This window comes from Dipodomys spectabilis, unplaced genomic scaffold (assembly GCF_019054845.1).
Source record: "Dipodomys spectabilis isolate Male_0828 unplaced genomic scaffold, ASM1905484v1 ptg000006l, whole genome shotgun sequence".
Taxonomy (NCBI): Eukaryota; Metazoa; Chordata; class Mammalia; order Rodentia; family Heteromyidae; genus Dipodomys; species Dipodomys spectabilis.
In genome coordinates, this window is record NW_024870683.1 from 9,693,790 (window position 1) to 9,764,863 (window position 71,074).

At 45.9% G+C, this 71,074-nt stretch overlaps 2 protein-coding genes across 2 annotated transcripts; one reads left to right on the forward strand and one right to left on the reverse strand.

Annotated features, from left to right (window-relative positions):
• Positions 1-1,743: 1,743 nt before the first annotated feature.
• Igfbpl1 (insulin like growth factor binding protein like 1) lies at positions 1,744-15,443 on the reverse strand. The gene is made up of 5 exons (XM_042697499.1): positions 14,990-15,443; positions 7,590-7,699; positions 6,735-6,851; positions 4,809-4,960; positions 1,744-3,284 (listed from the first exon to the last, which is right to left on the reverse strand). Exons 1-4 carry the CDS (start codon positions 15,441-15,443, stop codon positions 4,817-4,819), a joined length of 825 nt encoding a protein of 274 aa, XP_042553433.1. The 3' UTR covers positions 1,744-3,284; positions 4,809-4,816.
• Positions 15,444-35,305: 19,862 nt separating this feature from the next.
• On the forward strand, positions 35,306-60,091 carry LOC122123552 (stimulated by retinoic acid gene 6 protein-like). Its single transcript, XM_042697913.1, has 17 exons — positions 35,306-35,381; positions 36,125-36,225; positions 40,122-40,252; positions 41,818-41,938; positions 42,786-42,831; positions 43,123-43,251; positions 43,453-43,523; positions 45,563-45,674; positions 47,866-48,019; positions 52,445-52,520; positions 53,471-53,552; positions 53,716-53,764; positions 54,228-54,345; positions 55,519-55,638; positions 57,183-57,346; positions 59,027-59,173; positions 59,756-60,091. The coding sequence occupies exons 1-17, from the start codon at positions 35,346-35,348 to the stop codon at positions 59,902-59,904; spliced, it is 1,806 nt and encodes a 601-aa protein (XP_042553847.1). The 5' UTR covers positions 35,306-35,345; the 3' UTR covers positions 59,905-60,091.
• Positions 60,092-71,074: the final 10,983 nt, after the last annotated feature.

Consider the following 71,074-nt stretch of genomic DNA (forward strand, 5'->3'; position numbering starts at 1 on the left):
CATACTATGCCTCTCCTAGATGTTCATGCCTAAGAGAAAGGTGAATTTGTAAATTAGGCATAAGGATGAGCAATAACAAATAATAAAACAGGTCAACTGTAACAGACCATGATGAACATTACATGAATGTTTTTTCTCTCTCTCAAAATATCTTCGCGAGTAGCAGGCACCCCAGTTCTGGGACGGCTTCCCAAATATGACAGCCCAAAGGCACCAGGCACACAGTCTCCCTACCTTGCGTCCTTCTGGCACCAGGAGAATGCTACTCTATGTGTGGGCTGTGACAGTGCACACCAGTGAGTGACTGTAATACTCGTATGCTTAAGTAGTAGGACAGGAAAGTTCTGGAAGCTTAGCAGGATCAGGCTGGCAAAATGTAAGATAATTAGGGTTGGTTAAAAATCTCAAGTGAGCTGGGTGCTGGTGGCTCATGCCTGTCATCCTAGCTATTCAGAAGGCTGAAATCTGAGGATCATGGTTCAAAGCCAACCGGGGCAGGAAGGTCCATGAGACAATTATCTCCAATAAACCACCAGAAAACCAGAAGTGGCACTGTGGCTCAAGTGGTAGAGCGCTAGCCTTGAGCTGAAGAGCTGAGGGACAGCGCCCAGGCCCAGAGTTCAAGCCCCAAGACGACTACACCACCTACAACAACAACAAAAATCTGAAGTGAGGGGTCTGGATGGGGGGTAACCATCCACCCCAGGTGCAAGTAGGGTGGCCTGAAGTAGCTGTGGCAAGCAGAAAAGAATACGATGCATGCAGGATGACAAAGTCATACCAATGGGACTTGGACCCTCCCCTCCTCCTGCAGCATTCCTGCAACAGAGATCTCAGTGACCATTCTTAAAAACATTGGCTTCAGGTGCAGGATTGTGCTACCGTGACACCTGTGAAAATAGGGTAGGTAAAAACAAAGGGGGTGGGGTGGGGGAGGGAACTATACTTCCAAGTGGTGTCAGCCTGGAAGCGGTCTCGGGGCTCCCACATGTGAAATATTAAGCAAAATAATCATGTTACTCTACCTTTTAGGCCTCAGTGACTGTGTGTGATAATGTATGCTGCATGTAAATATGATGCTAAAATGAGCTCCACTAGGGGGCTCCAGCCACCCTCTACTCTGAGGCGAACAAGGCAAATTGGAGATGATTTCTTTTTTATTCTAGTCTTGGGATTTGATCTCAGGCCTCGTGCTTGTCTGAGTTGCTTGCTAAGCTGGTGGTGTACTACTTGAATCATCTTCTAGCCTGGCTTTTTTGCTGATTATTTTGAAGATGGAGGCTGGCTTCATACCAAGATCCTCCACACCTCAGCTTCCTAAGTAGCTGGGATTATAGGTGTGGGCCATAGGCTGGCCTACACCTCAATGGATTTTGCAGAAGGCCCTTATTAGCAGATGCACACTGGGGTTCTCCTACCTTCTCCACAGTCACTGGGCCCCTATCTCTTCTGAGATTACATCACTAGGCATCTGAGCAAGTCATCTCCCAACTGCTCTATTCACAGGGGAATTCATAGCAAACTCTCAGAAATAGAAACATCCACAGCAGGGAGAGAGGATCGGGATAGAAGGTGCCCAGTGGGGTGGTTATGTGAGCAGCTCCCCAGCAGCCCCAAACTGACAGCCAAGAACAGCTTCCAATCTGATCCATTTCCGTTCTGAGTTTATTAAAAGAAGGGACCCCAGTGTTTCAAAGTTTGAAAAACACTCATCTAATTTCATTTCCTCTTTATTCAAATGAAGACCTGGAGGTCCAGAAAGCAAAGGGGGCTTTCCCAAGGTCATACAGCAAGCCTGGGATGAACATGCAAATGGACCCCGTGTTCCTAGATTCCCAGCCAGGTCTTTTACCAGGGTGACAGCATCCCATTATTTTAGATGTGGAAGGGTCAGGCTTAGAGAGGCAGAATATTCAGAGTTCCAAAAACATAATGACTAGTTGGGAGAGGACTGAGTGTGGCTTAAAACTTGAATGAACCTTGGCAAGAACCCCCAAACCTATGAACTGGCAGCAGCATCCTTCCCCTGGTTTCTGGGTCATGCTGAGAAGCAGGCAGCTTCTCAGAAGCAGGCAGAAGAGGCCACCTGAGGTCAGCCTGAGGTGATGATGGCCAGGAGCTGCTTCCCAGGCCTGGCTGGCCTGCCCTCCATGCAGGGACGGGCTCAAGGATGGGAAATTTTGCTTCATAAAGTTTAAGAACTGTCTACAGTGAGAGATCCTCATTCTGAGATTAAGAAATTGTAATCACTTGGAGATCAATTTTATTTTTAACCAGAGAGTAATTTTCTTTTCTGCTCATTAAACATGGGAGTTGGTGGTGGTAGGGAAACCTATTCTGGGGTATAGCCTACTGCATTCTAACGTACTGTAATTTCACAGCCCAGAGATAGCACCTGACTCCTTTCTACAATGTAACATACAGAAACCTGGTCTCTGGCCACTTGCTTAGAGAATATAGGACTAACAGGGATGGCTTGGTCCCTAAATGCCTAGCAAAGGACTCTAGAATCTGGCAAAGATTCCCATCTAGGACTAAATCTCTCTAAAATGGGGGAAAAGGAGGAATACAATAGCCACCAACTGTCCTAACCCTGGTATGAAGCATTGATTTGTTTTTATGTTTGGTCTTAGCCCAAAGGCCAAGTCATGATAGCAATGGTTTGGTTTGGAGGAAACCAGGTAAGAAAGAATGCTAGGCCCACACTATGTTTTTTGTGTTTTGTTTTTGTTTTGTTTTTTGCATAGGGCCATCTTATACTAGGACCGAAGAACTAGAAAGGAGACTGGTAACACCCAGTCCAAATGCCACAGTCAGAGGGAGGAAGACCAAGGCCCCCAGAAGGGAGGGGCTGCCCAGGTCATCCAGGCAAGGCAAGCTGGGACCTCCTCCCTCCTTGGACCTCAACACATGAAGTCATAGAGCACCAGGAATCAGCCACAGACAAATGAGGTAGCATCAGAGTCCTCACCTCGTTTACAGCCCTTTGTAGTTAACAGACGTTAAGAGATCTTCCCTGGGAGGAAATAGTTAAAAAAATTCTCATGGTAGAATTCATTCCTACAGTACAAAACAAACAACAAAAAACAGCTACATGCACTGTCAGCTTTCCTAATACCAATCCTGCTAAAAACTACATCTGCATATGAATCTAGTTTGCATTCAGTTTTTAAAAACATACAAAAGGGGGTCATGTACAAACACAGCTTTTCCAAGTCTTCACAAAGCACAGTGATCCGTTTCTTGACTTCTCTGTCATTTCATGTTCCATTTCTCTTAAGAACCTGGGAAGAAGAGAAGGAAAAATCAGAGGGGGGGGGGGGAGGGACAAAAAAACCCCAAACAACTTTCTTGCCATTGTCTCTATGTATTACATGGGAGGTGGAGGAAATGATGCAAAAGTTCAAATCTCCTCAGCAGGCAATGGAGTTTATGGGGGAGGGGCAGGGAAGGGGGCCTGGGGATGCTCAAGAAATACATTTAGAACCAATGGAAGGGTGTTCCAGGGCAGAATTTTCCAACCACTGGAAATCCCAGTGGTGGTAGCGAGCTTTGTATTCCCGGAGGCATGCAAGCAAAGGCTGTCTAATGCTGCATAATGTAGAGGGGATCTGAAACCTGGATATCTAAGAATATGTAAACCATACATTATTACATATTATACTTTTTCATAGGGCCATCTTATTCTAGGATGGCAGGACTACAAGGACACTGGTAAAATCCAGTTTCAATGCTACCATCACAAGTTAAGAGAGCATGACCTTGAAAGGGGAAGGGATCTGTCTAGACCACCTGGAAGAGGAGAGCGGAGGCTTCTCCTCTGTCTAGGTCACAAGGACCCATCATCAATCACCAGCAGGTAAGGTAAAGTCACAGTTGGCACATGTTCTATTAACACCTTGCTGGACGGCCTTGGTGAGGTGACCTGGGAGAGGATCATGCCTCTCCGCCCTTTCTCTCCTGTGAGCTGAGTATGTATAGCATACTCCATCCAACCTGGGCATGGCTCACCTTGGCCAATGGACTGTAGGCAGCTAGGAGGAGGGAAGTCACATCTGAACAGAAACTTAAAATGAGAAATGTGTGCTTGCTAAGGGCTTCTTGCTCATCGCTGGGACTGCTCCTCCAGCTGGCATGGAAGAGCAGTGACATGAAATTTGAGCAAGGGGTGATGTTCAGGCCTCAAAACCAGCACAGTTTGGGGACTGATTTGCATAAAAAACTGACTAATAAAGTGACTCATTTCCCAAGTTCATGGTCACCTGTGGGTGAGGGACAGAAGCCACCCTAGCTGTCGGTTATGTGACTAGGAACACTAAAGGCCACTTGGGCAGAAGAAATGCCATGATCCTGCCTCCTCCTGCCCATGAGATGTGTTGCTAAGCACCATACAATGCCAAAGCCAGCAAGACAGGGTCAGGGGACCCACAAGGAGGTATCCCCGAAGAGACAGACAAAACATGACAGTCTCGTAGGAATGCTTCCATATAGGTATGGCTACAAAGCACTGTCTGCCATCTCTCAGGGCCAAGAGAAAATATTCTCTCCAGACTCAGAAACAGAAAAACACACAGCTAGCTTTTTATGCGTATGCCTTCTTAGGTTCATAGCTCTTGACCTTGCATGCTGAGGACCTCAGAGAGAAACGTATGTGGACACAGAGGCCCAGTTGCTCACCTCCGCATGGCCCTGCTTGTCTCTGCGTTTCCTCTGGCTCCTTTCACTGACATAGTTTTCTTTTTTCTTTCTTTCTTCCCTGCCCACCTTGTGACACGGGGAAAAGTACCCAAATGACTTGGAACTCATACCTTACTCATCACAGGTGGTCAGCCGGAGCTAGGGGGCTTTTGTATCTGCTCAGATCAAGGACTGTCACAGTGCCATAGGACTGGGACTCCCCAATCACGTTGGTCGCGTGGCATTGGTACATTCCTTCATCTTCCTTTCTCAGGGGGTTGATCTAGAAATACAACAGGCATATTCAGATGGTTCTATATGGCACAGAACACTGACTTCCTTCTTCTGTTTCTTCCCCTCCCCACCACCAGGGTTTTCAAATCAGGACCTCATACTTCTAGGCTAGCACTCTACCACTAAGCCACACCTCTAGCCCTCCTTATTTGGTTCTGATGTCCCATCTGCACATGCGTTCCTTTTCTGAATACAACAGAGCTCCCTGTTTTTCTTGTTAGCTGCAAGTAGCCCAGCATAAGTTCTTTCTTGAGCCCTCTTGAAAGCGCCACACTCCCACTTATTACACTGGGAGCTGTCTTGTCCTTTTACCAAAGGCAACAGGAATGGATTAGGAGGAAAATACTGTAAATTAAAAGATCAAAAATTGACTGGCCAAAGAAAGAGCCACACAAAGCGTTCCCTAAGGAGGCGGCCTTTCCAAAATGCCAGCCGAGATAGCCTGCCCCTTATCTTTTCTTATAAGAAAATGAGGGAATGTGCTTGATTTGAAAATGCCACAGAGCCCGCTGCATTACAGGTCTCTCCGCTGGGTGGAAAAGCATCATCAGATCTCCCAGAGTGTGGAGTAAATGTGGGTGATATCCTCAGAGAACATCTCAAAGGCACTCTGGGCCACATCCACAACCAGCTCACTCCTCTTTCACTGTTCTGTTGGCTGCACAGGACATGGGGAGGGTTAAACAGACCATCTCATTTTGAACTCATGAATGAAGGCAAAGGGCAGTTGTTAGCAGCTTGATCGCTACAGGAGACTCACAGTCACAGGCTGTGAGGTTCATAAGAAACTGAGGCTCTGAGAAGAAAAGTGACCAAACTAACATGAAGCCCCCCGCTGCCCCCTTCCAGGCTCCTTGTCCCTTAGTCTTTCAAGCACCAAGAATTCTCTTAGCAAAACTGCTATGAGTAGCATGACAGCTACTGTGGAGAAGGACTTGCTAGCCACATGGACTTGAGACAGGTGTATTAATTCCTTATGGCTGCTACAACAAATAGTCCCAAGCCTAGTGGCAAGCCTAACTATAAGTAATCATCTATGGTTTGCGAGCTCAGCAGTCCAAGTGAGTCTCAGCAGGCTAAAAACCAAAGTGCCAGCAAGCACTAAGTCTACCACTTGAGCCATTATTCCATTTCCAGCTTTTTCTGTTTAATGTGGTACTGAGGAACTGAAGCCGGGGCTTCACGCATGCTAGGCAAGCACTCTTTCCACAAAGCCATACTCCCAGCCCAAGATTAATCTTTAAATTGGGACCACCTGGATAATCCAGGCTATTCTATCTTTTTTTTTTTTTTTTTAAATTTCTGTAGACCTTGGGGCTTGAATTCTGGGCACTGTCCCTGAACCTTTGTTCTTAAGGCTCTACCCCTTCAACCACAGCTCCTCTTTGAGCTTTTTTGGTTCATTGAAGAGTCTCAAAGCCTTTCCTGCCTGGGGCTGGTTCCCAATCTTGATCCTTATTTCTCAGCCTCTTGAGTAGCTAAGATTACAGATGTGAGCCACCAGCATCTGAAGGGGCTACTGTTATCTTGAAGTTAGCTGTTTAGCCACGTTAATCCCTTGCCTTGCAGCGCAGCATACCCAGTGGTGCTGGACAGTAGAATGGAGACACCTTGTGGAAGCCATTATTTTACCTGCTTCAGCAGATCATGCTGCTCCCAGGAGACAATGCCTCTGCCTATCTCACTGCTGCTCTGGAACAACTTTGGAAAGTTAACATGTTATAGAAAGATAAAAGTGATAACTAATCACCACAAACACTCACCAAGATCCAGGCTGTGGCCTCATGGTCTGCAGGGCCCCCACGAACGTGGACAGCTATATTGGCATGGTCCCCAGGCAACTCTTCCAACACTTCAGTGCCCTCAGGAGAGTGCATGATCTACAGAGGACAGAGAAACCACAAGTGGTTTAGGAAAAGTATTTCTGGGTAGGGAGCATCCCGCAAGCCTCCTTGCCATCTGCATCCTCCCACTGACTGAAAAGCTGAAACTCTAGCATCTTATTCATATTCAAAGCAGGTCAATCAGTTTTTAAATCTGAATGTGTGTGGACAGCACCCCCTGCTGGACAATACGGGTACAACCTGTTGGGAATTTCGGATTTCTTGTCCCGGGTCCTAGATCCAGGTTGCTAAGGAAAGGCACAATTCTTGCCAATTCTATCTCAAAACTTGGTTTTTAGGGTTTGTAACAGGACTGAGTCTCCTGTCACCAAGTTGAGTCTGTCCATAGCTCATCCACAGAGAAATGGGGGCTCTACTGACTCCGTGGCTGACGTTAGATTGGCTAGGTGACAGTAGAACTTCCTTTCTTTTTTTTCTTGTCAGTCATGGGACTTGAACTCTGGGCCTGGGCACTGTCCCTCAGCTCTTCAGCTCAAGGCGAGTGCTCTACCCCTTGAGCCACAGCACCACTTCCAGACAGTAGAACTTTCTGGGCACCTAAGTGGCCAAGGAAGGACAGGAAGGACTGCAACCTTCCTTCTCCAGGAGAGCCCTGGGGTAAGAGGGCTCTTTTTCCAATATTGTGATCGGTGTGTAAACACACACACACACACACACACACACACACACACACACACACACACACACACACACAGAGTTTTGAGTCAGAAATACCTTCCTCCACGTGATGACAGGGGCCGGTACAGCCCTCACCTCACAGGACAGGTACACCTGTGCCCCGGTGACATTGTGGATACTCTGGGGTGGCAAGAGGACCACGGGAGCTGAGAGAAGACAGAGGAACACGCCTTTCAGGAGGGCTCCTCTCTCACACTGCCCCCGCAGGCCTGCCATGGAAGAGCGGTGAATCCTATGGAAGATCTCGCCACCCCTCTCAACCCCCTCCCCCACAACAACCTGGCCAGCTTCTAGTTTCCCTGCGGATTTCCTGACCCACTGCCATGTTTTACCACCAGGAAACCAGGTCCAGAGAGAGTGACAGAGCCAGAGTCTCAGTGCATCCTCTCCACCCCCAAGGGTCCCCCCTAGGATTCCCACAGCCAGCTACTTACAGTTCAGCTTCAGGGTGCATGGCCGACTCCTAGGAGACCAACATATCATCCATGGCAGAGGCTACAGAGGGCATTTGGGGTGGGTTTTTTTTTCGTTTTTGCCTTCACATATGGGAACTTCAAGAGGAATGCCATGCAGAACAACTACCACCTGTACTCTGGAGCTAAGACCCCAGCAGTCCACTCCAGTCACGACCTGCATGTACACAACCCCGAGGCCAATGGTCTCTGCCAACCTCCACACTCCTCCTCATTTCCAATGCTAAAGTGTGAGCCTGGAAACCCAATTTTCAGAGACTGAGGGAACCAAGCCGAGGTGACTCAGGGGATGGGGTGAATGTGGTTCAAGTCTGTAGATCGTAGTAGGGAGAGAGAAAGGGTGGAGAGATCTCTAGAGCCATTTGTATTAGGCAGCATTCATAGCTCTTCCTCTATACTGTTTCCTCCCATACTAGGCATCTGATCTGTGCACATGGGCTATGAAAGTCAAGTTCAGCCTCCTGAATGCCACCAGCCCCTCAATGCCCTGCTTTCCCTGTGCATAGGGAAATGTTTACCACCCCAGCCCCACAGGTGGACAGCTCACCCACCCTGCAGGAACCAGCTAGGCAAGTGCAGCTGAGACCAGGTTTTCTGAATGCTTTAGCTTGCTGTGCTACAGCTGACTTTTCAGTCCAGGGTTCTCTACCTGGTCCTGCCTGCTTGGGGCACAAACTCAGCCACCCTGGGGTCAAGCTGTGGTGTTCCTGACAAGGTAAAGGTGGATGTCTGGCCAGAGAAGAGCTCTCAGCTCAAGCATCCTCCATTTAAAAGAGGGAGAAGCTAGGCACGGGTGACTCATGCCTGTAATCCTAGCTACTCAGGAGGCTGAGATCTGAGGATTGCGGTTCAAAGCCAGCCTGGACAGGAAAGTCTGTGAGACTTTTATCTCCAATAAACCACTAGAAAACTGGAAGTGGTGCTGTGACTCAAGTGGTAGAGTGCTAGCCTTGAGCTGAAGAGCTGAGGGACAGTGCCCAAGCCCAGAGTTCAAGCCCCATGGCCTACCAAAACAGGGAGATCCACCATGGGGTGAGAAAGCATGGCTTCTGGAGCACAATATGCAAATGGAGGAGGGAGGCTCAGGAACCAGTCTAGCAAACTAGATGAAGAAATATAGGTAAATGAAAGAGCAAATAGGGCCACTCCAGGGCTCTTCTAGACAGTGAAGCAAACCTTACCAAGCCAGTGAGCTCCTAACCAGAGAGACATGTGGCACCCAAATGCTCCAAGATCCTGTGCCCTGTGCTTGACCAACTGGGATATGCTTATCCAGCCTCCACCTGCATACCTCCACTGGAGGAGAGCTCACTACCTGCAGAGCCATGTCCCTCCTGGACTCTCCACAGCACTCTTGGAGTGCTGTGCTGGTAAGAAGGCTTGGCTTTGGCCTGGGGCATGTCTCAAGAAGTAGATCAGCTGCCTAGTAAGCACGAGGCCTTGAGTTCAATGCCTTGTATGAGAGACAGAGATAGACAGACAGAAAGAGACAGACAGAGAGAGCAGGCATAGGTGGCTCATGTCTGTAATCCTCGGGAGGTTGAGATCTGAGAATTGTGTTTCAAAACCAGCCTGGGTAGGAAAATCCATAAGACTCTTATCTCAATTAAAAAGCCAGAAGTAGAGCTGTATAGAGCTCAATTAGTAGTAGTAGACTTGAGCACAAAAGCTCAGGGACAGCACCCAGGCCCTGAGTTCAAGCCCTAGGATTAGCACACAAAGAAAGAAAAAGGAAAGGAAAAAGAGAGAGTGGGAGAGAAGAAAGAAAGAAGGAAAGAAAGGAAAAGGAAGGGAAGGAGAGAAGCTAGGAAGGGAGGGAAAAAGGGAGGGAAGAAAGGGAGGGAGGGAGGGAGGGAGGAAGGGAGGGAAGAAGAAAGGAAGGAGGGGAAGGAGGGAGTGGGGAAGGAGCAAGCTTAAATCAACCTGCAGTTAACAATTCCTGCCTTTGTGTAATTGCCCCCTGCTGATCCCTGGTCTGTCTCGGAGCTCACAGCATCCTGAGTCACTCCAGGGAGTCCTCCCCATCCTCAGCCGTCCTCCACCCTCACTCCTGATCAGCCTACCCCTCCAGCAGTACCCATGTGACTCCCCTCCAAAGCACTGTGCCAACCCACATCCCCGAGTATAGCCAACACCCCCAGTGAACTCCTAGACTTCTAACACTCCCTGCAGCCACCAACACCACACACCGTGCTTCCTGGCAGGAGCCCCATCTGTGATGACAAAGAGGAGGCTAATTTATTCACATCCTCCTGGCAGCACCTCCTCAACCACACAGGCGCTGGGATGCTGCCTCCAACCACAAGGCAGCCCTCAAATGGCTCACGGTGGGACAATCGGAGCTGCTTCTTATTCCAGAGCCCTCAATGGATTCCAAGGGGACACGCCATCAATGTGTTTCACTTTCATTCACGTCAAGTCATAAATTTTAAATGAGATTTCATCACTCCCTCGCAGGCCTAAATGAATAAGCTAGTAAATCACATTTCTTCTCTCTCTCTCTCCTCATGCCTTCCTCTCCTTCTCTTACAATAACTACAATTAAGAAAAGGCTGTCTTGGAAACATTGATCTTGCCACCAATTTTGTGGAAATACCACTTGGATCACAAAAGAGCTCCTTGCTTTCAGTGTTAAAGGCACATGTCACTATTTATGCCTTTAATTATACATGTGCATACAGTATAACACATTCGGTCTGCATTTCTAAGTTGGAACAAATGCCTACAGTCATGAGCTACCAACATTTCCAAGATACAGAAGAGTCCCATGATCTCAGATTGTACACTGAGATCGGCTTTTAATTTTAACACGTCCGATTTTAAACTTAAAACATGCTTACTCATAAGCGTAATAGATCTTCATAGTTAATATTCCTAGTAATAGTAATAACGATAATGATGGTACCATCGAAAGCAGTGTTTCGCTGCAAGCAAAGCACTATTCTGCTTCCGGAATTCTGCTTTCTTTCCAGCAATCATACTCATGGCCAGCTGGGGGGCGCTGCTCAGAGTCACCTGGCCTCGAATGGTGGGGAAGTGAGGAGAGGATATGAACTAGTCTTCAGCTCTAGAGTCGAAGTTCTTCTTAACTGCTGTCTTAACTTGCCTCTTCCCCCAAAGGACCCTTTTCACAGGGGCTCTGAGTGGCAGGTGCTTTTATCTCCATTTTACAGATGAGGAAACCAAAGATCAGGAAATGTGAGGGACCTAGAGGAACTGAATGGGAATAAAGTGGCTTTCAGGAAGAGGGCCAACTCCAAGTCAGCCTTGTCTTTAAATGTGCCAGCTCCATCTCTCAAGCTCTTCCTTACTAACCACTTTCTTCTGATCACGCTGACAGCAGCCCTGGCAACGTGGGATAGCGCCAATGGGTTAAACAGTAGGTAATATGGGATAATCACAGGAGACAGGACCATGGAGTGGGGACAATAGTACCAGAGAAGACTCAACCACTCAAGCTTGGGCAGTTGGGAATCATGTCCTTCTTGTCTGCAAATGAACAAACTCTGCCTCATACCTCCCTGGATGCCAGCAGGTAATAGATGAGCCTGTATTAACTGTGGATCTGCATAGATGAAAAGGATTGATATTATTATTATAGTGTGTGATGATCATCAATCTCTCTACTCTGTCAATTAAATGGATCCTTGGTGGCGGCAATGAAAGATCATCTCAAATACCTCAGAGATTTTTCCAAGTTAATGGTGCCAGGGAAAGGAAGAATAGCAAAAAGTCACCCCTAGGACCCCATCTGCTGTATTAAGAAGCGTACAACCGAAGAGTTTAATAAGCAATGCACTGAACAGCCCTGATAATTTATGCTAATAGTCACAATACAATGTGGAGCGAACACAGCTTAATCCCGCTGCTGCCTGCCGCCTGTGCCTCAAATCCCCTCCCTCGACATGAAAGGCTTTTGAGTGAAAGGCCCCTTTCTTTGTCCCTCTCACAAAGTGCCATTTGCTGCCTCTTATGGTTTCCTGGTAACATGCGCCTAGGGCTTGTAAGTGGAGCTAGAATCCCAACCAAGGTGAATTTTCTAAGATTCAGGATCTCTAGAGAGCCCACGGAAGTTGACTGAGGGCTCGATTCCCTGCAGGCTGGAGATGGATGTCAGCAATACGCAGACTCTGCACACCTGGACTGGACTAGACTCCATTTCAGCGGGGACTGCCCATGTGGCTCTCAGGAATTCCCTTGGTATGCTGCAGTATCTTCTTCTAGAAAGTGGGTTTGGGACCTCCCTACCAGTTGCAAAACTCAAGTAAGAAGATGGATTCAAAAGCAATGTCTGACTATAAAGAATTCTCCACACACAGGTCTAAAATCAATGCAGAGATCGAAGGATCACTCTCATGATTAGGCGGAAAGAGTGGCATTTCTATCCAAAACCAGCTTCCTGCTGCTTCTCAGGGACCAGTGTAGGAAACATGTCACCCTGGGAAATACCTCATTCTTCCTTCTCTAAAAGTCCAGGTGCTCCTGCACTGAAGGAGCCAGAGAAGAGGAGCTGGGGAGGGGTAATTTCATCACCAATATTGTTGCAGAACAGCCCTGCTCCGGCTGTGTTTTCCTTCCCGGGGTCCCCAGGGGCATTATTAAAAAGTACTCCTGCGGCGTCTTCTGAATTAAAGATGGCTTTAGGGCAGCATAGAATGAAGAGCCGCAGGGCCTGTGGCCTGGGCTAGGAAATGTGTCCTTGTCCTCATCCTTAAGCCTTCCCAGGACACACGGGCACGGGTGACACAAACACATGAGGACAGAAGGTGACAGGGAGACAGTGCCAGGGCTGGGGGTGGGGGTGGGGGCTGGGTGACACAAATGCTGATGAGAGGGACAACTGAGTTCAGGAGCCCTAATGCCCTGGCATTAATGAAAAGCAGCTTCGGAACTGTTCCCATTTGCTCAGAGTTCCTCTTTACTCCCCAGGCCCGAGCCTAGGGTGGGTCTCAGAGCCCATAGATCAGAGTAGAGGCGCTGTCACATTTACTTGTCATTTGGTAATTTTCAGTGAATGAGGGGTATGGGGTTTCCATCTGCCATCTGGTAACCATGGCAACCGCCATCTGCCTGACTTAATACCACCAAATAACTGTCCTAAAAGAGCACTGGACAGGGTGTCAGGACTCGAGAGTTGAGCAGCTTTTACTGGATATTCTGGACAAGTAAATCACCTGCCCTTACTAGGTCTTGGTCTCTGGTACATCACAGCAGACTTGGTCCCCATCTCTTCAAAGGCGGGGGGTTTCTTTTAGGAGCATCATATCACTCCAGGGAGGAATTATCTGAGCCCATTAGCACCGTGCAGATAGTGGGGGCCTGGTCAGCATTTCTTACGTCTCCTGCATGTGCAGTTCATGCTACCTGTCTGCAGACAAAGGGAACTGCCTGCAAATTAAATGCTGAGGAAGGCACATTGTGAAATCGAGTGATAGAAACTACAGAAAGGAAAGAGACAGGGCTGTTTCAGGGCCAAGCAGCAGAAACAAGCTTTCAGAGCAGAAGGATATCAGCAATGGCTCCAAAAGAAGCAAAAGAGAGCCAATTTAAGGTCCTTTGGGGGAGCCAGGGCTGGGAACATGCCTGGCTAGCTCTGTCCCCCACTGTAAGCCCCAAGTAAGAGTAGTCATGGTAACCCTGTGCTTGAGCTGTTTACTGGGCAGCTCAGTGTCTTTGTTTCCTGGGACAGAAAGACTTCCTGCCCCATCTCCTGGACTCCAGTATATCTAATGTTGAGTATTTTGAGGGGAAAAGGAGTAAAACAATACTAGAGACTCTAAAGCCCCCCACCCTGCTGCTCTGGAAGCTACAGCCATTGCACTGACTTGGGTGGGTATTTAGTCTTGGTCTTTAGGACTTGGTCTCTCTGCCCAGGCCAGAATTCATCCCCAGAAACCTGGAACCCAGGAGGCAAGCCGGGATCCTGGGGACTCACTGGTCACCACCTCACTTGCCTGTCCTCCCCCCACCTCTCCTAGGGAGAGACAGAGCTCTGTGCAAAACCACCCCCACACTTAAGAAAAGGCTAGCAAAGCCTGGATATCCCTTCATATTGAAGTTTTTATTTGCCTTAAAAAATCACACTGAGAAAATGAGAAAGTGACACCCAGGGATAGTTGTAATGAAGCTTAAATTTCTAAGTCCCAAGCAATTCCTGCACTGAGGTTTGAACTCAGGACTTACAGCTTGCTATTACACTGGAGCCAAGTCTCCAGTCCTGCTTTTGTTGCTGTTGTTGGTTATTTTGGAGATGGGAGTCGTGCAGACTTTTCTGCCTACCCTGGCTTTGAATCTTGATCCTCCAGATCTCCCAGCCTCTTGATTAGCGAGGATTACAGGCTTGAGCCAGGGGTGCAGCAATTCCTGCTTTACCATTCCCTTTCTGACAGCAGGACTCTCCAAACTGTGCTCTAGTGACAAAAACTAGGTCGGCTCCTGTTGGTCACATAAACTTTTCATCAGTTTAGTCTCCAAAGGTCTTACCTGTCCTGGATGGGTGCTCCCCTTGGATCCCTGATAGGGCCTTGCCCCCTACACCTGGGGTCCTGGTGCCCTGGCTTGATGAGGCCCAAGACTTTGAGAGGGGCGTCTGCTCCTTGGGCATCCTCACCTGCTCTTCCTCTCCATTCAATGAGCCCACCTAGTGTGGCATGCTCTGGGGACTCCCCTCTCCGCCCCCCCCCCCCCCCCGCAGCTTCCCTTAGGCAAATAGGCCAGGCCTGACTATAACAGCATTGATGGGTACTTAAGCACCGAATGGGGCAGCAGGTTCACCATAACTCCGTTTTGTTCAGGGCTGGTGTACCATGAACTTGGTAAAGGAGGGGGATGGGAAATAAAACTGATGATCCCACCGGGGAAACTGAGGCTCAGACAGTGCCTGTCCCATTGTGCAGGAAGATCCTTCGTCCCCCCGGCTCAGCCCTCCGGAGCCCCTCCGCTGGGCACGGGCACCGCACTCACCGAACTCGCAGGGGCCATCCCGTGCCTTGTGCAGGTGGCCGAGGCGTCCGCGGGGCGCGAGCCAGGCGCGCCAGCGCAGCGCGCACACGCTGGGGTAGGAGCGGCCGTCGGAGCCGCAGACCGGGCCGCGCCGCGCGCACACGCACAGCCCGGTGCCCTCGGGCGCCGCCCCCGCGGCCCGGCTGGCGCACACCAGGCCGGGCCCGCAGCGCGCCCCCGCGCGCCCCCCGCAGCCGGCGCCCTCCGCGCCCACGCAGCGCGCGCAGCATCCGCACTCGTCGCGCGCCGCGATCCCGGGCGCGGGGCAGCGGACCGGCGCCGGCGGACAGAGCTCGGGCCGGCACGGAGCGCACTCCGGGTGCCGGCTGGTGGCGCCGCGGAGCCCGAGGCCCGGCGTTGGCGGCGGCAGCAGCAGCAGCGGCAGCAGCGGCAGCAGCGGAGGCACGCGCGGCATGGTCGACTCCGAGCCCGCGGAGAAGCCACTGGGCTCCGCTCCGCTCCGCGCGTGCGGCGCCGCCACCCCGCCCGCTCTGCCGCCCGCCCCGCCGCCGCTGATTGGCCGGGTCTGCACCGCGGGGCGCCCGCCGGCTGCGGCCCCAGCCGGGCCCGGGACCCCAAAAGCGCTCGTGCGACGCGGGGAGCGCGCGCGGGGTGGGGCGGGGTGGGGGCATCTTGTTCCACCCGGGGCTCAAGCCGCCGAGAAGTCACAGGGACAGCTCCCCGACATCCCAGAGTGTTTGGGGGAAACTGAGACCCGAGGTGGGGAACTTGCCCCGGGTCGCTCGGGTGGAGACAGGGCTTTGGATGTGCGGGTTGCAGATTCAAATAGCAGACTCCATAACCCTTCCAGAAGGATGCGCTGTTTTCGTTTGCATTGTGTTCCATTTTATCTTTCCAAAGGGCCTAACACGTTACAGTTTATCATCGGGCGAGGGGAAGATGTCGCTCCCTAACCTTATATTCCAGTCTCCCAGCCTGCTGCTGCTAGTTCTTGGGAATTGTGTCCACCTGTAAAAGCAGGAGTGGTTGTTTTTGTCTCTCCGTCCCCACTTTACCCTCAAGCGCACACCACTGCACTTAATCACCACCGCACTGTTTTCCCGTCGACGACAGCCTGCTGCTTCTTAACGAAACCCATCTTTTCTTGTACGCACAATGGGAGCCTAGTTTCAAATGCTGGCTTTTGCTCGCTGGTTGGTTTTGTGGTACTATAGATTGAATTCAAGATGTTGTGCGGATTGAATTCAAAGTGTTTGGCTGGCCAAGTGTTCCACCAAGCCCTGTTCTGGTGTTGGTTTTGGTTTTGTACTGGAGTTTGAACTCAGGGCCCACTGCTTGCACGGGGGCATAGACAGGCACTATACCACTGGATTCATGCCCACAGCTCTTTTTGCTTTAGTTATTTTTCAGGTAGGATCTTGAGGTTTTTGTGACTGGCTAGCTTGGACTGCAGTCCTCCTATCTATGCTTACCCCATAGCTGGGATCACAGGCATACAGCATCACTCTTGGCTTGTTGGTTGAGATGTGGTCTAGTTGTGTGTGTGTGTGTGTGTGTGTGTGTGTGTGTGTGTTCCCCGGGTGGCCTAGATCTTCCTTATCTCTGCCTCCCAAGTAGCTGAAATTATGGTCATTATGGTCCACTTATGGCCCACAGTGACTTCATGGTGATGAGACACAGTAATACATGTTGGAGTTCTTGCAGAGCAGCCTTGGATGTTCTAACTGCCCTGTTTAGTCCCACAGAATTGGAGTTATAGTGTGTTCTGTCCTTTTGTTACTACAGGTGCTCTGATTGATGGCAGCCTGGAGCACAGATGTCAGCGCACCTGTGTGATTGTGGGAAACTGGAAAGATGAAGTGTGTGCAGGCGCCAGTGATTCATGTGGCCCCCACGCAGGTTCTAGGTTGGACTCTGCACATTCCTACCCTGAGGGATTTGGGGTGCTGGACTTGGATGTGTGGCTCAGGTGAAGACCATGGATGGAGACAGAGACTTGCTGACCAAGTTCAGTGGGAAACACTTCCTGCCTTCTCCTCCTCCCCCTCATTTGCCTTGTGCTGTTTTAATTGTTATTTTCTGAACTCTTAGCTCCTGGAAGAACTGCTCCAGCTCTCTTAGGAGGGGTCATTTTGCTTTTCAAGCCCAGTTCTTCCCCAATTTGCAGTCCTGAGGAGGCTGTCCTTATCCTAAGAAAGGAGGCTGCTTTAGGTCCTGGCCAGAGCAGAGCCACCTGGTCTGTGTCTGTAGCCATTCCTTTATAGTGGGCCCCATGGAACAGGGGATGGTCAGGAGCCATGTGGGGAGGGGGAAGTACTGAGGGATAAGCAGAACTATGTTGGCATCTCCCAGTGCTCATTAATGATTGCTTTCTGCCAGGAGGCTGCTGGCTGCACCTGGAGTGGCCTTTTAACGTGTTCACAACTCATGACCTGACCCTCTGTGAATCACAAGGAAATAATCACTCGGTGTGAAGACATCATCCCCGAGCTGATGACTACAACAAAACTTGGAAACCACCTAAATGTTCACAGACAGGCAATGTCTAATGAGTTATAGTCCATCTAACCATGGGGCGGGGGCGGGGGCGGGGGGGCTGGGGTGTTATCTAAGGCATCGAAAAACAAATAAGGGAAATGTAGGCTAATTGGAATGGAAGGTACTTACACTGTTAGTGAAATGGTGAATATAAAATGCACAGGGACCGCGATGGCTTGCTTGCAAATATGTGTATGTGCATACCTGCAGTAAGGTAAAGGAAGTCCTTCTAGAGTTAAAGGAAACAAGGTAGATTTGAAAACAAAAGATGATCAGAGTCCCTGTTCAGACATTCTCATGGTTCGTGGTTGTCCACAGACAGAATCGCTGCTCCAGAGGTAGTGAGCCCCTTGTTAGTGGAGGAGTTCAAGGATAGTCCTGGCTGAGGGGCATGCAGTGGGTCTAAGCTTTTGGATTTGGGTGAGATGATCTCTTTGTTCTTAAGCTGAACAAACCATTCATATCCACAGTCCAAAGCCCAACCTTGAGACTTGGGCTAGAAAAGAAACGTAGCACACGTATGCAGGACTGATTTACTCATTTTTTCATGCAAACATGGAAGGAACAGTAGCTGAAAGATGTCCTTATTGTGAAATTAGTGTGTGCAGGTTGGGATGTATAATCACACGGAGGCACATTTACATACCATCTACATTCCTTTTAAATGAGGGGTGGGAGAGAGAGAGAGAGAGAGAGAAAGCTCGCCATATGTATGCATAATGACTGAGAATTAAAGTCAGAAACTCATTTTCCAACACTGAGCCTGGGGCATCAAAGTCTGCTATCTGGGTGGGGGAGAACATTGCAAAGCTTTGAAGAAGATCAGCGGTGTCTGTTTCTTCTTTAAATTGCATCTCTGCTAAGCCCATAGCCCAGCAGATATATTGCTGCTTTTCCCCTCTTGTTCCCAGGGGACCATCTTGACAACATAGTATGTGTCTGGGGGCCCCAAAGGATGATGGGAAACAGAAAGGGGCTGGGGGGCCCCTGTTGTCTGGTAGGTGATGAGATCTCATGCACCTGAGTAGTGAATAGAAGGATGGATGCTTAGACACAAACATATGACAGGGAAGAGGCCCCTGGGATTTGAACTTGGGATCTTTAGCATTGCCCAGTTGTCATAATTTCCTTAGAAATGACATAGACAGGCCTCCTGCTGAAATGTCATATGTCCCAAATAGCAAGAAGAACTTCATGCCACCTGCTGTTCCAGTCTCTTTTTGGGGGTGGGTAACAGATCCTGGGACTTGCACTCAGGGCCTGGGTGCTGTCTCTAAGCTCAAGGCTAGCACTCTACCACTTGAGCCACAGCTGCAGTTCTGGATTTTTGGTGGTTAATTGGAGATAAGTTCTCAGAGACTTTCTTGCCTGGGTTAGCTCTGAATCTCAGTCCTCAGATCTCAGCCTCCTGAGTGGCTAGGATTACAGGTGAGCTACTAGCACCCAGCTTGAAGTCAATTTTAATCAGTAGTATGAAGGACCGGAGTTTCACACCCAGTCTCTTGTTTGAGAGACAGGCTGGATCCCTTTACAGGAGGACTCTGTACAGCTGCATTCTATCAAGCTTCCTGTAAGCCCTTGTAGGGATCTCTGACCAGTCGCTAATGATGAGCCAGGGCCAGAGTAGGGACTAATAGCACTCAGGGTCCAATTTCAAATCAAAGGGACATCAACCTGTGGCAACATCTTCAGTTCCTGAACAAGACACACTTAAGCCAGCAGACTCTCCATGTGACAGTGACAAAGAGAGTGAGAGCCATTGCAAGAGACAGGGCCAGGAGGAAGGCCTGGGAGCCTCCCTTTTAGTGGAGGTAAAACAGCTGCTCCTGGTTTTCTCACCAATAATAGAGAGAGAAATCATCTTGCTAACAGGAGGATTCATTTTCTTAGAAAGCTGCTGTCTCCTGTGAAGAAAGCATTTGCCACTCTTGAGTAGTCTTGGCCCTACTCCTTTCAAAAATCACATTTGTGCTGTTGTGCTAAGGAACACAGACGCCTTCTGAGCCAGAGCCCTAGAAAACACCAGAAAGTGTTTTCCTTATTCTCAAAACTCTCCATTTCTTTGAAGGTGGCCTTCAGTTCATTTGCTACATCATATCCCATAAATTGTAGATTTATTGATATTTTTCATCAATACATTTTTCATTCAGCAAGCTTCTAGAGGGCCTCTCTTTGCACGCCAAGCCCATGCTGGGCCCCAGGCTTGTAGATGAATAAGCCATTTGCCCTGGGTTTATCCCGTGGCCTAGGAGAGGAGGACATGGTTGTGATTTCAGTGTAATAAATGTGACAGTGCAATAAATGTTGGCAACAAAGTTGGAGAGCGAAGGAAGTTTTCTGGAAAAGATGATTCAAAAACTGACTCCCAAAGAGCCAGTGTTGGTTTGGGAAGAGGGTGGAGAGTGAGGGAAGGTTCTAGGGCCAGAGCTTTGACCACACAGCTGTAGTGCCCATGAGTGTGGTGAGCAAGGGCCTGGGGGTGAATGACAGCGAATCACCTGGGCCCAGAAGTCTCCCCCCCGCCCCCAAGCCTGGAAATGTGCAGCCCCAGCTTGGCAGTGACGGCTCCGCCTATATTGCTCTCTGACATGGAGCTACTTTGCAAACAGGGGAAGAAGCCAGCACAGGCCTTTCCAGGGTAGCAGAATCAGCTTTGAGAAAAGTTTTTCTGGTTCTCTTCTCTCCACTCCTCCCCTCTTCCCAGGACTTCCTGCTGTGGCCACCTGTAGAAGATCGCCACCTTGTGGACAGTGGCAGAATGACCACTTCCTACATCAGTACTTGTGAGGCTGCTGTGAGCCAAGTACTGGGATCAGACTAGAAGAGAAATCACCAGATGCTCAGAGGTACAAGTCCATCTGCAGCCTTAGGATATGTGAGGGGACCAGGGAAGACTTCAGAGATGACATCCGAGCTGGCTCAGGTAAGGACAAGGCTCTTCGGAGGCCACTGCTAACAAACTTTTTTGACGGAAGATAGCAGCAGGATAGGAAAAGGACATGCTCAAGTCACTTAGTTTTCTGTTGCTATGACAGCATGCTTGAAACCAGGATTTCTTAGTAAACAAAGAAAAAGAGGTTGTGCTGGCTCACTACCTGGAGTCTGGGAAGTCCAAGAGCATGGCATGGCACCAGTATCTTCTCTGCTTCCAATGAGGGCTTTGTGCTTGTGGCAGAGTGGAAGGGCATGTGTGAAGGAGGCTAAACATGAGGGGGACTTGCTTTATAACAGCTGGCTCCCACAGAAACGAGTCCTGTCCTGGGATAGCAAGAGCTCAGTGATCTAGTCCCACCATCAAAGCTCTACCTCCCAACCCGATCACAGAGGCAATCAGAGTTCAGCCTGAGTGGACAAACTAGCAACAGCTCTTAGGACAGAGCTGAGCGAGGACCTAAGATTCTGGGTGTCCCAGCCAAAGGTTCTCTTTTTTTCCTCTTATACTTGGCTGGCATTCTATTTGAGTAGATTCCATTCCCTGTGCTTTAGAAGTAGCCTGATCCCTTCCCCCCCTGTATGGCCATGTCATAGTAATTCATCTGGCCTGCTTTCTGATGCATTCATCTATTCTTCATTCTGTACAGAATGGGTGAAATTGCAGCACTGACCTCGACCCAGGGAGGGTACTGTGCACACACCAAGCTCCTGGCCTTCCTGGGAAGGAGAACAAGGTATGTCCTGAGGAATTATCAAAGTTCTTGGTATATGGGTGTTTTGAAAGTAGTTGTGATATGACTAGTGAGGAGAGGATAAGGTAAGGGGTTAGTCTCACTTCTTCTCAGGACTTTTCTAGAGTCCAGTCTTATCTAGATGAGTCTGGAAAGATATATTGGGGCCAGATTATGAAAATCACTGGCTGCCTAGGTGAGGGGTTTAGCTTTATTCCACCAGCAGGGGGAGAGCCAGGACTATCTGTGAACAAAGAATAAACAGGATCAGAATATAAATTCATTTCTTCTTTTGAGAGAGAGAGAAAGAGTTTTCTTAGTTAACAATCATTTCCAGGCCAGAAAGCTCCTCATATTTCTTTCTTTTTTTTTTTTGGAGCTTTTTCAGTGTCTGATACTTATTGCCAAATGTCTTCACAGGAAGCTTGTACTGTATTTATTTATTTATTTGTTTATCATTGTTATTATAAAGCTGATGTACAGAGGGGTTACAATTATATAAGTCAGGTAAAGAATATATTTCTTTTTGGACAATGTCACCCCTTCCCTCACTGTCTCCCAGTTTTCCTCTCCTGTCTCCACCCCAAATTGTATAGTTGATTTTCAATGTAATGTCTTGTGAGTACTATGGCTGCATTTGCTCACCCCCTTCATATTTCTACATGACAAAAATGGTTAGGTCTTCCAGCCATACGGGTTTTCTTTTCCCCTGAATTTCGTAACTCCACCATATCTCTAAAGGGTAAATAGAGGCTGCCCTGTGAGAAGCTCGCAGCACCCAGGAGATAGGCACAGCCTTCAGGATCTGCCGTTCAGTTTCCTTGTGTGGCATCACTCATGCTGAGCCCCGCTAAAGATGGAAGGGATCAAAGACTTCATCAGCTGGGTTCTGGTGGAACCCAGTATCTCTTTGCTTATTCTCTGTCAATATGTGGCACCCTGCTAGAGCTCCCCAAAGAAGTTTTGAGTGAAGTATTCGAGGGCTCTGCTCTGTTCAGTGTTTGTCAGTGAGTAGGATGTGCTAGGGGAGATCATTCAAAGGCTCCAAAGGTAGAAAAGGAAGGAATGAATATATATATATATATATATATATATATATATATATATATATATATGGTGTAGAAGAAGTCATATTCAAAGGAGTGTGTATAGGTTAGCAGCCTGAAGAGAATCCAAATGTTGATATGTCCTAGAACCTGCCAAGCTCTGTGTCTGGATCCAATGTAAAATGCTTTAGAGAAGTGCAGGAGGCCTGAGAAAGAGAGCAAAGAATGTTAGCGTGGCACTGGTACCAGGTTCAGAAATGAGCCTTATGGGAAATGTGGCTGCTTCTCAGAAATGGGGCCTCCTAGTGGGGACAGTTTCCTTAAACTTACACACCTGCGAAGAAATGCCTCAGCTTTTATTTCTATGAATTGGCTGCTTTCCCAATGCCCCCAGGCCAGTGACAGTCCAATAATGACTCTTTCTTAATACTACAAGGACAAGACTTAGAACGTTGTGAAGGGTAATGCCACAGTCATCCAACAGTGGAAACTATCCATCTGAAGTCTGGCCAGGAAGCCAGGAGGCACCTGGTGGTTGGGACCTGTCAGAAGAGATGGCATCTCTGTGTGACTCAAGAACTTCTTGGTTCTTTCCTTCAACCTGAGGGCTGCAGGTAAGGGGCAGAGTACAGCAGTCACTGGCATCTTTGTAGGCACCCAGGAGACAGCTGTGTGCTCTTCATTCTTCTATGTCTCCTTTTCATTTGGAGAACAAGCATTTATGGAGCCTCCACTGTGCCCCAGACACAGTGATGATTCAGACGTGACTGACTTCGGGCCACTGTGACCTATCAGGGGAACTGGGACGTGGGGATGTGACTGTAAATATAGTTGGTGCCTGCCCATACTAGACACCTGTAATAGCTCATGTTTGCCAGGTGCTAACTGTGTGTCAGGCCCTCCTGAGCATTGATGTGCTTTAGCTCATTTCAACCTCATGGACACAAAGTCGCTCATCTCTGTTTTAATACAGGGCCTCCGGGAAGAGGATTGGAGCTTGCCCATAGTTACATAGCCAGTGGGTGGTGGTGGGCAGAGGTAGTCAGCTCCATAGAGTATATTCTGAGCTTCTGGACCAGATATATCTATACAGATGTGTATTAAATGGACAAATACAAAAGATCGGCATACAAACCAGGGGTGGGGGTAGATGGGCCAAGAAGATTACATCATGATGGTCAGGTAGGTCCCATGTCTGAGGTAGAACCTAATGAACCAAAATGCTACTCTGGGGCAGGAGTGGGAAGATACTAAGAGGTTAGGGTGGGTGATAGCACTGGTCAGATTCAGTCAGTTATGATGCCTCTCTGGTTATGTCTGTGAGGATATTATCAGAGATGATTAAATCATTAAGGGCTCTAGCCTAGTCAATCAATTAATCCATGGATAGATTCATAATATTATGGCACTGTTGGGATGTGGACAAAGGTAGGAGGTGGGGTCTCGTTGGAGGAAAGAAGTCACTGGGTGTGTCCTTGGGGACTCTCTCTTGCCTTGGCCCCTTCATGGAGCCTCTGTTTTCTGGCTGCCTCAGTGTGAACAGTCATGATGGACTGGGCCCTCTAAAACCTTGAGCCGAAAATGTACCCAACACAGGGAGTGAAGCTCCAACTGCCAGGCACTTTAGGATAGGATTGCAATGATTATACTTGGGAGACAGGAGCTTTAAAAAGAGGCAATGCACTCTGGGTATCTGTGGCTCTCAGGAGGTTAGATCTGAGGATCATAGTTTGAAGCCAGCCAGAGCAGGAAAGTCTATGAGATTCTTATCTCCAATTAACCATTAAAACAAAAGCAAAAATGGAGCTGTGCCTCTAGTGGTAGAGTGCTAGCCTTGAAAAAGCTCAGGACAGTGTCCAGACCCTGAGTATAAGCTCCGGCTCTCTCTCTCTCTCTCTCTCTCTCTCTCTCTCTCTCTCTCTCTCACACACACACACACACACACACACACACACACACACACACACACACAAAGAAGCAATCAGTCAAACTGAGATGTTATCATTACAATAAAGACCTGACTCTATTAGAGATGGCAGCATGATCTGCTCTAACAAATAAGCCCCACACATCACAGGGTAGGGGGATGGGGGATGGGGAGGGACTCATTACAAGAGAACTTTATTTCTTGCTTGTAAGTATGTAAGGGATATTTTTCTCTGCATGGTATATCAAGGGCCCAGGCTCCTTAAATCTTGTGATACCTCTTCCCCCACTTCCTATAGAGCTTTAAAGTCCAACCATAGTCAAAGAAGATTTCCCACCTTCCTAACTCAGTGTGTACAAGTGCTCACATCTTATCCGTGGGCATTTCATAGGTGAAGCCTTGTCTATTTGCTCCTAGATACCACAAAGATGGTGTGGATGCCAGCCACTCTAGAGTGGAAGAGAGTATGACCCTGGCCAGGAATGACCTTACTTTCTGCAGAGAACAGGACTATATGTGTGGACATCTAGCCAATGCTATCATGTGGCTGGGTTAGGTGCTTTTGTTGTTGTTGTGTGTTGTGTTTTATGGTGATACTGTGGTTTGAACTCAGGGCCTCTCACACTCTACTACTTGAACTACACTCCAAGTTCAGAACTTGGAGACAGTTTTGAACTTGTCCCTAGCCCCTTCTCCCCGTAAGTGGGCTGCTTTGTTTTCAAATACACCTCTAAACCAGCGAGCCTAATTTATTGTCCTGAGGCAGAGTCCTGGTTTATTGCCTGTAATAATTTTTACAGCAAGCCAAAGGGGCACAGTTGCTGGGCAAAGCTCTGACAACTGGGGGGGGGAGGCAGTTCTCACAATGGGGGCTATAAAAGGACAGCAACAGGAGTCCAGGGATAGACAATGCAGGAGAAGAGCCTGCTTTTGCAGCATGAGAGGGGAGGAAGAGCAGTAGAGCCAGCAGTGTTGTGAAATGAGGAAGAACACCGCCTCCCTGCTTTCATCCATCCCCAGGTCAATATTTGCCAGGCTGTGTGTGTGTTCGCTGAGCTTTTGGGTGCTGTAGAACTGGACAGAACAGTAAGGAGCTCATCAGAATCAAGACCTCTGAGGAGCCCAAAGACCAACTCAGAAAAGTTTCACCTGTGAATGCACTGCTCACCACAGCCCTCCCCAGGAAGATGCTTGCCACAGATGCAAGGTAAATGCAGAGGCAAGACCTTCCTGCCTTCTTTGGTATTGGCAATGAGTAGAAACTGGGAGAAGGGCATGGGTTAGCTACTCTGGAGGTAGGCTGGGCCGGCTGGATTCCTGGGAGGTGAATATCTAATCTATCTAGATCTAGATCTGTTATCTATATCTTTAATGAGTGATCGCTGCCCAGACAATGAGCTAAAAGAATCCTGAGTTAGAATCCTGGTTCTTCAGTTTCTTTCATTTATTAATCAGGTATAATAACTCCTGTCCTACTTAATCTGCAGCTTTATTTTATTGTTATTATTATTTTTGTTGGTCATGGGGCTTGAACTCTTAGTTTGGGTGCTGTCCCTCAGCTCTCAAGCTCAAGGCTAGCACTCTACCACTTGAGCCACAGTGCTACTTTTGGCTTTTTTTGTTTATGTGGTGATGAGAATCAAACCCAGGGCCTCATATATGTGAGGCAAACACTCTACTACTGAGCCACCTTCCCAGCCCTATGCTTGTTTGATTTTTGTGCTAGAACTGGGGCTTGGATTCAGAGCTTCGGTACTATCCCTTAGCTTTTTCCCTTACCAGTCACCTGCAGTTCTGGCTTTTTGGTAGTTTATTGGAGGTAAAAATGTCTTGGATTTTCCTGCCTGGGCTAGTTCAAACTGGGGTCCTCAGATCTCTGCCTCTTGAATAGCTAGGATTACAGGCATGAGCTACCAGCACCCAACTCAGCTTTATTTTTTAATTGTATATACTTGTGGGTTACCATTTGAATGTCTTCACATACATTTCCCCCCGCCCCACATCATATTGATCAAACATAGTAGTTTGAAGTTTGTTGCCTCACATGTTTTTCATTTCATTATGTTTTTAGTTATTCTGAAGTAGATGATACTTATTATTAACTATAGTCATGCTTCTATGCAACAGAACATCAGAACTTACTCCTCCTGTCTCACTGGAACTTTGATCAGCCTCTTCCCAGCCTGCTCTCTACCCAGCCCCTTGTCTCTGATAGACATCGTTCTATCCTGCCCCTAGATGAGATCATTCTACACATGAATAAGATCATTGCCTTTGTATGCCAGGCTCATTTCACATGATGTCCTCCAGGTTTATTTATGTGTCCAATGATAGGATCTCCTTCTATTTGAAGGCCAACTAGTACTAGTGTAGATTTTCTTTATCTATTTATCTGCTCTTGGACATTTAGTTTGATTCCACATCTTGGCTATGGTGAATGTTGTGTTTTGATACACATAACATTCAGGTATCTCTTTGTCATAGATATGTTTCATTTCCTTTGATATACCCAGTAGTATGATGTCTGGTTTATGTATTTATTCATTTTTTTTTTGGTGCAAGTCAGTCTGGGACATGAACTTAGGACCTACGTGCTGTCCTGAGCTTTTGTGCCCAAGGCTAGCACTCTGCCACTTGAGCCAGAGCTCTACTTTCAGCTTATTTGGTAGTTAATTGGAGATAAGAGTATGGCAGGAAAACTCTGCGTAGGCTGGCTTCAATCTGAGATCCTCAGATCTCAGCCTCCTCAGTAGCTAGTATTATAGGTGAGAGCCACTAGTGCCCGGTGATTAATTTTTGTAAATATAATTTTAGTGTTATTATTAAGAGGAGTTACCATTTTATAGTCAGGTAATGAGTATATTTCTTTATGGACAATGTCAGTCTTTCCTGGCTTTCCCCCAGCTCCCCCTCCCATCCTTGCCTACAAGTTGCATAGTTAATTTTCCATTAAATACTATGTTTGCATTTGTTCATCCTTCCTCTCTCCATTTCACATTTCAGTGCCTCCCCTTCCCTTGGTAAAACACACACATACACACACATTCCCCACCCCCACCCCCCTAGCCAGATATGAGTGCTCACACCTGTAATCTTAGCTACTCAGGAGGCTGAGATCTGAGGATCACAGTTCAAGGCCAGCCCGGCAGGAAACTATGATACTCTTATCTCCAATTAACCACAGAAAAAACTGGAAGTAGTTCTTGAGCAAAAGGAGCCCAGGGAAAATGCCCAGGCCCAGAATTCAAGGACCAAAGGAAAAAAAAATCAAGAATAAACACCACTACCACCACCACCAACAGCAACAACAAAACCAGAGTTTCTGTTTTCTGGAATTCATTTCAATAAAAAGTATTTTAAATGTTCAGAGGAATCACACCTCACACGAGGATATCATCCTTTAGTCTGTGTATAAATGTGTGTTGAGGAGCTCCCAGTGGTCTTTGTGGACAGGAGAGAAGGGGAGAGGCTAAGGGAACAGGTTTGATGCATCAGGATTTTGGGTATTTTGAAGAAAGTGCTTTTGGTTTAGGGAGAGGCTGGGATGGAGTGGGAGGTGGAGCAAGGGCCTACTGTGACGATGATGTTGGCCTGGACTAAGGTGATGGCCATGGTGTAGACAGATGTGAGTGGACATACCAGGGATTGGAGAGGATGGAGTGGAGGGTGACCAGGGCCCTAACACAGATGTCAGTCAGTCCATGGTACTTTGTGCTTTCCTTCCTGAGAGGAGGAAAGGATTGGTTTGGTTATTCTGATACTAGGGCCCATGGGGTTCCTAGAAGAGAAACTCGGGAGGCAGGCAATTGGTTTGGCCTTTTAGCTCAAAGCTGGTACTCTAGCATGCTCTAGCTGTACTTCCAGCTTACGGGTACAAGTCTCACAGATTTTCCTGGCTGGCTGGCTTCAAACCACAATCCTCAGATCTCTGTCTCCTGAGTAGCTAGAATGACAGACAAGGGCACCAGCCCCTGGCTACTACTATCATTGTCTTGATTATCATTTTTGAAAAAAAAGTTAGCTTCCCTTAGGGAATGTGTGTGTGTGTGTGTGTGTGTGTGTGTGTGTGTGTGTGTGTGTGTGTTGGGAATTGAACTCAAGACCTTGAGTAGATGAGGCAAATGCCCTACCACTGAGGAATAATCCCAATCCCCTTGAAATTCTTATGACAGTGCCCAGATGACCAAGGTTACTCTCAGACCCTCACCAACCCTGCTATTTTCTCATCTTTGTCTGAGAAAGCTCAGGAACACCCTTGCCAGAGGTACTAGAGTCAGAAAAGCTGGAAAGTACTACTGTCAGAGCCCCAAACTGGGCTCCCTCATTCAGGGAACCCTTCACTCAGGCCCTTGAGGACAGTTCCCAACAGGGGCTTGGATTCGTGACAAGACCTAAAGAGTCCCAGCACTCAGCAGCAGAGCTTAGAGGATTCACTCAAACAGGTACTCAGGAGGGCAGCTGGGCCTTTTGGGGCAAGTGTGTGGCTCAGAGTCACCTTTCTAATGGCATGGTAGTGTAGGATTGGTCACAGGGCCAGGCATGGGCAGCCACTCTGGCTACTGGTTAACTCGATAAGACTTTGTAATCTACTGTGTAGTCAGGGCCCCAAGGCCAGGGGAGCCCCTGACACCATAGTCTGCTGACCATGACACACACTGGGTAGAGACAGGGAGGGACAGGAAGGCAGATCCTGGAAGATTGGCAGTCACTGTGGCTCAGGACTTGCCAGCACTGCCAGCAGAGGCTCCCTTCAGCTCTGCAAAAGGAGAGACTTTTTCTTTCTCTTTTTTGGTGGGTCCTGGGGCTTGAACTCAGGGCCTGGGCACTGTCCCTGTGCTAGTACTCTACCACTTTGAGCCAGAGCTCCACTTCCAGTGTTTTTGAGTGGTTATTTGGACATGAGAGTCTCATGGGGACTTTTCTACCCAAGCTAGCTTCAAAGTGCAATCCTCAGATCTCAGCTTCCTGAGTAGCTAGGATTGCAGGCATGAGCCAGGCACCCAGCAAAAGAAAAACTTTTTATTGGCCAGAGTTGTCCACAAGCTGAGATGGGGGGAGGGGTGGAGAGAGAAGAGAACCGCATGAAGGCAGGCAGGTACTTGACTCTCACAGGACCCAGCAAGGGAGGCAATAGACCCATATTTCAGAAGGAGACGAGTAAGGCTTGCCTATGGAACTGGCCCTCAAGACTCCCTTGGGCAGAACCCTTGGCTGCTAACCCTTTGCCAATGGGTTCCAAGGTCCAAGTGGAAGAAACAACTGCCTTAGGAGGTAGCAAGGGCCCAAGTGGGTCTTCATGGCTGCCCCATGGGGACTGGGCAGAGGAAGGACGGAGGCATTCTGACCTCATCCAGAGTTGGATTCCAGAGCCTGGGGTGTCTGTGGTTTCATGAGCAGGAGTGGACGAGGGTGTATGATGTCCTCCATGGGCAAGGGCAGCTCAGCCAGACTTAGCCCATGCACATAGTATAGCAGCTTCCTCCCTCTCTCCCTGGCCTCCCTTCCTGCCTGCCTGCCTGCCTGCCTGCCGGACTTCCTTCCTTCCTTCCTTCCTTCCTTCCTTCCTTCCTTCCTTCCTTCCTTCCTTCCTTCCTTCCTTCCTTCCTTCCTTTCTTCCTATCTTCCTTCCTCCTTCCCTCCCTCCCTCCCTCCCTCCCTCTCTCCTTCCCTCCCTCCCTTCCTAACTTCCTAACTTCCTTCCTTCCCTCATTCATGCAGTGAGCACTTGCTTGGCGCTTTGAAATCAGAATCCCAGGATAGGGGTGGGTAAGGGAAGGTTAGATGTCAAGTGTGAACAAAACATACTCCTAGCATTTTTTTTCCTTGCAAGTTGTGGGGCTTGAACTCAGGCCTGGTTGATATCTCTAAGCTTTTGTGCTCAAGGCTAGTGATCTACTGCTTGAGCCACAGCTTCACTTCAGGCTTATCTGGGTGGTTACTTGGAGATAAAGAGTCTCGTAGACTTTCCTGCCCAGCCTGGTTTTGAACCAAGATCCTCAGATCTCAACCTCCTGAGTGCTAAGATTACAGGCGTGAGCCACCAGTGCCCAGCTTCTAGTTTTTGAAAAACTAGAAAGTGAGAGATGAGGCAGCAGGAAACGATTACCTGGGTGATGGTGTTGGGGGAGATGGGAGAGGGAAGGAAGGTTAGGGACCCTTTGGGTGAGGGAGGAGGAGAAACTGAGTCAAGGGCCTGTGACCGCTGATAAAGTCTGAGCTGAACTTTCTAAACAACCTCACTTGTCAGTTACATATCCAAGCAGGTCCTATGTGGGGAATGTCAGAGCAGATTTGTATTGTACTTGGCCTATGTGTCACTGTGTCAGAGACCTTTGTGGATGGATGGCTCCTAGCCATCACCTGACAGGCAAGCTCACTGGGGTTTTGGCTTTTGGGTTTTTGTTATTGTCGTTTTTTTCCAACAGTTAGTGGCCACCACTAGTAAGATGTCAAATGAACTTAGAGACCACAGAGCAAGTAAGGTCATGGTTATGGGAAATTTTATTTTACCCTCCTGCTCCACATCTGGACCAGATCACAGCTGACACTGTGTGCTCATGTAACACACACTTAAGTGACTTGTAGGGAACATTTTTACAAACACTAGCCTGGCCTGATCTATCCATTTTGTGGAGTCAGGAAAGAACTGGACAACACAGGCCCCGGGGGGGAGAGGGGAGGAGGAGGCATTGCTCCTATTTTGTCACTCCAAGCTTGACATTCTCTGTGTGCATAGTTAGTGTTTACCTCAGTCCTGGTGTGGGAAGCAGGACTCACTGAACAGTCTGTGAAATCATCCTGCACTGTGTGACTGTCCCTGAGGACTACTTCCTGAGAGAGGTTCTCATGGACTTTGATAACCATCCCTGTATTTCCTCAGTTTCAGGTGCTGGGGAACTCTGGGAGCTCAGAGCAGCTGCACAGGCTGGGGAGTTAGAAGGAGAGGGATAGCAAGGGAGCCTGGCTGCAACCTCCTCTCCTTCAGGACAAATCAGTAGACCTGTTCTGGCTTCAGGTCCTCATTGTACTACATTTGATCTTAGCCAAAGGCCAAGAAGCAGTAGTTACTCATTGTCAAGGGAGTGGGGGGGGAAGATAATGTACCTATCCTGTAAGGGCTAAATTTATAAATAGAAGAGTGCTTAGGACTTGGTCAGATAGTCAATGGAAGCTACTACCCTATATTTAGCTTATTACTAGAGCAGTCTTGTCAGGGCCATTGGAAGCAAAGAATTGTGGGAAACCCCATCACCCTACACTGGAGTGCTAGAAGGAGGTGGCTGTACAAATAAACTGTTTGAGATATATGTTGCTCCTGAGACCAACTTCTAACTTTCATATTCAATTTCTTTAACTTAATGAAGGCTTTGCAAATGCTTTCCCAGTTCAGAACCAACCTTGAATGCGTTCCCTTAATACTGATTTCACAACTGGCTGCCCTTCAGCATGGCATTCCAGGGCTTTGGGGCCACATTCAGTCTTTTCCCTGACTGCAAAAGCAACCCATTTATTTGTTGTGCATGTATCTATGACCTTCTACTTTGTGCCAGATGCTGCTCTATGTACTGGGGTCAGATGGCTGTAAAGCTATACTCCTCTGTGCTGCTGCATGGGGAAAACCCGGAAAAACATAAAGAAAGTAAAAGCAGAATGGCATCCAATTCCTCCATCCAGAGATGACCGTAGGAGATTTTCTATGCCAGTCCTGGGGCTTGAACTCAGGGCCTGAGCATTGTCCCTGCGCTCTTTTTTTTTGTCGGTCGTGGGGCTTGAACTCTGGGCCTGGGCGCTGTCCCTCAGCTCTTCAGCTCAAGGCAAGCGCTCTACCACTTGAGCTACAGCGCCACTTCCGGTTTTCTGGTGGTTTATTGGAGATAGGAGTCTCACGGTCTTTCCTGCCCGGGCTGGCTTTGAACCGTGATCCTCAGATCTCAGCCTCCTGAGTAGCTAGGATTACAGGCGTGAGCCCCTGCGTTCTTTTTGTTCAAGGCTAGCACTCTATCGCTTGAACTATAGTGCCACTTCGTGTTTTTTGGTGGTTTATTGAAGATAAGAGTCTCACAGACTTTCCTGCCTGGGCCAACTTCAAACTGTGATCCTCAGATCTCAGCTTCCTGAGTAGCTAGGATTACAGGGTGAGCCACCAGTGCCCAGGCTGACTATAGAATATTTTATTGCTTATTTGTTTGTTTGTTTGTTTTTGCCAGTCCTGGGGCTTAAACTCAGGGCCTGGGGCACTGTCTCTGAGCTTCTTTTGCTCAAGGCTAGCTAGCACTATACCCCAGCGCCACTTCCATTGCTTTTTGTTTATGTAGTATTAAGGAATTGAAACCAGGGCTTCACGCATGCTAGGAAAGCACTCTACCACTTAGCCACATTCCCAGCCCTTATTGCTTATCATAAATATAGTTCCAAGCCACCTTCAGGGTTAAGCAGCCATTCTATAAATGCTGTTTGTCCAGTATTCATGGCAACAGATTCTTTGAGCAGCCCTGGGTAGAAGCAGAAGAGTGTATAAAATGATGTAGGTTATAAACACATATGATTATGGTAGAAAAAGATTTCTATATAATATCTTATATTCTTGTAGATATCTTAAATGTTTTGCAGTTAGCATACAGTACTTAAATTTTTATGTACATATGAGGAAGGGAGGGAGAAGAGGTGGGAGGAAAGTCGTAGCATTCTAGCACATATCCTCAGGCACTTGTCTGATTAGTTCCTTAGCTTATAGTTCTTAGAAATAGAATTCCTAGAAATTGAATTGTTGCATCTTTTTGAATAAAGTTGTTGTTGTTTTTGCTATGTATTGCAAGATAATTCCTCAGAGTGGTTATGCCAATTTTTACTACAGCCTCCAATTAAATGAATACTAGTTTTCTTCATCTTCAACACCATTGGGTTACTATTTTCAATAGTTCCCAACTTAACTGACAAGGTAACAATTTATCTTAATTTCTTCTATCCTTATTAGCTGATTTCTAAGTATTTGTAACTTTTATTTGTGATTTTCAATTGTGCATAATAATTGGAAATATTGGGTTGCAATGTAATATTTATTTCTTTACATGTACACAATACATAATGATCAAATCAGGATAATTAGCGTATCAAGAATCTCAAACATTTATCATTCCTTTGTAGTAGGAGCAGCCAACACTTTCCTTTCTAACTATTTTGAAATAGATAATAAACCATTGTCACTCTTTCTTGCTGCATAACCCGAGGACTCATTCCTTCTATCCCACTATACACTTTTACCCAGTGACCTATGCCAGCCTTCTCCCTTATCCTTCCCATGCTTTGGACTTCTATGAAATCAAACTTTCATTTCCACATATGAACAACAACATGCAGAATATGTCTTCTTGGGCTTGGCTTATTTCACTTAAAACAGTATTCAACAGGCTCAGCCATGTTACTGCAAATGATGGAATTTTATTCTTTTTTTTAATGGACAAATACTATTGCAACACACACACCACACACACACACACACACACACACACACACACACACACACACACACACACTGCACCCATTGGTATACTCTGTATCCATTTGTCCATCAGTGGACACCAACCTGAGTCCACATCTTGACCATTGTCAACAGTGTTCCAGGGAAATGAGAGCACACTTGTCTCTCTAAAATACACTGCCTTCCTTTCCTTTGGATATGTTGTCCAGACATGGGGCTTCTGGATCATACGGTAGTTTTGTATTTTGAGGAACCCCCATAGTATCTGCACTGATTTCCATTCCAACCAACAACGTAGGCGAGCCCCTTCCTCTACATCCTGACCAGCACTTCCTCGTGATCTTTTTTCTAACAGCTTTTCCTTGCAGGTGGGATGTCATCTTACCATAGCTTCCACTTGTCGTTCCCCACTGCTGAACAGATACACTGTCATGTACTCACTGCCCCTTGGCATGTCTTGTTTTGAGAAATGACAATTCAGATAGTTTGTATTTAAAAAACAGTAGTTGAGGTTATCTTTGTTGGTGACTTATTAGTCTTTGAATCTTTTTGTTTTTATGCAATGTCTCTTTTCCTCTGTACTTTTTCTCTTCCTGGTCATTCATTTCTCTTCCTGGTTATTTGTTGGAGTGATTGCATCTTTTTCTTTCATATAAACATTTGAAATTGATTTACATTCTGTTCATATTCTTCCATTACATAGTCTTTTACAAATTTGATATAAAATTTTTTGTTGTCTTTAAGTAGTTGTACAACAGGGTTCCAATTCAACATGTCGGTTCATGAGCACAACACAACTTGATTAGTGCAATCTTTCCTTCATTCTCTCCATCTCTCTCAATCCCACCCACATTCTCAAGTTACCTGGTTCTGTTTTCACATAGTCATAGATTTTTTTTCCCTTGGCCTGGACTTCTTTTAAATTAAACTTGAAAAAAAAAAAACAAATGGAGTGTTAGATTGTGTATAAGGCACTGTGGATGATGTCATTATGACAAAATATATAATACAGTGAAATATAAAATTGATGACTTTATGGTTAGATCTTCACTGTTTCTGAAGTAAGGGCTCATGTGATCTCAATTATCCTCAACAGCTCCTACCCCTCACATTGGAGGAGACAGACCTTAAAAAGTGGGGGGGTCCCATAGTACTTCACCCTGGCCACTGATGACAGATCCTGAGTAGAACTTAACTCTCACAGCTTCCCACTAGCATTCATTCTCTCTTTTCCTCTTGTCTCTGTCTAACTTACAAGAGAGCAATTGATCTGTTGTCACCCACTCTTTATTGATGAACACTAGCAGACAAAGGATTTCCTGGCTGCTGGATCAGTCTTTTAACACTAGGCATGAAAGATGTTGCCTTCCAGGTAAACCTGACCCACACTGCAAGAAATAGCCATAGATTTTTAAATACTTATTCAGATGTACACCATTAGCAAATCCTTGAGAGAACATGCACCCATGTCCTCTTCCACCTAAACATGAGAACTCAGCTAGCCAGTGCTTTATCTCTTTTGTATGCAGCTTGAGAAGGCAGTATTTAAAATGACATATGGTCTTGGTGGACTACAAGCTACTCTTAAGAGTGAGGCTCAAGGCTAAGCATCAGTGGTGTAACAGTGAACGTGATGTCAATGTGATTTTGGCTGTCTTTCAGGACCGGGCAGCTCAATGTCACATGTACCAGCTCAGTGGACATGGAGCTCTTCCTCCATTACTCCCTCATCCCATCAGTAAGTAAAGTCAGGAGGGGAAGGAAGGGGACTTTGGTTGCCGACCCACCATACCCTCCCCACGAGACCTGGCGAGGTCAGGGGAGAGACCCCACTGAGTTTTCTTCTTAAATTTCCTTCTTAAATTCACTCACATTCTTACATTATATACCAAAAACACAGACAGAAGAAAAAAATTTAAGGGCCTGAGAGCCATGGATACTGGATTTTAGAGGAGTCACAAAAGGCAATTCTGAGGTGAAGCTGAGGAAATCAATGTTCAGAAAAGTCAGTGTGTGGGAGAGGTGAGCTTTAAACTTATGACTGTCCAGGGCCACAGAGGAAAGCTCAGTGCAGAGCATTCTGGTAGCTCAGAGGTGTGCAACCCTCTGACTAGAGTTTAAGGTGTCACAGATTTAGTCAGGTGCTGGTGGCTCACGCCTGGAATCCTAGCTACTCTGGAGGCTGAGATCTGAGGATCATGGTTTACAGCCAGCCCAGGCAGGAAAGTCAGTGAGACTCTTATCTCCAATGAACCACCAAACAACAACAACAAACAAAAACCCTGAAGTACAGCTATGTCTCAAGTGGTAGAGAGCTAGCCTTGAACAGGCCCTGAGTTAAAACCTCACAACTGTCACAAGAAAAACAACAACCAGGTGTCACAGGCTTTTGGAGTGCTCTGCTTGCTGCCACTTCTCCCAGTGAGGGCACCAAGGCAGGCTGACAGAGCCCACTGACATCCTCCTCTCTTCTCCTTACAGCTCTTCATCATTTTGGTTTTGTCCTTTCTCCAAAGACAAGAGCGTCATAGGCAACGAGAGGACACCTCTTTCCTCCTGGGGACCCACTTTGAAATCATCATGTGAGTTGAGTCAGGGTCAGTCCCTGTCATTTGAGGTACCCTGTGGTTGGGGCTGATACCAACTACAAGGTCAAGGAGTGCCCAGGAATTCCTCCCTGCCACCACTCCCTCACAAGGCAGAGCCTCTCCCCTACTCCAACCCAAATAAAGTTCAGAGAGATCAGACTCTGCACCATTGCAACCCTAAGCACCCAGGGCTTCCTGAAACCACTCAAGGAGACTCAGACCCCTGCTTTGGACTTCAGCTCATCAAGAAACAGGAGGGAGAGAGTACCCTGTGATGGGAGGCCATGAGCTTCTTGCTGAGATGGCGTCACTAGTCATGTCTCAGGCCCTGCTGGACCAGGGGGCTTCCAGGCCCTTGCTAGCTCAGCCTTCCTAAGTCTCTGAATCCCTTATCACATTTTTCCTTGAGTTTTAATTTTATCCTGCCATGTTTGATCCCCACTATTAGCATCATTATCCTCATCACCATCATTGATGAACATTCATTACACACTGTCTATGGCCTAGGTCCTGAGCCACTTGCCTTGCACATGCATGCATTAGTTTCATAAACCCTCTTGTCAATGGATCATTCTGGAGATTGTTAACCTCATGCCATGGATGAGAACATAGAGGCTCCGAGACATTAAATGACTTGACCATGGCCATAGAGCTAACACATGACAAGAACTTTAACCCAGACTGGTTTAATGTGATTATTTTCTCTTCCTAATCCACTGCAACCCAATCCCCCTGCCCTACTAGTGTCAGAACACAAATAGGTCCATTCAAGCTGTAGACATTCTAAGATCTCAGTCTTGGAGAAGGGAGATGGAGCTGGGATGTCAGGACTAAGCTACGGTTGAGCCAAGAGGCAGGATGGAAGAAGTCCAGTCCCACTTATTCTCTCCCTGTCCAAGGGCACTGATACCAGCTCTGAGTAGTCACCGGACTTCATTCTGGTCACTTGGCTCCTGTCCTAGTGCCACATGGAAGCCACATATATAGACACAAAGTAAAAAGCTGAAGTGGTGGATAAAGGATCCTTATACTCCATTGAGGGCCTTTGTCACGAAGGGATGGGACAGAGTATGGCAAGGAGAAACACCATAATAACAACATCAAACTTCCCTGAATAGAGTTGACTGTGGCATGTTTGACTTGCTTTTTGGCCATTTTCCCTCCAAGTATCAGCTTAATAAGTTGACCTATCATCCTCACTAAACAATAACACCTATTTCCAAGCACCAGTGGCTCATGCCTGTAATCCTAGCTACTCAGGAGGCTGAGACCCGAGTCTCACATTTTTCTTTGAGTTTTAATTTTATCCTGCCTTGTCTTATTCCTACTATTAGCATCATTATCTTCATCACCATCCTGAATAACATTCATTACACAGTGTATATGGCCTAGGCCCTGAGCCACTTGCCTTATAAATGCAGGCATTAGTTTTATTAACTAATGTAGTTCGAAGATAGCAGGGGCAAGAAAGTCCTTTAGACTCTTCAATTAATCACAGAAAATGGAAGTGGAGCTGTGGCTCAAGTGATAGAACACTAATCTTGACAGTACCCAAGCCCTGAGTTCAAGACCCAGGACTGGCACACACACACAGGCACGCACACACACACACACACACACACACACACACACACACACACTCTAATGCCTTTTATGTACATGGCACTCCACAGCTTATAAAGTTTTTCATTTGCTGTTCCCATGGTTCTGTGATGAGTAAAAATAGGGGTTCCATCTCGGTTTTAAAAATGGGGAAACAGCCTCTTACTTGACTCTTGAATACTATAGGTGGGGAGTTGATTGGAATTCAATTCAGTTAAACAGAACGCAAGCCTACAAATCTGCCTTGAGCATCAACCAACTCTTTCCAAGGCCCTGGACTATGGTTTCCTATGTGGCCACACAGAGGGTGCTGTGTGGAACAGGGATTTGGTGGCAAGGCACCTGACCCAGGGATAGATGATCAAGATGGCTTTCTAGAGGACATGCCCCTTAAGCTGATCCTCATGGAGCAAGAGAAAGGAGACCAGCAGGACTCAATGCTTATAATTTGACCTTCTGGGCCTTTTGGCTGGAGAGGCTATTCACAAATTCCTTTGATCAAGATGAAAGGCTATTGGTTAGGGGAAAAGCTTATTTACCAGGAAGGAAAAGAAAGAAATTTTTTCAGAGAAAAATTGTAAGCATTCACAGAACCCAAGATGGACCTCACCACAGCTGATCTCGAGAGATGAGACTCTAAAGGACTTTGACTCTTTCTGTCCCACTGTGTCACCAGGAGGCATCATTTTGCTGTGTCTCTCTGCCATATGACTTAGGATCTCTGTGATCCTGATGTTGTATGACTTTCCAGATAAGGGTGGTAACAGCTAACTGGCTCATGGCCTCAGGGTCACAAAATCAAAATAAAACAACAGGCTGGCCCATCCAAAGTTCAGTAGTCAACCATAGTCCAGCAAACAGTGGGCAAGAGGGTGTAAAATTTTGCCTCTTTCCTCTTAGGATTTTTCAACTGGACCTGAGAGTTCGATTGACCATAATAAGACAAAAACTACAGGACAAAGCATACAAAGTTATTTATTACAAGTTTTACTTGACATGGGAGCCTTTGTATAAGGAAATGATGATTCATAGATGCAGTTAGAGCTGAACATACATATCCTGAATTGGGCAAAAAGTATTGAATTATGAAAAAGTAAATTATGTGGAGAGAGTAGAAAAGTCTTTTTTTAAAAATAAGGTTTGTATAGAATTCTGTTGGTCTCCACTTCCTATATTTTGATGATAAGGAATGTTATTTTTCACCTTGGTAATAGGCATCATTTAGGTAGGAATTTTATCTCCTGGTTTCAAAAAGGAATATGCAGCCAGGCACTAGAGGCTCATATCTATAATCCTAGCTACAACTCAGGAGGCTGAGATCTGAGAACTTAAATTTGAAGCTAACCCAGGCACAAAAGTCCATCTCAATTAACTAGCAAAAAGTTAAAAACAAAGGTGTAGCTCAAGTTGTAAAGTGTAACCCTTGAGCAGAAAAGCCAAAATGCTGAAGCTCAGTACTAGTATACACACACACACACACACACACACACACACACACACACACACACACACACACACACACACACACACACACACACACACACACACACACACACAAAGCATCAGAGTGGTCTAAGTAATTTTCTTGTCCCCATGCTTTTTTTTTTGTCGGTCATGGGGCCTGAACTCTGGGCCTGAGCACTGTCCCTCAGCTCTTCAGCTCAAGGCTAGTGCCCTACCACTTGAGCCAAAGTGCCACTTCCAGCTTTTCCTGCTTATGTGGTGCTGAGGAATCGAACCCAGGGCCTCATGCATGCAAGGCAAGCACTCTACCACTCAGCCACCTTCCCAGCCCTGTCCCCATGCTTTAAGTGTCTTTAATTCAAAATAGATGGCAGTGTTAACTCCTTCATTCATGTGGTACCAGAAAAGTCAGTGACACCCAGACCTTCCTCAGGGATGTTGGAAGGAAGAGTTCTCTTAGGATGTGTAGGGTGCAGGCCAGTCTTCTCTAAACCTAGGTAAAACGTGTGTCTTGTTTTGGATTGTCATACCATTTTTTCTTGAGACGTACCAGTGCCCTTTTGCTTTGTCTCGTGGCTACTAGGGTCTTTACTCTGTCCCCTACTAGACTTGGAGCCTCTGTAGGGAAAAACTTTTGCCTTCTGCATTCCTACTCTGAATCCCTGCCTCGCTCCAGGCCCAACACAAGGGACCTCAGAAAATTTCAGGTGCAACGAATAATTCACTAGCTCACAATCCCTCCTTGGGCAGGCAGGTGGGCTATGTGGGGAATGATCTGTGGGAATATCATCTCTGGACTCAAGAGCTGTTTCTGTTATCCACAGGCCACTGGACTTCGTGGGGACTTTCAGTAACCGATGGTCCTATGGAGTTGCTTTTGGGGCCACAGCCAATAAGGTCATGTTCTTGTTCTCAGAAGGCTACCAGCCCCTGCAGGTCCCGCAGTGGGCCCAAGGTACTAGGGCTGACCTGCTGAGAGTTGTTACCTGGAAGTAATTGCTCTATGAGACCACTAGGGTCCTTTGTGATCCCGGGATAGATTTTGTGAACTGTTACATGTAAGGTCAATGCCTATAGGGCTCAGAAAGCCTGAAAACATGTTTGTGAGCCAAGAGCTGGTGGCTCATGCCTGTCATCCTAGCTACTCAGGAGGCTGAGATCTGAGGTTTGCAATTCAAATCAAGCCCAGGCAGGAAAGTCCACGAGACTGTTATCTCCAAATAACTACCAAAAAGTCAAAAGTGGAGTATAGATCAAGTGATAGAGTATCAGCCTTGAGCACAAATGCTCAAGGCCAGTACCCAGGCCCTGAGTTCAAGCACCAGTACTGCCCCCCCCCCCCCACACACATGCAAGCATGCACACACACACACACACACACACACAAGCTTGATTGCAGTTTTCCTTCATTTAGATTCAGAGGTCATTTAGACATGATTTGAAAATGTTCAGGCAATCAGTTCTTCCTCACCTACCTGCCCCTGCTCCATGCTATCCCGAAACACAGCCGTGGCTGCTTCCTTGATGTTAGCAAGTTCTAGCGCTCTTCCTCCAAGAACCAGGCTTACTTCTCCGACACTGGCCTGAGGCTCATGGTTCTCCTGCCTCATGTTCTGCTTAAAGGAGCAACTTTAATCTACGGGTCCCATGACTTCTTGTACAATAATTCAAAACCTCTCTGTCCAGCCCATGCCCTCAGGGTTAGGGTTAGCTTCTGTCTGCACTACAATTATTCATGTTGATACCAGTCTTCCCTGCCAGTCCCCAGCGCCCCCCTTCACCCAAATACTGACCTGCCCAGACCAGACAGCTCTTGGCTTTGCTGCCTTTCTTAGATCTTTCTCTCTGTCTTATATCTAGTATTGCACCACCTTGCTAAATGCCACCACCTCTAGGAAGTTTTCCCAATCTTCTCTTCCCCCCTCTCCCACCCTGTGGCTAGTTGAATGTGTTCTATTGTAGTACATTTCCCAAATCCTGATTTTCTCGGTCAGCATCTCAAAGCAAGAACCCTGCCCGCTCCTCCTGTGCTTAGTGCCTGCCTGCTTAGCCCAGACAGCAGCTCAAAGTAGATACCATATTGCATAATTAGGTTTTTCTAGGTCCTGTCAGGCTATCTCAGAGCTAGTTAGTGGCCCAGCCAATGCACTGATTGCCTTATGTTAGAAAAAGTGTACAGAGCACTTTCCTTTCAAGGACTTTTGTTTGTCCATTTGTATGGTCTGTCTCCACCAGTCATGCAGTGAGCTAATCATGTATGAGGACTCAGTCTTCATCTCTACAGTAAACTTGGTACCTGTCATGAGTAAGAACTGTGAAGGGTCTGTGGCAGGAACTAAGGAAAGACCCTGTGGCATTCCCCTTTGACCTATCATGGGGCTTTCTCGCTCCTCTTGTTGATACTGGGGTCCCTGACTTGAGGTCAGCATGAAGCAGCACCACTTCTTCCCAGGGCTCCTCTGGGTCTGGTGAGAAGAGAAACTTACCACCTTTCTGGCCTTCCCTTCTCCTCCTCCACAGCCTTTCTGCTTCTGATTGGAGGCTTTGAAGTCGGCCTGTCATACTTCCCCTTCTTTGCCTGCCTCTCCTCCAAGTCCCAGCTGGCCAGCTCAGTCCTCGGCTTCAGCTACTCTCTGATTTGGTAAGATGGACGCTGCCTGTTCCCCTCCCCCACTCAGCCCTAGTTGGCCCTTGGGCAGAGGACTGGGTGTGGTATGAGAGCTCCCTCTGGAGGACACAAGGAGAAGACGCAGAGTAGACAAAAGTGCAGCATTCTCTCTGCTTCACAGAAGGCTGCTGGTGATTGCAATATTCATCGGTGTCAGGGAATGCAGGAAAAAATAGTCCTGGAAATCGTCAAGGGTCTCATTGTGGGAAGCAGGAGCCCCATCTGATGATGTTCTCAGTGTTGTCATGGCTTCTCACAAGCTCCTCAGAGAAAGCTGCTGTGCCTTCACTTGGCATGAAGGGCCATGACCACCTGGCCTCTTCCTCTCCAGGCCCCTGTAGTGTCTTCCCACAGAGACTCCTATATTCCTTCATCATTCATTGCTCAGGAACTGTGAGCCAAGGAATACACTAGAAATAAGACAGATCCCCATTGTCCCTTGGTTCTGGCCATCGGGTCTACCTGGTCGTGTGTGTGTGTGTGTGTGTGTGTGTGTGTGTGGGTGTGTGTGTGTGTGTGGTATGTTCTTGCTCTGACGACAATGGCTGCTAAGTCTTCCTTCTCTGCCCAATTAGACTCCAAGATTCTGTCCTACATCAGGGCCCATTAAGTGAACATAGTACACACTCACTTTGGTATGATTGGAGAGAGGCATCCACGGAGGTGAGAACCAGCTCCCCCCACCTCCAGGGAGACCAGAAGGGAGGCAAGCTGGATGAATGAATGAAGTATGGGCTATGTTCACAGGTTCACAGGGACTATTTGTGGCGATCTTCTAGGAGGGAATCTAGTTCCCCACACCCTGCTTCTCTTCTAACAGGTTTACAGTCACTATTCTTCAAATCTCACAGTGTCCCCACGGACAGGTAAGTCCCTGTTGACAGGTCATGTCATCATGGACCTAAGCTGCTCAGGACACTCATTTGGGAAGCACCTATGATCATCGAGGTGCCCATTCACAGACTAGTGTTGTCCCATTTGATCCTCCAGGAGGAGGAGTTCATCAAGCCTATTTTATAGGTGGGGAAACTGAGATGCAAGCATATTAAGTGATAGGGTTGGGAATGGCTGGACAGGCATGGCCCTGTCTACTGCGCTACCTGGTGGGCCTGCCCTGCCCCACTGGAGCCTGCACCCCTTGCTTGCTTCTGTTGCAGTTTCTGGGGAGGTATGAGACCCTCGTGTTCTACTGGCCCTCACTGCTGTGCCTGGCTTTCCTGCTGGGCCGCTTCCTGCACATGTTCGTCAAGGCTCTGAGGGTCCACCTGGGCTTGGAGCCCTGGATGGTGAGTATTGAGCATAGTTACTGAGTGTGTCCCTTGTCACATTCTGGATTCAAAAACAAAGACTCTGAGAGTGGAGCCTTGCTCCTCACTTACAGGATGATGCCTGGGAATGGCCAAGTCTTGTACCCAATAACTCTTCCTAGAGACCAAATCCTAATGAGGATTTATGAAGCCAAATGCTCCTATCTTTCTTTCTTTCAGGAAGAAAGGCCAATGCTGGAAGTCCACCAGGCAGAACACGTCAGACAGCTGCTGCGGAAGGCCTGCCCGCAGTAAGCCGCACTTCTGTCCATTTCACATTAATTGGCCCCACAGACAGGTCCTGGGACATGTGGAAAGCACTCCAAGAATAGGGACTGCTATTTACTCATAAAGTGGACCAAAGCAAAGACAGACTTTTATTTACAGGCTTGCATCACTAGGGAACCTAGAAGGACTCACTTTTCTGCCAGCTAGATCTAAGAGCATAACTGACATCCTCAGAACTGGGACTCTGTTCCCTTACACTCTTCATTCCACGTTTTATTTATTTATTTTTTCTGTGCTGGTTCTGGGTCTTGAACTCAGTACCTGCTGTTCTCCTGTAGATTTTCTTTTCCCACTCAAGGCTGTCAGTCTACAACTTGAGCCACAGCTCCCCTTCCAGTTTATGGCTGGTTAATTGAAGATGAGTCTCCTGGACTTTCCTCCCCAAGCTAGCTTCTAATTTGATCCTCTGATCTCAGCCTCCTGAGTAACTAGGATTATAGGTGTAAGATGCACCAGCACTTAGTCTCAACTGCACTTTAACTGGGCCTCACAGTGAGGTACGCCTCCTCCTTTTGGTGGTCTCTAGACTCTCCAGGTTTACACTTTGCTGTTTTAAGCTTAGAAGGAAGAGAAATTTTTCTTTCCACTTATTCAAAGTCTTTTTTTTGGGGGTGGGGGGTGGAGGGGTCCCGTCGTGGGGCCTGAACTCTGGGCCTGGGCGCTGTCCCTCAGCTCTTCAGCTCAAGGCTAGCGCTCTACCACTTGAGCCACAGTGCCACTTCCGGCTTTTTTTCTTTTTGTTTATGTGGTGCTGGGGAATTGAACCCAGTGCTTCAGGCATGCAAGGCAATCGCTCTACCACTGAGCCACTTTCCCAGCCCTTATTCAAAGTCTTAACACATTTCATTGTATCAAATTTGATCCCATATCACCCTTATCCAATTAGTGAAATCTTGTTTTGTTTTGTTTTGTTTTTGTCAGTCATGGGACTTGAACTCTGGGCCTGGGCACTGTCCCTCAGCTCTTCAGCTCAAGGCGAGCGCTCTACCACTTGAGCTACAGTGCCACTTCCAGCCTTATCCAATTAGTCTAACTAGGTGGTTGATAGACAATGATTGGCTAAGCCTGGGTCACCTGTTTCTGGTCTCACTTCTGCTCTGAAACCAGGAAGTAGTTTCAACACCAGCTAGCCAATAGGACTCAGAGGAGGAGATGGATAATTTCCCAAATAATAACTGATGTGCAGGTGCCAATAGAGGAGGAGACATTGCTGTCTCACAGACAACTGTGTCAGAACTTAAGAGGTCATTCAGGACAGCCTGACTCTGCCCTTGCCACCTGGCATGATCAGTACATTCCAGAGAAGAAACATCTCTCGTCCAGCTCACACAGTGGCAAAGCTAGTATTTTGGCTGGAATTAGGCTCGATTACATGATATGTGTAGGAAAACCCAAAATAATAGTTGCATAAAGAAGTGAGAGATCTATTAGTTTTCCAATAAATGAACTCTAGGAATGAACATTCCATGTTGGCCCTAATCCATATTAAACACCATGGTAGTTCATAAGTCACACATGTGTTTCGTTTTGTTTTTTTCATTTACTATCTTGATATATGTTTTCCTTCCTCAGTCCTGTCTCATGGTTTAATATGGCTATCGCAGCGCCAGCCTGAACCATGTCACCATTTCAGTGGGCAGATAGAAGGAAAGATCACAGGGCAAAGGAGACCCATTAGCCTTGTCAGTTCTGTCTAGGCAGCCTCCCCAAAGACCCATATCACACTTCTGATCACATCATAGTGATGGAACCTAATTTGATTTTTCTTAATTATGAGAGGCTGGGAATTTTAGTCTTTTAAAGTCTCATGAATTGCTACCCCCACCCCACACCTAGTCTCTATTGTAAGGCTAAGGGGCAATGAAGATGGTGGTACTACCAGTACTCTTTCTCCAACACTAATCTCTGACACGAAGAAAAGAAGGTGGTGTTATTTCCAGAAGAATCAGACATTTATTTACTCACTGCAACCTTTTCCTCTTTTGTGTTCATTCATTCGCAGAGAAAATAAAGGATCCTGGTTCCAAACCTGGGTGTATGAATGGGACCCCTGCTTCCAGTTCCCAAGCAGAATGATAGGCACCATTGTGCTGGCTTTCATATGCCTGTACCTTGTAAGTAGCTCTGGAAGTCTATTTTATAAATGGAACAGTGTGGAACTGGGTTTATATGGACTTTGAGGCAAGCAGTATGTACCTAAAAATGTGGGTTAAAGCTGAATCTTTGCCAATCAAAGCAGTACAATGGGTCAGGTACCAGTGGCTAATGAGGCTAAGCTGTAGAGGATCTCAGTCCAAAGCCACCTAAGGCAGAGAAGTGGAAGAGTGGAAGACTATCCCTAAAGAAACTGGCAAAAACCAAGCTGGAGATGTGGCTCAAATAGTAGAGCACCAGTTGAGCAAATGTTCAAACCTTGGTACCAAGGGAGTAGGAAAGTGGGGAAGAAGAAGGTACAATGTTTCAACTCCACCATTTTGATTCCAAGGACACTTTTTCCTACATAGTGAATACTACTAGAAAAATTAATTCACACAGAATAACTGATAATGGTTAAAACTCTATGTGGTAAAATTTGTCATTGATTAAAAATTGATGGAAGGAAAATATAAATTTGAAATTACTGATATGCAAAGGGAAGTTGGTAGAAATAATCATCTCTAAAGGAAACTTGCAGATATAGACTCTACAGACAGTAAACTATTCTGTAAAAAATCTAATCCTTTAAAAATGAGACCATTGATCTGACAGAAGTAATTTCAGTGAATTATAAATAAAAGCGGGGCTAGGTACCCATAGCTTATGCTTGAGATTGAGATCTGAGGACGGAGGTTCAAAACAAGCCTGGGAAGGAAAGTCTACAAGACTCATCTTCAATTAGCCACCAAAAAAAGCCAAGAGTGGAGCTGTGGACCAAGTGGAAGAGCACCAGCCTCATGTAAAAAAGCTAAGGGACAACATCCAGGTCCTGGGCTCAAGCCCCAGAATCAGCACAAAAAAATAAATAAAAAGTGGGCAATTTAGAAATATTTTATGGTACTGCATCTTAAAATATGGATCAAAATTAAAATACTTTAGTTTGCTTTCTCCATAGTTTTTCTATTTGAAAAAAAATTATGATTTATGCCCAGTGCTGGTGGCTAACGCCTATAATCCTAGCTATTAGGGAGGCTGAGATCTGAGGATCAGGGTTCAAAGCCAGCCCAGGCAGGAAAGTCTGTGAGACTTTTATCTCCAATAAACCACCAGAAAACCAGAAGTGGTACTGTGGCTTAAGTGGTAGAACACTAGCTACCCTTGAGCTGAAAAGCTGAGGGGCAGTACCCAGGCCCAGAGTTCAAGCCCCATGACCGGAAAAAAAAAGATTTATGTAATGGCTTTTTTGTTGTGGATGTATGTGGTAAAAAGGAATTGAACCATGCATGCTAGACAGCATTCTTCCACTAAGCCACAATCGCAGGACATAATTGAGACATCAATATAGATTTTGTGTGCTTAAAGTTAACTGAAGTGAAATGAGTAGGTCAAATAGCAGGAATAAAGGTTATAAAGCCTAATTTGTTTTTGTTCATTTGCAGTATACTAGGATGATATGTATTAAGTAGGTCCTGTAATTAAATTCTTGTGTGTGTATTAGTTAGATTATTCTTATAATAGCTCCCTAACTTTAGGCAGGGGGAGGGGGCAGTTCTCCTCCACGTGGTCTTCCAGGAACCCCGTATTCTCCCCCATTCCTGAGAAACGCATTGGCATCTGCATACAGTTAACAGAGAGGAAGGAGCGTGGAACCAAATATTTGTGTGAGGTTTCATGACTCTGTGATATCACGTGTTCCTTTTGCTGCCTTTCCACTGGCAAGAACCTGGTCATGTGATCATGCCAATATGGAGGAGGCTGGAAAACAGTCCACGCTTTACCCCAAGAAAGAAGAGTGTGTGTGTGTGTGTGTGTGTGTGTGTGTGTGTGTGTGTTGGTTATTGGGGCTGAACTCAGGGCCTCTGGTGCTCAGCTCTTTTGCTCACAGTTGACAGTCCTACCACTTGATCCACACCTCCACTTCTGGCTTTTTGCTGGCTAATTGGAGATAAAATTCTCAGATTTATCTGCTCAGGCTAGCTTCAAATCTTGATTCTCAGATTTCAACCTTTGGAGTAGCTAGGTTTACAGGTATGAGTCATCAGTGCCCAACTTCAGAAGAGTTTTGACTGCCTGGAAGAGACTGGTTTTATAACAAAGGTCAGATACATATGTGATTCCTGTGCTGAACTGGTCTCAGGTGAACCTGAAATCTTTTCTCTGTGTCCCCAGTTCATTGTCATTGAGTTCTGCATGTTTGTGTATGTGAGAGACGAGTTGGATGTGTTCGAAGGGAAGCTGGAGAGCTACCTCACCTATATGAACGAGACAGGGACACTGACCCCAGTTATTCTACAAGTCCAAGAGCTGATCAGTGTCACCAAAGGTAAAACCATCTGCCACCATTGTTCCTGGGTGGCAGTTGCATGCATATAACTGTACTGCTGTAGTGTGGAAATCACCTGACTAAGATGCTTCATTTTGTTTGGAAATAAGCTAGAGTTTATGTCACTCTAGGTTGACATAGGGAACACAAAAGATGCAATGCAGTGGGCCTCTGAGCATATAAAATAGTATTTGTAGAAATGAACTTTAGAAATGGAAACAAAAGAGTTTTTCTTCGTTGCTGTTATTGTTTTCTTTTTGTCTTGTTTGTTCATTTATCTGTCTTTGTGAGGGTGGTGGGGGAACACTCAAATGGAGAGACAAAGGGTGAACAAATACAGCAGTAGTACTCATTAGACACTATGTCAAAAATGAACTCTACAACTTGTGGGTGGAGATAGGAGGGAAAACTGGGAGAGAGTGAGGGAAAGGGTGACATTGTCCAAAAGGAAATCTACTCATTACCTGAGTAGATTTGTAACCCCTCTGTACATCATCTTTATAATAATTTTAAAAAAATAGCGTAGGGGTCAGGATGAGGGTCGTTTTGTTAAACTCTACTGGGGACTGAGCTGAGCATACTCTCAGAATTTTCTCATCTTAAATAATCTTTCTCCCCAATGTCAGTAGGAAGAACTAAAATGATCCTATATTTTTCCAGTTGAAATAGCCATCAAGCCTTAACTTGTCCTTAAGGTAGTATGAGTTTGTATCTTTCAAGTTTTACCTGGAAGTTATTTTTAAAGATAAATCTCTTGTCCTCAGCTGAAATCTTTCATCTTTTGACCCACATCTTCCTAAGTCTTCCCCCTGGTAACCACCATTATAACTTCTGCTTCTGTGGGTTCAGCAATTTTAGGTCCCACAGGCAAGTCAAGCAGTCATTTTTCTGTTACCATGACAAATACCTGAGAAAATGAATGTAGGGGAGGAAGGCTTTGTTTTGATTCACAGTTTCAGAGGTTTCTTCCATAATCAGTTGGTCCGATTGATTTGGGCCTGAAGTGAGGATGTGATAGAGAAAGTGTGGTGGAACAGAGCTGCTTAACCTCATGATACCAAAACGCAGAGAGGCAGAGGAAGCCCAGGGACAGGCTATATCCATCAAAGACATGGCCTCAATGACCTGCTTTCTCGAACCAGCTGTCATCTCCTAGTAGTTCATTCAGATAGGTATGAAGTAGATGAGTGCATTGATCAAGTTAGTGCCCTCATGATCCAAAAAGCCCCACCTCTGAATTGGGGATCAGGCTTTCCCTGCATGAATCTTTAGGGAGCATTTTATATTTGCATTTCATATCCACACCTTGCATGTGGTATCTGTCTCTCTGTACCATGTTTATTTTTTTATTTTAAACATTTTTTTAATTAAAAATTTTTAGAGCTTCAATATGTACCCCAGCTGGCCTAGAACTCTGTGTAGCCAGTCTGGCCTCAAACTCATGATCCTTTTATCTCAGGCTCCTGAATACTACTAGGATTACTTAGTATGTACCACCATACCTGGTTTATTTTACTTGGTATGATGTGCCCCAGGTTCATCCATGTTGTGGCAAATGACAGAATTTTTTTTCTTTTTGCAAATAAGTAGTATTTCATTGTGTGTGTGTGTATGTGTAGATATATGTATTTATATGCATATACATATATATGTATATAATATTAGAATATAATGTACACATATATGTATAATGTAAATACATACTCACACATTACATTTTCCCTATTCATTCATTTATCAGTTGATGGACATTAGGTTGTTTATTTGTATTTCTTGGCTACTATAAATAGTGCTTCTGTGAACATGAGTGCATAGATCTGTCTACACTCATTTTATTTCCTTTGCAGATATGCCCAGTTATGAAATTGCTAGATTGTTTGGTGGTTCTGCTTTTAGTTTGTGTGTGTGTGTGTGTGTGTGTGAGAGAGAGTCCTGGGGCTTGAACTCAGGGTCTGAGTGCTGTCCTTGACCTTTTCTGTTCAAGGCTAGCACTCTACCACTTAAGCCACAGCTCCACTTCCAGTGTTTTGGTGGTAAATTGGAGATATAGATATTCCTGCCCAGGCTTGGAACCATGTTCCTCACATCTCAGCTTCCTGAGTAGCTAGGATTATAGATATGAGCCACTGGTACCTGGCTCTGCTTTTAATTTTTTTTTTTTTGGTCAGTCGTGGGGCATGAACTCTGAGCCTGGGTGCTGTCCTTCAGCTCTTCAGCTTAAGGCTAGCACTCTACCACTTGAGCCACAGTGCCACTTCCAGCTTTTTCTGCTTATGTGGTGGGGAGGAATCAAACCCAGGGCCTCATGCATGCAAGGCAAGCACTCTACCACTGAGCCACCTTCCCAGCCCTCTGCTTTTAATTTTTAAGAGGAGCCTCCATACTGTTTTCCATAAAGGCTGTTCCAATTTACATTCCCAACAACAGTACACAGAAGGTGTCTTTTCTCTACCAGCATTTGTTGTCTTTTTGATACTATCTACTCTAAGTAATTTGATAAAAACCAGTCATTGTGATTTTGATTTGCATTTCCCTGATGCTTAGTGATGAACATGTTTTCATATATCTGTTGGCCATTTATATGTCTACTTTTAAAAAATATCTGCTTAAGTCTTTTGCTCCTCCTGAGTTTTTTTTAATGGTCCACAGGAAAATTACTTTACCTTATAATAGAACTTTCTTTGTATGAAATCCTAATGGATATATCCACTGTCTGTGTAGGAAAATAAGTTGGCCACTATCCCCAAATGAGTAAGTATCTGGACAGGATGTCAGGACAGTTTATGAGTCAGAGGCCAAGTTGGAACTCCTCTCTCGGCCTCAGTTTTTCATCTGTAAAGTGGAGCCTGAATAGCAGGGGGGGGGAGTCTCCAAAAGCTACTATAGCTCTCATATTTGATGGCTCTCAACCACCAACCACCAGTGTTTCTTAAGCCATAAAATAGATGTTGCCAAGATTTTCCCCCCTTAAGATTCATGTACTGGGAGTCTGTCAATACAGGGGGGATCAGCTTTGATATGAATTATTCTTTTTCACATGTGTGTGTCCCTGAAAATTATCATTGATATAGAAATTAGGCAGGTACTTCTCGTTTATATGGCCATGCTTTACTGTTGCCCTTGATTATTATGTTCATCTGCAGTTCTGATTTATGTTTCAAGTGATATATATCAGAGCTTAACCCTCAGAGAGTGTAGTCTACCGTTCTAAGTCTTGTGAAAATCTCCATCTCAATATCTCTGTTCTGGTCTTGGTTTCTTCTGGGCTTTGTTTCTTCCTTCTTTCCTTCCTTTCTTTCTTCTCCTTCTCCTTCTCTTCCTTCTTCTTTCTTTTCCTTCTTTCTTCCTAGTACTGGTGCTTGAACTCAGGGAGGGCACTTTTGCTCAGTTTTTTTTTGCTCATAGTGCTCTACTACTTGAAACATGCCACTAATCCAACTTTTTTTCAGTCCTGGGCACTAGCCCTGAGTTTCTTTTGCTCAAGGCTAGCATTCTACCAGTTGAGCCACAGTGCCACTTCCAGCTTCTTCTGTTTATATGGAACTGAGGAATTGAATCCAGGGCTTCATGCATGCTAGGCAAGCATTCTACCACTAAGCCATATTCCCAGCCCACCAATTCATCTTTTTTGCTGGTTAATTCGAGACAGATTCTCAGAATTTCTGTGTGGGCTGGCTTTGGACCACTATCTTAGCCTTCTAAATAGCTAGGATTATAGACATGAACCGCCAGTGCCCAGCTCTGGGCTCATTTTTAAAGCTAACCTTAGTTTCTTGTTCCGGATACATGTTAGTCACCATAGACACTCATATGTCACTCATAGACACTTGTGGATTGAAATATTTCTCACATGGTTAAACATTTTGAAATTAACTTGAAGTTGTTCCTGTGTCCTGGTCTCTTCCAACTTTAAAATAGAGACTCTTAGCTACTACACCTCATCTTTGTCTGGGAAGAAGGCATTAATGGAGTGAGGTTACATTCATGGTGCTGTTTGGAGCAAGTTCATAACCTATTCTTCCTATGGACAAACTCCTCCTCTCATCCTTTCCTTCCAGGTATAGCTGCTCATATACCCTTTGCATTGGGTCTTATGATTTTTCTTATTATTTAAGTTCTTTGAGATTTGAGGTATAGAAATTGGGTACAATATGACTATTCCATCTATTTATCTATCTATATATATTCTATAATTTCCCTTTTATTCACTTGGAGTGAAAATATTAACACTGATGGAGAGAACTAAATATAAAACACATCAAGGGTGTGTGAATAAAAATGAGCAAAAGTTTACACACATGAGAAATATACCAAAGGAAGTATTATGATTGATTTTTGCCGCTACCCTTTTGATCCAGTGTCTGCATTTTGAAAATACCATGCACTGCTTGTTTTTGAGGCCTCTCAGCACTTTGCGTCTTTCAGGAGTCTGGGTGGTGACCGTTCTTCCTGCCTCCCTCACGTGTGTGAGCTATCTGTTCCACATCCTGGCCTGTTACAGGTAAGACCACTCAACGTCCAGTATATGACTTTATCTAGAAATGCTTGCTATAGATTTTTCCAGAGTTCCTGAGCAGTGCCTGCAATGTTCAATATAGGCTTAAGAAGTGAAGATCCAGGGACAGTGGCATCTTTTGGTAGGAAGGAAGGGGAAAAAAACCCAACTATTGAATTTCTGAATTCAAGTCACACTGCCTTCATCACTGTAGCTTTGTAGTAAGTTGCAAATCAAGAACTGTGGGTCCAGCGTTTTGATTCTTTTCTAGGATCTTTCCACCTGGGATGCCTTGAACCAGACTTCTCATGTCTCAGCCTCCTGAGCAGTTAGAATTATTTGCCTGAGCCACTGGCGGCTTGCGTGTTGTCCCCCTCACTTTTTTTCAAATTTCCCTTTATGTTGCTATAAGGTCAGGCTATCACAGATTGATTTCCTGTTTTAACTGTTTTTAAATCTTACGATCTAAATGCGATGTCTTCACCATAGCAGAACAAGAAAGTATAAAAAGCAAAATGAAGAAAATGAAAGCCACACGTAGTCTCATCTATCAAATTTCATTACCATTGTAACTTGGACAATATATTTATCATTTTGAAAAAAAAAACTTTTAAGATTTTTGAAGACAAACTAGAATTGTGCCAGGAACTATGCTCAGCATTGTGGAATCTCAGCTGCCTGACACCTCCCTGTATCTATTGGTCTCTGACTTCATTTCTTTTTTCTTTTTTTTTTTGGGTCTGGTTGTGGGGCTTGAACTCTGGGCCTGGGCGCTGTCCCTCAGCTCTTCAGCTCAAGGCTAGCGCTCTACCACTTGAGCCACAGCGCCACTTCTGGCTTTTTTCTTTTTGCTTATGTGGTGCTGAGGAATCGAACCCAGGGCCCCAGGCATGCAAGGCAAGCGCTCTACCACTGAGCCACTTTCCCAGCCCTTCATTTCTAATTTTTTTCTCCAGAAAGCACATAAAGAGGCTGTGGGCAGGAGACAAACAGTTTCTCCCTCCGAGGTTCCACAATCCTTCCTCAGCAGCAAGCGTGGTAAGTCCCCAGGGGCTCTTAAGTGCTGAGACTAAGCCATGAGCCTCATCTGTCTCGTTGGGTTGTAAATGACCTCAAGTGAAACAGGTGCAAGGCTCAGAGGGTCGAAGGCAATGAGCTTTTCCTCTTGCTCTGAGGCCCCTGTTTTGCTTTTAAACATCAGGTGGCCATTGCAAGATACTCTGGCTGGCAGATAGCCTATATTCTGTGGGGTAAGTGCCTGACCCATTCAACCCAATACACCTTCCCTGGGCACCGACAGGGCCCCTGGCTGTGCAGAAGGGACAGAGGTAAGTAGGCTCAGCTCTAATTTCTGTCCTCAAGGGAACGCAGGATGGGGGAGGACTACACACACACAGTAGGTCTGTCAACCCCTACCTGTCCTGAATCACAGGCTGTGTATGCTGCAGGCAGTGGTAACCAGAGCAGGAAATGGCTGTCCACCACAAGCACAGGGCTCATGAGCTTTTTAGGGCAGTTAGCATTTAAAGGGTACCTGGTGGGAATTGTAGGAGGGGAGCGAGAAGACAGAGAAGGCTGTGCTAGGCCTAAGAAACAGCACCAACAAAAGTGCCAGGGTCTCTGATGGAGGAGGGCATAAGGCAAGCTGTGGGGGGGCAGGGCGGGGCATGAGGGTGGGTCATGAGCCCCAGTGACCTCAATCTCACCCCCCAGGATACCTCATCATCCATGTGGTGCAGAGCCTGTGTGGCATGATGATCATGTATGGCCTGGTGCTGCCTGTCATCCACAGCCAGGGCCTGGAGCTGCTCCGAGGGCTGGGTCTTGGGATGTAAGTGCTGAATGGGCCTTCTGTCTTTGCCTTTATGTGGGAATTAAGCCTTGGGCCCAAGGTCTTGATTCTGATCTAGAGATGGGTCATAATAGCAACTCAAACAGTGCAACTTACAGTTTATAAAAAGGCTTCCTCTCTTACTGTTCTCTGGGACCTTCATGGAGTGTGTGTGTGTGTGTTACATATGTCCATTTTCTAGCAGGGTAAAATAAAATTCTAGGGAGATCAAGTATGAGGCAGGACAGCATGGAATTATGGCTAACCAAACATTTGGATCTTCTGTGTGGATGGGGGTAAATTATATTCCCTTCTCCAAGCCTCAGTTTATTTCTGTAGAAGACAAAGTGAATGCTGGCATCACTGAATATTTACTGTGTATCTTTCTCATACCAGTCCTATGAGTTGGGTGGTTCTGTACAGACCAGGAAATAAGAATTTAGTCCAGGAGAGAGATGTAGTATTTGGATCCAGGCAGTCTGAAGCCAAAGCCTTTTGTTATTGTTGGTTATGGGGCTTGACTCAGGTCTTGGGCACTGTCTTTGAACTTTTTTGCTCAAGGCTAGTACTCTACCACTTTGAGCGTCAGCACCACTCCTGGTTTTCTGGTAGTTCACTGGAGAGAAGAATCTTGCAGACTTTCCTGGCCAGGCTGGCTTTGAACTGTGATCCTCAGATCTCAGCCTCCTGAGCAGCTATGATTATAGGCATGAATCACCAGCACCACCAAAGCTTTTTGACCACTATCCCACACAACCACTCAGAGTGTGAACACAGTACATGGTACTTTTCTGAGGAACTCTCAGCTTGGTTCCATACTTGCCAAGGGTCACTCACGGGTCTGGAGTGGAGCCTATCCTGTTCACTCTGTTATACCCTTGCATTCTTAATGTCAGTCACACAGCTGTCACTCTGATATGAAGGGACACTAAAGAGACCCATGTGTAGTGACCTGCAGTCACAAGACTTGACCTTGTGGCCTTGGGAAAACCACCTCCCCTTTGTGAGCCTCTGTTTGTTTGTCTACATGATGGGCACGGGAATACTTTGAGCATAGAGTATGCACTTCTGTTGTTCTGGGTGGTGAGCATCTCTCTATCACTAGACATCAGAGAAGGGCCTAGAAGTAGCCCTAGAAGGGCTCCTTCAGGATGGTCCTGCCCTGTATTTCAGCCTTACTCTATCCATCGTTGTGGGCCTCATGATCCTTCAGGGTTGGATCGCCGCCAGCTTCTTCCTGCAGCCCAAGCTGGGCACAGCTGACAAGCAGAAACCCTTGGCTCTCAACAACAGGTAAGGGCACTGAGGGAATTTCAGGGTTCCCATTGTCTCTCAGCCCTTCCCTCTTTTTTTTTGGTCATGGGGCCTGAACTCTGGGCCTGGGTGCTGTCCCTCAGCTCTTCAGCTCAAGGCTAGCGTTCTACCACTTGAGCCACAGTGCCACTTCAGGCTTTTTTTTCTTTTTGCTTATGTGGTGCTGAGGAATCGAACCCAGGGCCTCAGGCATGCAAGGCAAGCGCTCTACCACTGAGCCACCTTCCCAGCCCAGCCCTTCCCTCTTAACCCTTGGCATATTCTGGTCACACGAGAGCATGTGAGAAGTTGTGGTACAGGGCCCTGGGGTAGGCTCCAGAGCCATGCTGCCTGGGATTTAATACCTGACACCCCTTACAAGTGCTGTGACTTTGTGTGACTTTACCAAATGTCTATGGACCATAGTTCCCTTACTGAGAAATCATTTTATATGCCTTAAAAAGGTGTTATAAGAATGAACTGTATTAATGTGGACTTAGAATTTAACAGTGCCTGGCATGTGGGTAAGCCTTTCTGAGGAAACATGGGCTCTGGGAGTAAAGAGGTCATGGTGACACCGTCTGCCAGTGAAAAGTTCACAGTCACCAGAGCGGACAGGCACATAGACCACATAGACTCCAGAGGGTGTAAAGCCATTGCAGGACAAACATGAGTGGTGGAGGGGAAGTGGCAGGGCAGAGGAGGAGAAACAAGTCAAGGTAAAGAGAGGCAGGGGAGGAGGGAAGAGGAGAGAGGGGGAGGGGAGGAGACAGAATTGAGGCAGGGAAGGAGGAGGAAAGGCAGGGGGAAGAGAAGATGCAAGAATGGAAAAGGAGAAGCAGGAGAGAAAGAGGAGAAGCAGGGGAAGAGAAATTGGGAATGGAGAAGGAGAGGCAGAAATGGAGGAGGAAAGGCAGGGTTAGCAGGGGAGTGGTGGCCAAGGAGGAGGGGGTCAGATGGGCAGTTCCTCTGGAGACAGAATGTTTGAGCTGAGGTGAGCACAGGTAAAGAGCAGTAGAGAGTTTGGCTGGCAACTGCCATCGCGTGAATGAAGGCAAGGGAATGTTTTAGGAGTAGGCAGAAATCAAAGTGATCACCACATTGTGACCTTAGAAAGCCAGAGCCAGGAAGCTAAAGCTCCATGGAAGCCCCGACCCTCAGGAGGCACAATGTTGACTTAATCCCAGAGGTAATCACGTGGTCCTTTGGAGGACAGCCCTGGCTGGGGAAGGCATTAGGAAAGCCCCCATGCCTTGCTGCTACAACCCCTGAGCCAGCTGTAGCCCCAAGATTTCTTGTCCTCCAAGAAGCCTGAATCCCCAAGCATTGCTAGGAGAACCTTTACTAGCATTTGTCCTGTACTGTGCTTAGCATCGTCCCCATACTCTAGAGCAAGACCCCACTCCAGTACCATGAAGAGGGCACTGGCTCTTTATGTTGGGCATCACAGTCACTGGGTTAGGAAGTGGAGTCCCAAGGTTCAACACACAATCTGGGGACTACCCTACCTGAGGGACTTTCTTCTGGTCCATGTCTGTTTACAGGAAAGCCTTCCACAACTTCAACTACTTCTTGTTCTTCTACAACGTGCTGCTGGGAGTGGGTGCCTGCCTCTCTAGGTTGCTTGTCAGCTGCCTCTTGGGCTCCTGGCTGGTTGCACGCATTGACAGGACCATCATGCAGAGTGGTTATGAGGGCGCAGACATGGGTGAGTGACCTTCTCTGGGCTGGCTGGTCTTGCATCCTTGAGGCAGATATCTGGGAAGACAAGTATCAGATGCTGGAAGTTCACATCATTGTTATGCTCACAGCTGATCTTCTGGTATGCCCCATAGAAACTTTTGCAGTCTATTTGATTAAGAGGGAGTGCAAAGTTGTTCAATTCCTGCTGATTTACTGGTCCTTTGAGGTATAAAAGATGTTAGTCAAAAGTAGTCAAATTTAGGCCAGGTGCCAGTAGCTCATACCTGTGAACCTCCTAGCTACTCAGCAGGAAGAGATTTTTTTTTTTGGTGGGGGGGGGGGGTCCGGTCGTGGGGCCTGAACTCTGGACCTGGGCGCTGTCCCTCAGCTCTTCAGCTCAAAGCTATCACTCTACCACTGAGCCACAGCACCACTTCTGGCTTTTTTTCTTTTTGCTTATGTGGTGCTGGGGAATCCAACCCAGGGCCTCATGCATGCAAGACAAGCACTCTACCACTGAGCCACCTTCCCAGCCCAGCAGGAAGAGATTTTGAAGATCCTATTTAAAGCCAGCCTGGGCAGGAAAATCTGTGAGACTTTCTTCATCTTCTTCTTTTCCTCCTCCTCCTCCTCTTCCTCCTCCTCCTCCTCCTCCTCCTCCTCCTCCTCCTCCTCCTCCTTTCATCTTCATCTTTCTTCTTCTTCCCTCCTCCTCCTCCTCCTCCTCCTCCTTTCTTCTTCATCTTTCTTCTTCTTCCCTCCTCTTCCTCCTCCTCCTCCTCCTCCTCCTCCTCTTCCTCTTCTTCTTCTTCTCCCTCTCCTCCTCCTCCTCCTTCTCCTCCTTCTCCTTCCTCTTCTCCCTCTCCTTCTCCTCCTTCTTCTTTTTGGTTGTAGAGTTTGAACTCCAGGCCTAGGCACTGTCCCTGAGCTTTTGTGCTCACAACTAGCACTCTACTACTTTGAGCCACAACTCTACTTCCAGTTTTCTGGTGGCTAATTGGAGATAAGAGACTTACAGTCCTGCCAGGGTTGGCTTCAAACCATGATCCTCAGGTCTCAGCCTCCTGAGTAGCTAGGATTATAGGCATGAGCCACAGACGCTCTCAAGCTTTTGTGTTTATCTCCAATAAACTACTAAAAAAGAAAAAAAGCTTGAAAAGAGTCTATAGCTCAAGTGGTAGAGCACTACCTTGAGCAAGAGAAGCTCTCTCTCACACACATACAAATGAGCAAACAGAGGCTATAATCAAATGCTTTCTGAACAACTAGAACTTGGTTTATGAGTACATAGCTCTAAAATATTTGAGTCAAGATTACAACTGAGAATTAGTGTTTTTACTAAGAAACTTACTTAGTCATGAAAATGTTCTGCAGTTGCGATACTCTAAAATCAAAGCCATTTCAGAGGAAGCAAAAGTAGCTTTTGTTCTGGTTCTAGCTTGCCGTCACTTATTCCTCATTCCATTCATGATCTGCACAGAAGGTCTTTGCCATGGCTGCCTCCAGCAACTTCAGACTTCAAGTTCTCCATAAAATGCATAGCTTAGAATAAGGTCTTTGAGTGCTTCTGGCTCTTAATACTCCTTGTCTAGATTCTCAGCAGAGTCGGCCACCAATGGAACACAGACTGACAGTTATATCAGAAAAGCACAAACTATGCCTTGCTGGGAAGTGCTACTGGACCTGACTTGCCTCTGGGTTTCAGGGTTCAGTGCGTGGATCGGCATGCTCTATGTGGATCATTACCACACCAATCCTGTGCTGGTCAGCTTTTGCCATATTCTCATCACAGGCCACAGGGAGAAGAAGCTGCAGAAGGCTATCAAATACTGGTACCTAAACCAATCAGCAGGTAACATCTATCTCCTGTTTGAACCTGGGTTCAGAGAAAAGGAAATAAATATCCAAAGACACCTCGGATCTCCCAAAATTCCCCAGGATTGCCTCTTTTCTAACCTTCCCCCTTTTAATCTACATACCCCATTCAGTGTATCCTTCAACCAGGGAGCTCAGGAGACTTAGCTCCCAGTCAGCTAAGCTTTGTGGTCTTTTTCTGCTAAGTGATCTCTTCCTGGAAATGAGCTCTGGTTAGGCAAATGGAATCCAAACCTCATTTGTTCAAGGGTTCTAATATATCTTATATCCTAGGCTACCCACAAGATACCCTCCAAGATGGGCTTAGTTTGGATTTTCTGCCCTCTGAAGATATTCTGCCCCTTCAGGGTTCAGATGCATACACTGCTGTCCCAACTATGCAGATAGCCAGGTCTGTGGGACCACTCACATTCTTCTACCTCCCTCCTGTCCACAGGTGTCCCTCACACATTTGATACAGCTCTTCCAAAAGTCTTCAAGAATGGCAAAGGCAAACTCTACTCTTCCCCCAATCAGCCAGCACACAACTCCTGGTTTATCTGCTCTGATTCTATCTTAGGTCCCCGCATCTCAGCAAGGTCCAGGATGAGGTGGCTCCTGCTGAAGACGTTGATCAACAATCCCAGGCTTATTATGCTCAGAAAATCAAAATCAGATCATGGTTCCCATGAGTTCACCCAAATTCTACTAACGTGCTCAGATTGTTGACTCTGGCTACCATCTGCTACAAGACCAGGCCAGGCCATCTGCTTCCAAGAGAAGGCTCTGTATAACCAGCAGTGATACCTTCAGTGGGAAGGGATGGTGCAGGCTCTGTTCTCATACATGGCAGACAGCATTATTCATACAGAAGATGGGTTGAAGACTCAGGGAGATTTCTCTCCTTTGACCAAGCAAAAAAAAAAAAGAAACTAAAGAAAGTCTATTAAACAAACTTTGCCACTTCCACTATCCATTGTGGAGAGACAGCCTTGAGGAGTTACCTATTAACAGAAGAACTAAGTTCAACTCTAAAACAGAACTGTCACTGAAAACAGTCTACATTAGGAGAGACTGTTTTTCTCTGGAACAGAGGATGGCTCTCAATGCAGTGAGGTCCTTACTGCTTCTTGTTTTGTGGGTGTCAAGTTGGGTGGGAAAGAGGATGAGCAGATCCCAATGCACTCTCTGCCCCATGGCTACTAGGATGAGGAGTGGATCAGAGCTAACCTGGGCTTTGCTCTCAGAATCTCCCTGACAGCTGTGGAATCACCTGAGAAAAACCACCTGTCTGAGGAAGCAAAGATGAGGTAGACAGGCATTCCAGGCATTGGGGAATAAAAAGTCAAAGTCACATGAGCAGGCAAGCCCCAGGATGTTTGATGAGAGTAAGCCAAGGAGCACATGAGGGTTCAGGGTGCTGATTTGAACCATTTCAAGGACACTCAAATGCCAGCCTGGGAGACAGGGACCCCTGTCCTAGTGCAAAGCTCAGTACTTACTTAAAAATGTCATGCTCTAGCATAAATTCTCATAGCCCATGACCTGCAGAAATTCTGACCATTCAGCTCCCTCATGAGCCTGTGCAGGTACTATGAGGCCCTACCAATATGGCCGAGAAAGACTCCTATGCATGACCCCAGAGTGAGTATAATTTGGTTGTTATGTGTAGAACATATTTCTGTCTCAAAGTCAGATCATACTCTGGGTGATTCAAGACTCTAGAATGCCAGAGACTAGATTCCTACCTTGGACCTATTTTGTATCTCAGAGATCTTGGCTGAGTTATTAACTCTGAGTTTCAGTTTTCTTCATGTGCAAATAGTTTAATTATGGTACCCCTCTCATGGTTATTGAGGGATTACATCTTCTCAATAAATGTTGGCTGTTGTGGTGGTCCCTATTTTTCCTTCTATGTGCTATGGAGAAGGTGGATGGTGCCCAGGGGGAGAGGAAGAATGGCCTTCAAGTCAAATAATATATTTGTAAAGTTATTTTATTTTTAAAAGGTACGTGACCATTGTACATATTTATGGGTGACATTGTGGTCTTTGATACATGTGTACAATATACTGATCAGGACAAGGTTATTAGCATATTCATCACTTATTTATCATTTCAGTATTTAGGGAACATCCAATGTCTTCTAGCTATTTTAAATTTTAACACTAAATTATTAGTTATAATCACAGTACTGTGTTGTGTAGAACACCAAAATGTGTTGTTTCTAACTGCAATGCAGCCCCCAGCCAACCTCAAGAAACATTCTTTTCTTTTCTTTTGTTTGCCAGTCTTGGGGCTTGAACTCAGGGCCTGGGCACTGTCTCTGAGCATCGTTATGCTCAGGGCTAGCACTCTACCAGTTGAATCACAACACAACTTCTGGCTTTTTCTGAGGAGTTTATGGGAGTTAAGAGTACGATTTTTTTGTTTCTTTTATATGTTCTTCCCCCATGGTGTAATGCTTTTTTCACTGTATTTGATTCTGGTGCCCTGCATCTTATATATACGTTTTTTTTCTAATAGGAGGAGGGGAAGGGAAATAACAAAATGCTGAGACAAAGATATAGGTTGACCCATTGTAACAATGAGATGTATAAGACACTATGTTGAAAACAAACTTTACAACTTGGGGTGGGGAGAGAAGGGATGATAGGGGTAAAACAAAGGAGGGAGTAATAATGCTCGATAGGAGATGTACTCATTACCTTACTCATGTAACTGTAACTCCTCTGTACAGTAGCTTTACAATAATATATATATATATATATATATATATATATATATATATATATATATATAAAAGAGTATCACAGACTTTCCTTCTTGGGTTTGCTTTGAACCTCAATCCTAAGATCTCAGCCTCCTGAGTAGACAGAATTGTAAGCTTGAGCCACCAGCATCAAGTTTCAAGAAACATTTTTACGATGAAGAATGAAAGGAAATCAGAGTTGATGCTGAGGTAAGAAAAACGCATGCTACGCTTCTTCCATTCTTGTCTTTGACTTTCATCCTGTCTCTAAGCATGGAGAGACTAAACGAGTGTTCTCTCGCTGTTCCAACTGGGACATTGCTGAGTTCAGAGAGCAGTGGAAATGTTATTCAAAAGCCAAACACCAGTTTCACCATCTGATCCAAATTCAAACACAAAGGCTCAGAAACTTGGGAGTGAAGGAAGGTAAATTCTTTGTGATGGGATTATGGATTATTTACATTTTCCTCCTTGAATTGCTTTCTAATATTCTGCAATAAGTATGTGTTTAATCAGAATAAAGCATCACACAGGATATATCTATACCTCTCCCTCTCTCCCTCTCCCTCTTCCTCCCCCCCCTCTCTATACATATATATTTATTTATGTTGGATATACCACTTGCATGACCTCATCTGAGGACTTCTGTGCTGTAAGAGTGCACATGCCAGTGTGCATGACCTTGGGGGAAGGAGAAAACTCCTTCCAAGTCTGGGCAAAAGTCATGACTCAGGCGATAAGCCTCAGGTGAAGGCATCCTGAAGTGCTCTTCATGCTCCTCCAAGTTAATTCCATAAAGGATGCCATTTTTATCCCCTTTTGTGTTTCTAAGGGAGCCCACTTGCACCTTGCTTACTCTTTGCAATATTTGATCACATGAAATTGTTTCACCTTTGTTGACAAAAATTAACTTCTCTTGCTCACTGACTGGAGATTGTTAACTTTCACTATGTACACTGTATAGATGCTTGTGATGTTTCCAATAAACTTGATCTATACCCACATGGTGTGGTTCACATTCTGCCTACCAGATACTTCTGTCTTGCACCTAGCATGTAGGGATAGCTTCTGCTGTCCACAGCTACAGAACTGATTTTTTTCCCTCTGACTTCTTGGAGAGCTGAGGAGTGTATTGGAAGTCAGGATGCAAATGACAAAGTAGAGCACTCAGAATTTGGGGAGCGTAGGGGGCCTTAGAACAAATTCTGAGAGTTGTACTCATTAACACAAAGACATCCAAGAAAGATAAATATATAGCTTTTGTCAGACGCAGCTCCTGTGTTCATTCTAGCACCCAGGGCTGTCTTCTCTCCTCTCACTGTTCACAGCCACAGAACTGATTTTTTCCCCCCTGACTTTTTGGAAAGCTGGGGAGTGTATTGGAGCTCAGGATACAAATGACAAAGTAGAGCACTCAGAATTTGGGGACCTTTAAACATTTGTTTCAGGCCCCCAAATTTTTGAGTGCCTTACTCATTAACACAAAGACAGACATCCAACAAAGATAAATATCAGTGTCTATCAGAAGCAGCTCCTGTGTTCATCCTAGGATCTATGGCTGTCCCCTCCTCTCTCACTGTCTACAGCCACAGAACTTTTTCCCCCCAACTTGGAGATTGAGGAGTGTATTTGAGCTCAGGATACAAATGACAAAGTAGAGGACTCAGAAATGGAGGCCTTGAAACAAATGTTTTGAGAGTTTTGACAAAGTAGAGCACTCAGAATATGGGGGCCTTAAATGTTTTTTTAAATTATTAAGGTGACATACAGAGGGGTTACAGTTACATAAGCCAGGTAATAAGTATATTTCTGTCAAACTTGTTACCCCTTCCCTCATTTTTATCCTGCTTTCCTTTCCCCTTTTCTCCCCCCAAGTTGTACTGATCATTTCCAACAGACTGTCTTGTGAAAATCACTGTTGCATTGGTTCCCCCCTCCTTGTCTTTTGTCTCAGCATTCTGTTGTTCTCCTTCCCTTCCCTAATTCAGATAAATCTATATACAACACCGGGATATCAAAATCAAATACAGTGACAACAGAAGATATACCATAGGGAGAAGAACATACAAAAGAAACAAGAAATCACATAGTACATTAAAAAACAACAGCAAAGAAAAACTTCTTGTGTCCATGTCTTGAAGTTCATTTCACTTAGCATCATCTTATATGACAGGCCGGGAATGTGGCTCAGTGGTAGAGTGCTTGCTTAGTAAGCATGGACCCCTGGGTTCAATTCCTGATATTACACAATAATCATTTTATATGATCATGTACAGAGCTATTGAGGTGTATACTAATTATTGCAAATAAGGGAATCCATGGGACCTATGTTTCTTTGGGTCTGGCTTACTTCACTTACTATGATTTTTTCCAAGTCTTTCCATTTCCTTACAAAATGGGACAGTGTCATTTTTTTTCTGATGGAAGCACAGAGTTCCACTATATATAGATCACATTTTCTTGATCCATTCATCTACTGAGGGTCATCTGGGTCGGTTCCATATCTTAGCTATGGTGAATAATGCTGTGATAAACATCGTTGTGCTGGTAGCTTTAGCGTGGCCTTGTTTGTGGTCATTTGGGTAAATGCCCAGAAGTGGGATTGCTGGGTCATTGGGGAGCTCTATGTGGAGTCTTTTGAGGAACCTCCATACTACTTTCCAGAGCAGTTGAACAAGTTCACATTTCTACCAACAATGCAGTAGGGTTCCCTTCTGTCCACATCCCCTCTAGCATCTGTTGTTATTAGAGTTCTTGATTATAACCATCCTAACTGGGGTGAGATGGAATCTCAGTGTTGTTTTGGTTTGCATTTCTTTTATGGCCAGAGAAGTTGAGCATTTCTTCATGTGTGTATTGGCCATTCTTATTTCCTCTTTACAGAAGTCTCTCCTTAAGTCTTTAGCCCACTTATTAATGGGGCACTTGGTTTTTGAGGACTTGTTTTTTGGGAGATTTAATTTTTTGAGTCCCAAATATGTTTCAGATATGAAGCCCTTGTCTGTTGTCTGGCTAGTGAAAATCTTCTCCCAATCTGTGGGCTTTCTGTTGATCTTGCTAGCTATGTCCTTTCCCATGCAGAAGCTCTGCTGTTTAATGTGATTCTGTTTATCCAATGTTTCTTTGATTTGTTGTATTTCTGGGCCTTTATTAAGAAAGTTTGACCTGTGCCAAGGAGACCTAGAGTATCCTCTATTCCTTGATGTAATATTTTCAAGGTATCTGCTTTTTCCTTGAGGTCTTTGATCCATTTGGAATTGTTCCGGTACAAGATACTATATAAGGATCTATCTTCAGTTTTCTACTCCTGTATAGTCAACAACAAAGGGTTTTATAGTATGCTTTTTGTGTTTTTTCCCATTTGTTACTGTTTTTGATTTCTGTTCCTTTGTCTTATATGCAAATCTATCTGATTTCAGGAGGATAAGGGAAGAACAGAAGTGGTAGGACAAAGAGTAAACTAATTCAGCAATGATACTTCTTAGACATTATGTTAAATATGAACTATATTCAATTTGTGGGGAAGGGAGGTGATAGATAAAAAATTGGGCAAAAACAAGGGAAGAGGTGACATTATTCAAAACCAAATGTACATATTACCTGATTTATATAATTGTAACCCCTCTGTACATCATCTTTAAAATAAAAATGATTCCAAATGGATATTTAATCTTGTGAAAATGTAACTTTAAAAGCAGATGGAAAGGTTAGGGAACAGTAATTTCTAAAAGGAGAAATGAGATGATGAAATCCGTCTAAGTTAGAAAAAATAGAGAATATACTTAGAATAAAATTTAAATTTAGATCCCATGAGGCAACTGTAGTGTCTATCACAGAGAACTGGGGAAATGACTATGAATCATTTATATATTGAAATCATACCTGAAATTCACATTAAGGTCTGATGAGAAAATAGTTCAGATTTTACTCAGATCCTCTATGCATTTGGGAAAATAGTTATGTTTTCACTTAACAAAGCTGAATTCCCTTGGAGTGGTTTTTAGCCCTGAAATCACAATGAAATTTTTTATCAGGCCTTATTAAGATGTCACACTTAGGGGCAAAGATGCAGCCTATAAGCCCAGCACTGGAGGCCAAGGTGGAGATCTCCACAGCTACCATGGTTTTCCCCTTGGTGCTATGGTAAGAAGGATGAAAGTGACCCAGACACTACAGAACACCAACATACTGAAGGTCAGGAACTTGGCCTCATTGAAGGTGTCAGGCAGGTCCCTGGTCAAGCAAGGCACAGTGAGGCTTCTCAGAGTCAAGGAGCACAGGGAGCCCAGGACCTGGTAGAAAGCAGTGAGGGAGCCCTTGTTGTACAGGATGATAATGTGGCCATGTTCAGAGTGTGTACCTGTGTCAATGAAGGGAGGAGAAGTTCCAAGTCATATCCTACAGAGAATCAGTTAGTGTACAGAAGGGGATGATCAAGTTTGGTGCACCTGACACAAATAACTGGTGTAGCTTGTTCTTTGAAGAAGTGACTGAAGGCCAGAACCACAGTAATAGTTTTAGCCAAGGCAGTGGAAACAGTCACAGTGAACACCACTATAATTATACTCTGCTGGAGGATACATGTGGCTGTGTTGGGATGTCCAATGAATAGTAAGGGGCAAGGAACACAGCATTTTGGGGAGATGAGCAATATGTAGCTTAGGGTTCTATTATTGGCCTTTATAATGGGAGTGTCTTGATTCTTATGGAAAACCCCAAGAACAACAGTTGTGGATACCAAGAAGCAGAGAGCCATGCAGGCCAAACCATTCCCCAAGGGATCTTCATAAGCCAGAAAGCTGTCAGCTTTTTAGCAAGCAGTTGTTTCTCTCTGGGTTGGCATACTGATGATCTGGACACCTCACACACTGGACCATATCTAGTGAGGAGTGGGGATTACCCTTAGTTCTTTTCAGTATTTTCATTTCTTCTTAGTCCCACCACTAAAGTACTTTAGTTTTCTTGTTTAGGCAATATTTCTTGGCATTATCTGCTTGCTCTTGGATTTCCCTTTGGCATAATTTAAGTGATTTTTCGATATCTGTGATTTTTTTTTTGGCCCAGATGGTGTATTCTGTCTTCTGTATCTGACACTCTACATTCCATTTCGATCACTCTGTTAAGTATGGCTTCCACTGTGGTTTGCATGGAGGAAATGGACTCATTTATGGATTCGATGTTGGTATAATCTCACCTTTTAGTGAGGTGTGTACTACCTCTATTTTTTGCATGCATTTCCTGTTTGAGACCCTGCATCTCTTTCGATAGTTCATCCCCATGTTCTTTAAAGTTCTGGTCTATTTCTTGCTTTAATTCTTGAGTCAGTGCCTCTAGCATCTCTTGCATGTAGGTTTTGTCTTCCATTCCTGCTTTGCTCCCACTGAGGCTCTCCCCTGGGTGGCTGATGGCTTTTGGGGGTAGCTTGCTATCCTGGGTATTGATAAACTTTGTAATTTTTTTCTCTATGATTTTTTGCATGGGGATTCAGGGCTTATTGGAGACTGATCTGAAATTTTGTTTGGTCAATAGTTGTCTTGTTTTTGCTTGGTTGCTGTTACTGGGTTGGTGGAGGGAGTCTGTACCTGGTCTTGGTTCTGTTGGGGGCCGACCTCCAGCTGCTGGTCTGACCCATGTAGGGCTCTCAGCTCTCTGCTGTTGATCACTGGCAGTTCCTGCCTTTAGAAGGACTGAGCAGTCTAGACTGCTCCAGTTTACTCCTACAGATGCTCTTGGCCAGATCAGGTGTGCTGGATGTACTCTCCCAGTTGCTGGAGTCTACTTTGGGCTCCTGATTTTTTTTTTTTGGCCAGTTTTGGGCCTGTACTCTGGGCCTGGGTGCTGTACCTCAGCTATTTAGCTTAAGTCATGTACCCTACCATTTGATCCATAGCACCACTTCTGGCCCTTTATGCTTATGTGGTGCTGAGAAATCAGATCCAGGGCCTCATGCATACAAGGCAAGCACTCTACCACTGATCCACCTTACCAGCCTGAGCTTCTGACTATTATCAGGTGCTGGCAGCCTGAGTTGTCCAATTTCAGGCCTGGGATATATTGACCGAGTTCTGGTGGGGTTTGGGCTTCTGGTTCTCTTGCCCTGGACACCCAGGTCTTTTGCTGTTATGGGCATGATTCCCAGGGGTGCAGTTCCCTGTTTTCCCCCCTCTGTTTGAGGTGTATGCTCAGCTTCTGACTTCAATCAGCAAGAGTTGGTTGTGTTGCTCAGTCACCAGATCCCCAGGCCTGGTCTTTGTTCCCAGTCCCCGGCCTGTGGCACTCCAATTGGACCCTGTGCTGCTGTGTATCCCACCTGGGTTACATAGCCTGGAGTACACAGTTCATGTTTCTTCCACTGTTGGAGGTTGTGACCCACGGGCGCTGTTCCTGGCTTGGGTGTTTAAGCAGGGATCTGCTTGTGATCTAGCCTGGCCAGCTGGATGTGCTCCATGGGCTGATGGAGCTCTCAAACAGTTCCCAGTTTTGGTGGGTTCTGTAGTCCAGATGTTGGGGTAGGGTCTGGTTCTAGGCCTGGAGGTTCCCACCTGCTCTGGTCTCCCTTGAGAGATACGCTGTCCCCTGCAAGGTTCTCACCCTGGAGCTAGTTTGTTTCTGTGGGATGGTGGTCACTGTTTGCCACTGCAATCAGAGTTCAGCTGAGATGCTTGTGGGCTGGGCCAGGCGGTGGTGGCACTGGATGTTTCTCCTTTGTCTCTGCTTCTGTTGATGCTGTTTGGGTAGGTGCTGCGGGATGGGCCTCCGGCCACAGGCCTCTGGTGGAGGTGTGGGGGAGGCATCTCTGTGCAGGTTCTGAGCACTGAGGTTTGTCTCTGTTTGCACTCTCTGGATCAGCACCAGTACCTTGCAGGTTTTCGGCTCTGGCGTTCTGTGGGCCACCTGTGTAGTTCTAGGGTTCCCACCATGGGGCTGAGTGTCTTTGGCGGGAGGGAGCCCCTCTGCTCAGAGAGTGAGGGGTGGGGCTTGGAGGCTCCCGGCTCAGAGGTTTCTCTGTTTGTCGCAATCAGTGGGTTGACATTGGTACCTCAGCCATCTTCTGTGCAGGTGATCTGCTGATGAACCCCTGTGTCTCTGGGGACTCCGGCAGCCCTTCCAGGCCGGGCTGGCCATGGCTTGGCGCATTGCCGTGCAGCCAGTAAAGGTTGGGGGAGGGGTTTTTGCGCTTCTCTGTTCTGAAATTCTTCCTTTTCTTTCTTTTTTTTTTTTTCCACCTCCAGTTTTCTCTGGGTGTTCATCTTTTTGTTGTTGGTAGTCTCTTGGGGAAATTAAGCGTTGGAACTCGAACTCTTTTTGGTTGGCGAGAGCTGTGGCGTTTCCTTACTGTCCTATCGCCATCTTGGTCCCCCCTCTCCCTTTTTGGTTTTAATATTTTGTTTTTTTGTATCACTTAATTGCTGTTCTAGACCTTATCCTTCATTGTGTGCATACTCAATTCACAAACTCTCAGCCTTAACTCCTTTAATTGTAGTATTATTTCTTTATTCTTATAGAATTTTTTTCTTGTCAGTCGTGGGGCTTGAACTCTGAGCCTGGGTGCTGTCCCTAAGCTCTTCAGTTCAAGGGGACTGCTCTACTGCTTGAGCTAAAGTGCCCCTTCCGGTTTTCTGATGGTTTATTGGAGATAAGTGTCTCATGGACTTTCCTGCCCAGGCTCTCTCTGAACCATTTTCCTCAGATCTCAGCCTTCTGAGTAGTTAGGACTACAGGTGTGAGCCACTGGTGCCCAGCTTTTCTATAATTTTTCTATTTCATGTCTAGACTTTTTCTCATTTTTCCTTTTTTCTTTATCTCTCTTCTCCTTTCCTTCTATCCTTTACCTCTCTCTGAATTTAGGTCTTAGTTATCTTCCCTCTCTACTTTTCCCTCCCCACATTCCTCTAATCTTATTTCTCTTCATAATTCTCCCTAGACCTATTAATTTGTGGTCCATTGACTCCTTTGATTTTCTTAGTCCAATGATCCATAGTTGTTTGCTGTTGAACTAGATTGTATCTGTAGAATGAGATTGTATCTGTACTCATTTTGACTGTGTCAAACAATCTGTGCAACTACAGGCTTCTGGTTGATATTGCCTCAAAATAGTGTTCTAGCTCACAATTGGTTTGGCTATCATACACAAATGGGCAGAACAAGAAGAAACACAAGAAAAATGGCAAGTCCAGGAATCTCAACTTCCACTCATGGTAATCAGGCAACAGAGCAGATAATGAATAATCCGGGGGAGAGTCCCTAAAATACTCTACAAACACTACTGCTAAACATGCTGAATTGAAAGATTGAGAGCTTGCAAAATCCTTGTGTGAGCATGATAGGGAAACATGAGAGCGTGATGAGGTTAACCAAAGATTAATACAGGTACTTCGTAAGTGTGATGAGACTAACCAAAGATTAATAAAGAAATTTTGGGAGCTAATCAAAAATTAATACAGGAATAGCCCTAGCAGGGTGAGAATTAAAAAAAAAAGATTAATGGAGGCATTCGTGGAATCCACAAACAGAAAGCTGGAGGAATCCATGGAGGCCACAAAGGGAATGCTGAATGAAGCCCAACTGAAGGAAAGGGAGTCCAATGAAACTATAATCAATCAACTAAGGGATTTGAGAATGAACACTGAAAACCAAATCAAGGAGGTAAAGAAGTGCTTACAAGATCTAAAACAAAGCTCCAACAAAGAATTTGAAGCCATCAAATCTGACCAATTAGGAAGGAAAGGAAATAAAAACCAAAGTAGAAAATCTTGATAGTAGGTTAGACCATGCAGAAGATCAAATCTCTGGGATTGAAGACAGCCTAGACCTTATAGAGGAAGAACAGACAAGTATTCAAGACAAATCCAAGAAATATGATAGATTCAATATTTAGAAGACACCATCAGAAGGCCTAATTTAAGGCTAATGGGTGTAGAGGGGACCTAGAGAAAGAAGTTAAAGGTCTAAGAAATTTATTTAACAGGGTCCTAGCAGGGAACTTCTGAAACTTTCAAAAAGATAGGCCCATTCAGATACAAGAAGCTTTTGAAACCCCAAATAGACCAGACCAGAACAGGACATCCCACAATCACATTGTAAGTCGCACAGGATCAAATGAGACCAAGGAAAGGATCCTTAAAGCTGTCAGGGAGAAAAGATAAA

What these genes read in the sequence shown, in the direction of transcription:
- Igfbpl1 (XM_042697499.1), bottom strand. Translation starts at nt 15,443, where the DNA reads ATGCCGCGCGTGCCTCCGCTGCTGCCGCTGCTGCCGCTGCTGCTGCTG. An exon ending in GGATGGCCCCTGCGAGTTCG is followed by an intron (nt 7,700 to 14,989) that starts GTGAGTGCGGTG and finishes GTCTTCTCTCAG; the next exon opens with CTCCCGTGGTCCTCTTGCCA. An exon ending in CTGTCATCACGTGGAGGAAG is followed by an intron (nt 6,852 to 7,589) that starts GTATTTCTGACT and finishes TGTCCTCTGTAG; the next exon opens with ATCATGCACTCTCCTGAGGG.
- LOC122123552 (XM_042697913.1), top strand. Translation starts at nt 35,346, where the DNA reads ATGGAGCTCTTCCTCCATTACTCCCTCATCCCATCA. An exon ending in CACAGTGTCCCCACGGACAG is followed by an intron (nt 42,832 to 43,122) that starts GTAAGTCCCTGT and finishes CTTCTGTTGCAG; the next exon opens with TTTCTGGGGAGGTATGAGAC. An exon ending in CTTTCATATGCCTGTACCTT is followed by an intron (nt 45,675 to 47,865) that starts GTAAGTAGCTCT and finishes CTGTGTCCCCAG; the next exon opens with TTCATTGTCATTGAGTTCTG.